The sequence below is a fragment of the Podarcis gaigeae genome (assembly GCF_964106915.1).
Source record: "Podarcis gaigeae genome assembly, chromosome: 15".
NCBI classification, from domain to species: Eukaryota; Metazoa; Chordata; class Lepidosauria; order Squamata; family Lacertidae; genus Podarcis; species Podarcis gaigeae.
In genome coordinates, this window is record NC_139692.1 from 27487917 (window position 1) to 27560005 (window position 72089).

Here is a 72089-nt window from a genome sequence, read left to right on the forward strand (position 1 = left end):
TTTGTAAAATCACAAAATTATGTTGGTATTTTTTATTTTCCTTGTTTGACGATAGTTACCTTTTAAAATACATTCAGTAATGAGTTAAAACAAAGCCACTCCCGATCTAGAGAGGGGGTGGGGTTGCGGGCTCTCGACCCATCAACAATCTCGCGGGGCTGGTGTCAGCCCCGCGAGAAGCGGGGATTCCCCCTAGCTCATTAATATTCACCGCCCACGGCGGCAGCCAATCGGCTGCCGCAAAGGGCGGGCCCTCACAGGTTCACTTAAGGTTGGGGCAGCCCGGGGCTCGACCCTTTAGTTCCCCCAGCAGCAGCGGTTTGGAGGTCTTGGGCCCCCCCCAATATTTTTTATAAGTCGGTATGGGCCCCCCAATATTTTTTATAAGTCGGCGCCCCTGGCTACATTGGTGATTCGTAACACAAAGGTAGAAAACCTCAAGGCTCTGTGGGCTAAAGGTGGCCCCCAAAGCTTCTTCATCTGGCGCTTAGGACTGTTCCCCCAGGCCACTCATCCTCCCTAGCCACACCATCCCCAACCCTGCTTTGCAGCCTCATTGAGTGCTTTTGCTTGGCTGGGATGTGTGCTTTAACTCCTGACCTACACGTAAGAACATGAGAAGAGCCTCCTGGCTGGATCAGACCAACCAGAAAGCCTTTATAGCAACCCACAAACAGGAATGGAGCAACTCTCCCCTTCTGCGGTTTTCAGCAACGGGCACTTCCAATGGATGCCTGAGCCTCACAATATGAACAGCATTAAGAGGCATTTAGAGATTTATAGTGGCACTAAAACTTGCCCACAAGTCTCAAGAGGAGACTTGATGCTGTTCTGTGTTACCTTCGCCATCAAGACAGCATCTCTATATTCATAAACCTTTTTTCAAAGTACACAGGGAAATGTGACATTTTCAAACCTTATCCATTGTTGTTCATCTCTGTCCTTTGATTGGCCTGATCTAATAATAATAATAATAATAATAATAATAATAATAATAGCTTATTATTTATACCCCACCCATCTGGCTGGGTTTCCCCAGCCACTCTGGGCAGCTCCCAACAGAATATTAAAAACACAATAAAACATCAAACATTAAAAATTTCCCTAAACAGGGCTGCCTTCAGATGTCTTTTAAATGTCAGGTAGTTGTTTATTTCCTTGACATCTAATGGGAGCACAGGGCGGGCGCCACCACCGAGAAGGCCCTTTGTCTGGTTCCCTGTAGCTTCATTTCTCACAGTGAAGGAAGTGCCAGAAGGCCCTCGGAGCTGGACCTCAGGGTCTGGACTGAACGATGAGGGAGGAGATGCTCCTTCGGTAAAACCAAGCCAAACCATATCTTAATGCTAAGTCAAACCAAAAGTTGTGCCTGCTTCACTCCTGCTTCTGTCTTGTTTGGGCTGCACTGCCCACAGCTAAAGCTATGTTTTGGTGTGATGTTGCCTCCGAACCTGGGATCATGGTTTGTCTCACTCCAGAGAGAAACCATGTGCAATAGCCAGGGTTCGTTCTTGGCTTAACACTTATGGGTTGTCGGTGGGGCAGATATTATGCAAACCAGGGCACCAGGTTTGTTGTTGTACAGATAAAACAGAGAGGGGGAGAACCATGTATGGCACCTCTTCGGAGGAAAGGAGCAATAGAACTGTAATAAATAAACCGGGTGAAAAATTCTGTGCTGGACACAAACTTGAAAGTGCCACGCATTTTGTACTTGCCTTGTAGAGATTCTTCCAAGCCATCTTTGCTCAGAGCAAAGGGCAGCTGCTGTCTTTCGGGAAGTGTAAATGCTACCAGGAGAGGAGCTCTATCACATCTCAAACTCCCAACATGAGTAGCATTAACACCTCCCGGAAAGTAGAGAGGACCTTTCCCTCCTTTGTTCCCTTGGGCTTCGCAGAGGTTTAGAGTGGGAAACAACTTTGCGTCTTCATTTCGATGGCACAGCAACCATCCCTGGAGTCACTCAGTGTTGACAGAAATGGACAGATCTGGGTTTCCCAAGTGCTTTTTTTTTTCCTAAAAAAAATGTTTAGGGGTACTCTCATTTTGACTCAAGAAAACCACCATTTCATAGTTCAAATTGGGAAAAATAAATACAGTAAATGGACAAAAGTACAAAGATTCACAAAATGATTAGGGGTATGTGTCCCCCTGAATCCCCCCCCCCAGAAAAAAGCACTGGGTTTCCCTCATTGTATTGGTTCTCCCCCCCCCCATCTTAAGTGCAGTTCTCCACATTTTCTTAAGTTCTCCACATTAGTTAGTGATTTATTTTTAAAAGATGTCATGAAAACTGTTTAGCATTTCAGCACAGATTTCTCCTACTACACGGATTGGGGAGGGGGAACAATTTTGCCTAATATACCCATTTCTGCAAAGCCATTTCACCATATACAGTGTAATTTTAAAGGCTGTTTTAATAAATTTATAGGTATACATTTATAGACACAGGTTACCCTCATGCGTACATAAGCTTGGCTGCAGGACAGCATTGCAACATCTGGAGAAGTACAAAATGCTAAAGGACGACTGTGCTTTAGTTTTGTTTGCGAGTTGCGTTGGAAAGCGCAAATCAGGTTCAGTTTGCCTTTTGACATGAACTGAATCACATCCCTAAGTGCAAACAATACCAAGCTGTTTGGACTACAGTGGTACCTCGGGTTAAGTACTTAATTCCTTCTGGAGGTCCGTTCTTAACCTGAAACTGTGCTTAGCCTGAAGCACCACATTAGCTAATGGGGCTTCCCGCTGCTGCTGCACCGCCGGAACACGATTTCTGTTCTCATCCTGAAGCAAAGTTCTTAACCCGAGGTACTATTTCGGGGTTAGCGGAGTCTGTAACCTGAAGCGTCTGTAACCCGAGGTACCACTGTAGTGGTCTAACTTAGAATAAGGCCTTCGTTCTTATGCTCGAAAGGCAAATTCCTTTTCTTTAACTGCAGGGGAAGCTGCCTAGGCTGAGTCAGGTTGTTGATCCAGCTCAGGACTGCCTACACGGACTGGCAGCAAAGGCAATCCAGGGTTTCAGGCAATGGATATTATCAACTCTACCTGGGGATGCCTGTTGGGATGTGAATAGAGGAGAGGATATCTATCTTTATTAGATACTAGCCTTCTTTCCCCACGTTTGTAAGTTCAGCAGAGTGCTATCCCTTTGCAGCTTAAAAGGGAAGCTTAGACAGGCTGGTTTTAGCCTTTTATTTTCTGTAATCTGGGATGCTTTAAGGCAGACTGAATTCGCCTGTTATTTCCCCCTTTAAACCATAATCACACAAACAGTCTTGTAAAAGGTAAAAAAAGATAGCATTTACGCACTCAGAATACTTGTGGAAGAGTAACAGATGCAGCAGCTTTGTTCAGGCAGGCTGAAAAGGAGAAGAAGGAGAAGGAGAAGGAGAAGGAGAAGAAGGAGGAGGAGGAGGAGGAGGAGGAGGAGGAGGAGGAGAAGAAGAAGAAGAAGAAGAAGAAGAAGAAGAAGAGGACGACGACTTTGGATTTGATATCCCGCTTTATCACTACCCGAAAGAGTCTCAAAGCGGCTAACATTCTCCTTTCCCTTCCTCCCCCACAACAAACACTCTGTGAGGTGAGTGGGGCTGAGAGACTTCAAAGAAGTGTGACTAGCCCAAGGTCACCCAGCAGCTGCATGTGGAGGAGCGGAGACGTGAACCCGGTTCCACAGATTACGAGTCTATCGCTCTTAACCACTACACCACACTGGCTCAAGAAGAAGAATTAGAAGAAGAAGAAGAAGAAGAAGAAGAAGAAGAAGAAGAAGAAGAAGAAGAAGAAGAAGAAGAAGCAGCAGCAGCAGCAGCAGCAGCAGCAGCAGCGGAGGAGGAATTATTTCTACCCCGCCCACCTGGCTGGGTTTTAAAATGGTAATTCAGTTACAAATACATACTTAAATCTGGTTTAAGATGGAACGGCTGTCCTACCTCACAGGGTCGGCGCTACCCCAGGAACCTCCCAACTCTGTGCAGAGTTGGAAAGCCATACTGGTGGGATGCTTATGTTGGTTCTGGGGGGGCATCTGACCTGTGCTTCTGGAACCGCGTCAGTTTCCTCAATGCCAGGGACTGAACCTGCAACCTTCTGCATGCAAAGCCAATGTGCTCCCACCGAGCTGTGGCCCATTCCCAAGAAAACATACAGTACCTTTTCCCAGGCAGAACAGCACAGGTTCTTGTTCCTTCTGTCCCCAGTCTAATAGTGCTGGGGTGAGTTTTCCTGATGTTCTTTTGGTGCTTAGAACCCTTCCTGGGACTGCCTGTTGGCGCGCTGCATACAGCAATGTGGAAACCCTGAGACAGCTTTAATAGGTGCAAACCATTAAAAAAAATCCCCTGGAAATCCCCTTCTTGCCCCTGAGTAACAAAAGTGCCCAATTTAACTCCATCCCTCTACCCCACACCAATTCCAGCCTTCTTTCCTAAAATTCACAGGTAGTTTTCCAGCAAAAGGAAAGGGCTTTTTCCCCTCCTGGCTAGGAATAGCCTCCCTTGGGGGAGGACGAGGCTGGGGGATTTTCACACTTGATGTGCTCTGGCAATGACTTTCCAGGGAGTTTCCGCACAAGATTGTATAACACGTTCAGCTGAATTGCTGTTGCTAGCCCCCACCCCCCGGCCACCCAAAAATAAAATAAAATAATCATCTTAACAAGCTCCTAGGAGAGGCAGTGGCGGTCTGTGCAACAGCTTGGAGCAGTAGTGATCAGTCTGGAAGTCCCCAGTCTCAAATCTCACCCCAGCTGCATCACTAAAGGGCCTTAAGGAAGTTTGCGGCAGGTGCAACTTCTCATGCACAGCCAAGCGAGATTCGCTCTTGCTGGATCTGCAACTTGCAAAGAAGCCAGTATTTGGGCAGGAAGCCCTGTCCTCGTGTCCCAAGGCACAATAAGTCAAAGGCTGTGGCTGCTTATGGGAGAAGGTGCTCTGTACATGCTCAAGGGCACTTTTTAAATCAACACTTCCTCATTTATAAGGACTGAACTCTGCAACTCAAAATGGGCTGGGACACGACCAGATAAGATGGTGGGAAGGCCTGGGTTTTCTAAGGGGATAAAGGCAAGGGCTGTCCTCCGCTTTAGATCAGCACCGCTTTAGATCAGCACTGCTGTGTTCAAGGACAAAGGGCAGTGAGACAACCAGAAGACCACCAAATCCATCATTGACCAGGTGCTTGGAAGGTCCCCTTGCTGCCCTGACCTGGCCATTCCACTATTCACTGCCAGGCCTCCCTCCAGATGCTTTTCATGTCTGGCTCATTTAAGACTGTATAAAATCTTTATTCCCAATACAGTGGGTTACATACACTTCAGGTTACATACGCTTCAGGTTACAGACTCCGCTAACCCAGAAATAGTACCTCAGGTTATGAACTTTGCTTCAGGATGAGAACAGAAATCGTGCTCCGACAGCGCAGCAGCAGCGAGAGGCCCCATTAGCTAAAGCGGTGCTTCAGGTTAAGAACAGTTTCAGGATAAGAACAGACCTCCGGAACGAATTAAGTTCTTAACCCGAGGTACCACTGTACTGATGATGGGACTCATTGATTGGAGAATACTTTTTTTTAAAAGTCTTTATTATTTGTAAAGGGAACCTTTGTATGAATTAATACTATATTATCCCTCTGTAGCTGTGCTGTATCTTTGTACTCTTGTCCTTCCAAGCTGTTACGCTTTTTTACATTTTTTATTAGTTGTTTCCGTTCTTTTGTTACGTTTGCACTTTATTGCTGATGTTAGCAAATAAATAAAATACTTCCAGGCTGTGATGCTGTATGGTTTAATTTTTTAATTCTTTGTTTTTGTTATGTTTGCACGTTTTGTTCCTTTGTTTACAAATCAGTAAAAGGTGGTGCTTTTATTGTAATTATCTCTGTGTTTTAATAGATCACACCCACCCACCCACTCACTCCCATTGCTTTAATTCCTATTAATGTTTTTTAAAGATTACACACACACCTCAATGTTTTTAGAAGTTTCTATCTTATATGTGAGCTGCATTGAGTCTGTCAAGGGGAAAAGTGTGATGTATGCATGGGTGAGGCCAGGATTTATGGGGGCGGGCAGGCATTATGTTGAGGGGGAGGCAGAACTGAGTTATCTGCAGTTAAGTATTTTTATTTACATGATTGGGGGTGGGGAGCACCTGCCTACACACATATCCCAGCTGGGATAGCTCACTCTGTAGAGCATGAGATTCTTAATCTCAGGGTCGCGGGTTAGAGCCCCACCTGGGGGTGAAAGATTCCTGCACTGCAGGGGTGAATTAGATGACCCTCTACAATTCTAGCCGTTTAGCTGTCCACGTGACCCAGAAAGCTGTCTGTGGACAAACGCCGGCTCCCTCGGCCTGAAAAGGAAGATGAGTGCAACAACCCCATAGTCGCCTTTGACTGGACTTAACCATCCAGGGGTCCTTTACCTTTTACCTTACCTTACAAGCCAAGCTTCTTTGCCTCTTCCCAGCCCCAGCTAAGAGGACCCCTGTTCTATTGCTCTTTTACACTCATATTTACACGCACCTCCAGTCAAGGGAGGGCATAAAACCCGCCCCCTTTTGCCTAAATTAGCTGGCTGCAGCTAGTACTTTCTGGGGCAATCCGTCACCTGCACAGTCATGCAAAGAGATGCTTAACACACCTTGGGCTGGAGACACTAACTTAACAAGGAGATGAGCCTGACTACTTTTGCAGGCTCTTTCTTAACATCTTACCGATATGAAATCAAATGCACACTATATATATATACAATTTTACAACTCTCTCTCTCTCTCTCTCTCTCACACCCACCCACCCACCCACCCACTCACCCACCAACACTTCTTCTATTCTATTTTAAGCCGAAGGTCCCCTCCAAGGTCCCCTCCAAACCATCTATATATATGGATAAACAAACACACACACACACACACACAGAGAGAGAGAGAGAGAGAGAGAGAGAGAGAGAGAGAGAGAGAGAGACGTGTATTTGAATGAAAAATGTGTATGGTTTGGAGCGGACCTTCCCAGCGTCGGGCGTCGGTCGCCAGATGGCACTGCTGCCGCCTCCGCCGTGGCTCTGCCGCTCCGCCTCGCTGTCCGGACGCCTCTTTAGCAGCGAGACCCAGGAAGCGCCCGGAAGCCCGGCCGGGACTCGGAGCCTTCCTGCGCCGCCCTGCCTACGCCGCTTTGACCCGGGCGGGCCGGCGCGGCGAGAAGCTGGGCGCGCGCTTTGGGGAGCCCCCGGGACTGACCTGCCGCGCGCCAGGGACAGGCTCTGCGCGCTGCAAAGCGAAGCGGGAGAGGCGGCGTTGAACGTCTAGCTGCGCAGGAAGGCAGCCTCGTCGGTCTTCGCGAAAACCAGCAGCCCTCCCATCGCCACCTTCCCCGGGGTTGCTTCAAGGGGGGAAGAAGTACGGGGAGTTCTTTCTACGAGAGCCGTTTGCTACCTCGCAAATACCGAGCGCGGGAGAGGACGCTTTGCATTTGCAGCTTGCGTGCTTCTTCTTCTTGTCCTTTTTCTTTGCCTTGCAACTTTCCCCCGTGCTCTGCTTTGTCTTGTCAGCCTTTCCAGGCAGCTTAAATAAGGCTTTGCCTTGAAGCCAGATGGTACTTGCAGGCTCCCTGCTGCTTTAAATCTATTAGCGAATATAACAATAATAATAATAATCGAAAGAAATGCTTCTTTAAATCCAGCTTGGGTGAGCTTTCTGTGATAGCAATGCTTTATTCACTGGAAAGAAGTGGCTGAACTAATAAGCCTTTGCTCTGGCAATCGCAGCATCCACGCTGCCATAAATATGTGAGCACTAATGTTGAAAATAATAAGCATGCCTATTTCAATCCAAACCTTCACTAGCCAAGAGAGAGCCATGCTATTTTATTAAATAGGAAGAAGTTGGGGGGTGAGACAGAAAATGCTAAGGATCCGCGATCCGGGTGCTGGCTTGGGCGACATGGCGGGCAGCCGGAAGCTGCTAGCCGTGGGGGCCGTGCTGGGATGGCTGCTGGTCGTCCACTTGCTGGTCAACGTCTGGTTGCTTTGCATCCTCTCGGGGCTGCTGGCGGTGCTGGGTGGCTGGCTGGGCTCCCAGGCGGTGATTGGGACCAGCAGCAGAGTCCACCTGGAGAGGTTCCTCCTCCTAGAGAGCAGCCCTCCAAACCCTGACGCGGAGCAGCAGCTGGACAAGGAGATCGAGGGCATGATCGGTAAGATCGTTCGGGATTTCGTGTCCTCCTGGTATTGGTCGGTGAGCAGCGAACGGGGCTTCGAGGACGAGGTGAAAAAGGCCATGATGGGCCTGGCTGTGGAGCTCAAGAGGCGGATGGCCTTGATAGACAAACAGGCTCTGACCCAGAAGCTGCTCCTGCTTGGAGGCTGCCACCTTCAGACTTACAAGAAAGTCCGGGAGAAAGCGGAGATGGGGCAGAGCTCTGGAGACCCAGCCCAGAGGGCCAATCACCTATGGCGAGCGTACTCAGAACTGTCAGAGCCCCACGTGGCCGTCCAGAGCCCCGCCAGTGAGGTGGATTACGCTCGGCGCATCGTGGACTTGCTCCTGCGCGTTCTGGTGCCTGAGCCGCACCTGGAGACCAGGACTGGCCGCTTTGTGGTGGTGGAGCTGGTGACTTGCAACGTGCTGCTGCCCATGATCAACAAGATGGCGGACCCTGACTGGCTCAACCTGCTGCTGATTGGGATTTTCTCCAAGATCAAAGCCGCTGGAGGGAATGAGAAGCCGGAGACGGCGCCAGCCCTTTCTCCAAGCCAGCCTGTGGTACCCAGTTCATTGCCGCTGGCCTTCCTGTCGGAAGCCGCCCCAGAGAACAGGGCAGTTTCCCCGGGGAATTCCGAGCCGTCGATCGGAGATGCGCTTGACGGCTTGGAGTGGAGAGAGCCGTTCAGCAGAGAGCTGAGTGCTGACTTGAATAGTAGGAGAGTTAGCACCTCTTCCGTGCCCTGCCTCCAGCCTGATACCCTGGAGTCCTTCTTCCCCTGCGAAGACCTGGAAGTTGAGTCTCCAGTGTCCGAAGTAGGGAAGGACTCTGCAGGGCTCATGCCCCGGGAGGAGTTCCTTGTGGAGTCCCTCGCCGCCCTGGAGGGACCTGAGAGCTTGTTTCAGGAGGATGGCCTGAGCGCCAAGGGCAGGTACTCGGAGTATGCTGCCGGCTCAGGCTCTGAAATGAGACCCCGAATCCCCTCCTTGAGCCCCTGCCCCAACATCCAGATCGAGGCTGCCGAGGAGAAGGAGGAGACCTTGGCTTCGCTGACGGCTCTTTTGGAGGACTCGGAAAAGACCTTCCTCAGGCGGCCATCCTACCTGGACAAGGAGCTGGTGGCTTCCGAAAGCCTGGCCCACAGCCCTCAAGACCTTGCCCAGCTGCCGGGGCTGCTGTCTTCGTCCCCCACCGCCCCCTTGGGCACCTTCAGCTTTGAGCCGCTCAGCAGCCCCGATGGGCCTGTTGTCATCCAAAACCTGCGCATAACTGGCACCATCACCACCCGAGAGCACAGCGGGACAGGATTCCACCCCTACACCTTGTATACTGTGAAGGTAACTCAGTCGCTCCTCTCTTCTGGGTATCGTAAAATCCTAAGAGTTGGAAGGGAACCACGAGGGTCCTCTAGTCCAACCCTCTGCAATGCAGGAATCTTTGGGCCAACTTGGGGGTGTGGAACCCACAACCTTGAGATTAAGCGTCTCATGGTGTACTGAGTGAGCTGTCCCACAGAGTCACTAAGCGGAATCTGATGCACAAGCATTTTTCTGATGTCTTTGTAAGTCTTGAAAGGTCTGTTCTCTAGAGCAGGCCTTGGGTTCCCTGATGTTGTTGGGCTCATAGCTCCCATTGTCCATGCTGCCTGGGAACAGTGGAGGCCGTAGTCCAAGAACATATAGGGAACCAAGATTGGAGAGACCTGAAAGAGGAAAAGTTACTTTATCCAGGGACATTGGTAAGCCTATTCCTACCTCTTTTTTCTCAATGGTGGCACAGACCATTCATAACTCTGAGCGGGGCAGTGGGGTGGGGTAAGTGAAGACGAGCTGCAACAATTAATTATAGCGTTCTTCGCTGCTCCTCTAAGGAGCCATTTGGGGTCTAGCTTACATATTTGAGTTTCTAACACTTATGGGGAGTTGGGAATACAGATTCAGTTGTCTGGATCCAGCTCGCCACCCCTGCTTTCCTTCTGGACCCTCATGTCTCCTGTGTTTTCATGTAGAAAGTATCCAGTGGCATGAAAATGCTTTCATCTAGTCTCTGACTACGTGTGGTTTCCTTTGGTGACGTGTGGTCTTCTCTCCCCCCCCCCCCCCCGCAGTATGAGACGACTTTGGACAGTGAAAATGTCAGCGGCCTCCAGCAGGTGGCTTACCACACCGTGAACCGCAGATATCGAGAGTTCTTGAACCTGCAAACGAGGCTGGAGGAGAAGCCAGACCTGCGGAAGTTCATTAAAAGTTAGTGCTGGGTCTTGCTTTCTACAGGAGCTCTTTGATAGGGTGGCCCTAGGCAAGTCTCCTGTTTCATTTCAGTTGAGTGCATATAATATTGCGGCCTTAGGTCCCATCTGCACTGTACATTTAAAATGGCATAAATACCAGCAGATGAAGGTGATAGACTATATGGGACTGGCAGAAATGACTGGCGGAATCCAAGACCAGGGAAGAGAGACGGCGGAAGAAGATTGGAAGAAATTTAAGGATTACCTTAGGAAATATTGCAAAATTAATGAATGTTAGAATGACGTTGGTTTAGGAATTAAGTGGTTTTCAGCTGTAATCATTAAGTAAAAAGAAAAGAAAGGCTAAAAATCAAATGAAAAATAAGGGAGAGGATTTGCTGAATTAATAATTAGAAACTGGAATACAGAAAGGGGAGGTATGAGGAGGTCGGGGAAGTAAGTTATAAGAAAATAAGGGATTGAAATTATACTTGTTTTTGTTTGCGTTTTGTTTGTATTGTCGTTTTGTTTTTATATAATTTTTGAAACTTTAATAAATATCTTTTTAAAAAAACAAAAACAAAACCCGGCATAAATACCACTGGTTCTCTGTAGCTTCACTTCTCACAGTGAGGGAACCACCAGAAGGCCCTCGGAACTGGACTTCAGTGTCCGGGCTGAACAATGGGGTGGAGACGCTCCTCCAGGTATACTGGGCCAAGGCCATTTAGGGCTTTAAAGCTCAGCACCAACACTTTGAATTGTGCTCGGAAATGTACTGGGAGCCAATGTAGGTCTTTCAGAACTGGTGTTATATGGATTTGCTACTGCATTCTGGATTAGTTGTAGTTTCCGGGCCACCTTCAAAGGTAGCCCCACGTAGAGCACATTGCAGTAGTCCAAGCGGGAGATAACGAGAGCATGCACCACTCTGACGAGACAGTCTGCGGGCAGGTAGGGTCGCAGCCTGCATACCAGATGGAGCTGGTAGAAAGCTGCCCAGGACACAGAATTGACCTGCACCTCCATGGACAGCTGTGAGTCCAAAATGACTCCCAAGCTCCTAATGAAGACCCACCAACCTTTTCTTCTGGTCACTGAAACATTCTTATTTGTGCTTTAGGACCAGCAGGGATTGGTACACCACTCCTGTACCAATCTGGCACTCAAAGGCATGCACAAAGTGTTATTGCTGACCATCCTTTTACTTGGGAAACTGTCCTATGCTGAGTCCATCTAGCTCAATAATCTTTTGCAATTCTCTTCTCCTGGAGACTCTCCAGAGTCTGATTCTGTGTATCTTCCAGAAGGCGAAATACCACCTAAAAATAATAATCAAGCTGTCTCATGGTAACAAGGGATAAAGTAGTACAATTAGCATCATGTTATCCACCCAAGGTGTTGAAATGTGGCAGGATGCAAGTTCAAATGGAGAAAATAAATTCTGCACTTCTGCAAAATCTCATGTCACGGACTGAGAGTGATGGATAATGTTAATTAACCACCAAAGATGGAATTTGAACTCTCGCCCGCAAAACTCACACATAGCAGTTCCCTGCCACACCTCTCTTCCTCTCCTCACTGTCCCCCCCCCCCCAAGAAAATAACCAGCTTCTTTATTTATCTTTACTATTAGTAATCAGAACTGTAATCAGGCCTTTGCTTGATAAAACTTCTTTTGGTATCGGTTTTTTTCTTCCCTGGCTGTTCCTCTGTTGTGTTTGAGTTACGTTCTTTAAAATCATCAGTTGCGTTTTTGTTGTTGTAAATTGTTTTTCCTTGGAAAAGCGGCACATAAATATTTAAATAAATAAATAAATGCAACAAATAAGCTAATAGGATTAATGATGCATTGCAATAAGGTGTTTTTTCCCCTTCTTTGTTTTTTTCTAACCTCCAGATATTAAAGGTCCAAAGAAGATCTTTCCTGACCTTCCTTTTGGTAACATGGACACGGATAAAGTAGAAGCCAGGAAAAGCCTCTTGGAGTCATTCTTGAAGGTGAAGGCTCTTCTCTCCTCTCCTGCCACGTAATTTCTCTTAGCAGGTTTATTTTATTTTTTAAATAAACCTTGCCGAAGAGACTTGGTAGGGTGGTTCAGCCATTTTAAACCAGGGGTCAGCAACCTTTTTCAGCCGTGGGCCGGTCCACCATCCCTCAGACCATGTGGTGGGCCAGACTATATTTGGGGGGGGGGGAATGAATGAATTCCTATGCCCCATAAATAACCCAGAGATTCATTTTAAATAAAAGCACACATTCTACTCATGTAAAACACGCTAATTCCGGGACCGTCCACGGGCCGGATTGAGAAGGCAATTAGGCCACACCCGTCCACAGGCCTTAGGTTGCCTACCCCTGTTTTAAACAGTGGGGCTTCCAGACAGTTGCTTGGTTCCCACAACATGGTAAGGCAAACCATGGTTTACTGGGGGCCACTCAGAGGGGAACCAAGGTTTGCTCTTCCCCACATCTCATGGTTAGTGAGGAGAGTACTTAGCCACAAGCCTGTATCTGATCCAAACCTTGGCTTAGCTCAGTGTGGCACAGCAGCAAAACTACTAAGGAGGAGCAAAGTGGCCATGAACTCCATGGGAGCTTGTTCTAACCTATGGTTTGGCTTACTGTATTGTGCAAACCAGATCATTAAACCAATGGTGAGGGGTGGAGTGAGCCCTGCCGCTTTAGTAAGGCTAGGAGAGACCTATGACTGTGGCTGCTTTCACATCGCAGTTTATTCAATTTCCCCAACATTTCCCAAACTTTCCCCATTATATTATATCCACACGGCATAAAACCCACTTACGAAAACCTAATGGAACATAGTGCACGTTAATGGCTCGTTTCCATGTTGTCGGATTCCAGAAAAAAAATCTGTTCACAGCCCCCTTAGCCTGGAAAACCACGGCAAAGTGTCAGAGTTTGGGGTTGTACACCAGCGTGCAGTTATTTCCTGTTGTTTTCATGGGGTCATCATGGTGGAAAAACAAGCAGGCGTTTGTGGAAAGGGTGGGGGGGCCAGGGACGTGGTCTATTGGTGTTCGTTGTTGTGTTGCTCCACACCCACAGGTGTAAATGAAATTTAGCACAGTGTGCCAGTATATCGGTGAAAAAGCCACAATTCCAAGATGCAAGAGGTCCTGCAGTGGCATGTTTTCAAACAGAGGTTGGATGGCCATCTGCCAGGGATTCTTCAGCCATGATTTCTGCATTTGCAGGGGGTCAGACTAGATGACCTGTGGGGGTCCCTTCCATCTCTACAATTCTATGGAGAGAGCATTAGGAAATGGGATAGAAGCCCACTAGCATTACAGTCAGGAAAGCTAGTGCAGTACAGTGGTGCCTCGCAAGACAAAATTAATTCGTTCCGCAAGTCTTTTCGTCTTGCGAGTTTTTCGTCTTGCGAAGCACGGTTTCCCATAGGAATGCATTAAAAATCAATTAATGCGTTCCTATGGAAACCGCCTTCAGACCAGGTCCGGGGACAGTCTGTCCCCCAACCTCTTCTGAAGGCCGGTGGGGGGCGAAAGTCTTTGCTCCCCCCCCCGCCTGCCTTCCCGGGGCAGTCTTAAAATGCTGGCGGGCGGCAGCGAACCCTTCGCTGCCGTCCCCCAGCATTTTAAAATCGCCCCGGGACAGTGGAGGAATTATCCGCTGTCCCGGGGCGATTTAAAAGCCCCCGGGAAGGCAGGCAGGGGGGACAAAGACTTTTGCCCCCCACCGGCCTTCAGAAGAGGTCCTGGACCTCTTCTGAAGGCGGGCGGGGGGCAAAAGTCTTTGTCCCCCCTGCCTGCCTTCCCGGGAGAGCGGACCTCTTCTGAAGGCCGGTGGGGGGCGAAAGTCTTTGCTCCCCCCCCCCGCCGCCTGCCTTCAAAAGCCATCCGGGATAGCGGGAAGCGCTTCCCTGCTATCCCGGACTGCTTTTAAAATGCTGGCGGTGGGGAGCAAAGCCTTTCGGCCCCCGCCGGCCTTCCTGGACCTCTTCTGAAGGCCGGAGGGGGGGAAAGGCTTTGCTCCCCACCGCTAGCATTTAAAAGAGGTTCCCGGAGATTTCCCTATGGGCTTTCTTCTTGCGAAGCAAGCCCATAGGGAAATTCGTTTTGCGAAGCGCCTCCAAAACGGAAAACCCTTTCGTCTAGCGGGTTTTTCGTCTTGCGAGGCCTTCGTCTTGCGGGGCACCACTGTATTCCCACATGTAAACCAGTTGGGCAGGGGTGAGGCACCACTGGCTGTTTTACATTACATTTACAGTAGACCATTGTTTAGGGACTTTCTACTTGTTTCCAGTGCTGGTTGTGGCTGTGGCTAACCCTGGTTAAAGTCTGCCCAAACGTGGTCCTAAACTGACCACGATAGCATTCGTCTTCTCCTTCTTCCAGCAACTGTGTGCTATTCCTGAGATTGCCAACAGCGAGGAGATGCAAGAATTCCTGGCCCTGAACACAGATGCCAGGATCGCCTTCGTCAAAAAGCCCTTTGTGGTCTCCAGGATTGACAAGGTAAGTGTGCTCAGAGCACAAATGCAAAACATTAAAAAGAGCAATAAATCCCGTTCAAATAACCCAAGATCGGCTCCATACATTTAAACCAGGGGTCAGCAAACTTTTTCAGCTGGGGGCTGGTCCACGGTCCCTCAGACCTTGTGGGGGGCCGGACTATATTTTGAAAAAAAATATGAACGAATTCCTATGCCCCACAAATAACATTTTAAGATGCATTTTAAATAAAAGGACACATTCTACTGATGTAAAAACATGCTGATTCCTGGACCATCTGTAGGCCAGATTTAGAAGGCGATTGGGCCGGATCCGGCCCCCGGGCCTTAGTTTGCCTACCCATGATTTAAACCATTTGGTGTGAAAATGGGGAGAGCAGAACTTTGGCCCTGGCAATGTCAAAAGGTCTCCTGCAATCCCTATTTTAGCTGAATGCCCCTCTCCTCTTTTCCCCATCCTTCTTGCAGATTGTGATGAACGCCATTGTGGACACTTTGAAAACGGCCTTCCCCCGGTCTGAGCCGCAGAGCCCGACGGAAGAGCTCAGTGAGGCAGAGGTGGACGGGAAGCCCCAGAACGAAGGGAAGAAGGCTAGCAAGTAAGGATGCCGCCGGGGGCCAATCCTCCCATTAGCTTTGAACATTGACCTTCTTTCTGAGTGGATAGTCCTTTAGTTGCTCCTTTAGATGTCACTAGATAAGCACGACCAAGAGAGTTTGTGTGAGAAAACCACTAAGCATTTCAAGTTCATCGCTAGTTTTAACACTTCAGACTACAGAGGTATGGGGTGGAATTGCCTGCATGGGAACTCAAGGAGAAGGTAGGCCCCAGAGATGAGATGATGCACCCAGAATTTCTGGCCTGGTTCACGCATACTGAGCTAAACCATGATTTAGGGGGGGATTGCAGCCACTTTGCTCCTCTGCGGCCTTTGTGCTGCTTTGCCACCCGGCAGTCGCGCATGTGCAGAAGCGCTAAATCGTGCTATGCGCAGAAGTGCCAAATCGCAACCTGCACATGCGCAGACACGCCGCTGTGGGTTGCGAATGTGCATCCCGCATGGATCGCACTCGCAACCAAAGTGTCCACTGTCCAAAGCTGGGAAAGTGCTCACTAGGCTTTGGGAAGAAGGCTGGAGGACTCTGGGACCCTTTTACAGGCCTCACACTTCCTCCCCAAATCTTAGCACCTCCTTATCCAGCTTTAGGAAGACAGTGGGAGGGCGGGGGGGGGGCATCAAATGTTGCCCAAGGCCACTAGAAAGACACTGAGGGCCGCATATAGCCCTTGCATTGGACCACCCTGCATCCAGGAATGTCTTTAGCGCTTGACTTGGCTGAATGATTAAACTGGCACTCGTTGAGTGCAGAAACCAAGCTGTGCAAGGTTATATTTTTGGCCGCACAAAAGGATCCTATCCTGAGTTTTCCACCGAGCGCCACATGTTGTTCGGAGGCGACCAGTCGTAAAAGCCAGCGGACACTCAGCTCCTTTATCTAGAGGAGTAGCTGGCTAGTTGACAGTCAGTGTTTGCCATTACTGAACACGTGCAGGTCGATTGAGGCCGCCACTGAGTCTTTGCTGGAATTAGGATTGTTGTCATCCCTGTGCTGGTATCTGTAGCATTTTTTTTTTCTTCCTGGAAAGAGATTTCGCTTCAAGAAAGCAATCCAACGGGGAGAATTACATTCTTCCAAAACTAGAGAAATCTTGGCAGGAAAGGACATTCCTTAGCAATCAACAGACTTCTTGCTTTCTCTAGGAAGCCAGTAGACCCCTTCCAAATAAATCGTGTCTCCCGACAGCCATAGACTTGACAACAGATTTTGCAGTTATCAGATGTGTGTCTGGGTGTTTGGGAATCCTGCTTTTAAATTGCCCTTCCAAAAGCTGTGCGGTGTGTACTATTCAGTGTCCTTGGGAAGGAGCCCCCAGCTGTATATCTGCTGTATTTTGAATGAAGCTCTGGACACCCCCATACCAGAAAGCATATTTTTCAGATGGAAACAGGTGCAGAAAATGCAAAGTTAATAAATCAGTGGACTGAAACTGCTTCCTTGCAGATGGCAGTGTTAGCTAGGCTGGTTCTGGGTCCACACAAAAGCCTTATGTTTGAAGGCAGCACCTGTTTCAAAATCTTTCCAGTTTAGTTTAAAGATAACCCTGAAAACAGAGAGTTTTCAAGAATGGTTATGATAGTGTGCTGAGTTCCGTTTTCTATCTTTTAAACTATTGTAAGTCACCTTGGGGCTATTTTGGGGTCTGCTAAATTAAATCTATCATAGTTGGGAATTTGCTCATCAGGTGCTAGTACCTGAACAGCAGATTGAGCAAGCAGGTTGTGGGTCATGCAAAACATTATTTGAATAATGCTTTTTATAAGGTAGGGTAGGGGGCACTGGGAATGAGTTTATGGAACCAAAGGGCCCTGGAAAAAGCACTGACTTATATTATAGTAAAAATTTCAGCTACATTTTCCTCTGTACATATCAATCAGTGTCCTATTGCTTGTTTGTTTGGGTGGTGTTTGTTTGTTTGTTTGTTTGTTTGTTTGTTTGTTTTGGTGACCACCCTACATGATGCCACAACTGGGAATAGACCCTATTTTTCTGGCCTTTGGTCACTACCCCCAGCTTGTTCCTGTTGTTGCCTTTTGCAGGTGCCTCGTTAACATTTTGTTAGCAAGATTTTTCTATGATTCTTAAGGTTCAACTCAGTAGTAACGAGGTGTATGTACCTTTTCTTTAAAGCACATCAATGTAAGTGCACACAGATGAATGCTCGCTTTGCCAATCTTGCAGTTGTGTCCTTATAAAACGCATAAAAATCCTTAGGCACTGTACACAGATTTTTTTAAGAAAACCAAATCAGTCTTTGTTTTTGGACCTACAATCTAGGAGACATAATCAAATCACAGAATTGTAGAGTTTGAAGGGATGCCAAGGATAATCTAGTGCAACCCCCTGCAATGCAGGAATACGCAGCTGTCCCATAGGGGGATCGAACCCGCAACCTTGGCATTATCAGCACCACACTGTAACCAGCTAAACTATCCAGGCCGTACTAGAACTTGGGATTGCCCAATGAAATTAATTGCTAGGAGATTCAGGACAGGTAAAGCATTCCTTCACTCAGGGCATGTGGAAATATTTGTGTGAGAGTGAATGTTGTTGGTCACTGGGTTAAATGACTTGAAAAGGGGACTAGGTGCATTGGAATATATTTTATGCTAGTCATTCTTTTTTAAAGCTTTATTATTATTATCTTGTATTTTTGCGCCTCTTGCCTTTATGACGTTATGTAAAATAACTTTGGGTACAGTGGAGTTCACCCATTCAGCTACCAATAGTTAAGTCAAGGAATCTGCCTGTGTGAGCAGCCTTGAGCTCTTTCGAGGAAAAACGGGTTATAACAGGTAAATAACAATTTGGGGGTTTTCTCTTTTGCAGGCCTAGGCTGAGATTTGCATCCAGCAAAATTGCTCCGGTCCTGAACGTGCCTGGAGCACAGGAGAAGATTGCATATTCTTTCAAGGAAGGCACTGCTGTAAGTGTGCACACCTGCCCAAGAAAATCTGAATCATAGAAGGGTAGAGTTTAGAAGGGACCCTGGGGATCATCCAATTCAACCCCTTGCAATGCAGGAATACGCAGTTGTCCCTTACGCAGATTGAACCTGCGCCCTTGGCGTTATCAGTATCATGCTGTAACCAACTGAGCTATCCATGAATCCCTATTGAGTTTTCCATTTTAATAATCCAATAAGAACCACATTAAAACATTCCAAATTACAATTATATATTGCCAAATTATATATCCTTGGGTGACTTCCCATGCTCTGAATTTTGCGGAGTGCTAATCATCTAAGATCACATTGCATTTCTTAATTAGTCAATAAACCATTCCGATGTTAATCCTTCACTTAATTTTCATTTATGTTTACAACCACTGGTCTGTTCAAACTTTCGTCTTCATAGTTCTGTGTGAAATATTTCCCCCTGTTGCTATCCACATTCCAGCAATTTCATTTTCGATTTCTATCCTGCCCTGACTCTCAAAGGAGCCCCATTGTTATGATTTGCTACATTTCTATCCTGCCTTCCCCCTAAGAAGCTCCAAGTGGGGCATGTGGTTCATTCCTTCCTGTGTTTATCCTCACAACAACCCTGAGAGGTAGGCTGAGAAGCAGTGACTGTGGCAGTGACCAGCTCCATCTTCTCTCAGGTCTCAGAGTTCCTGTCTCTGGCAAGAATGGAGTCCTTCATCCAGAAGCAGGAGAAGCTGATGGAGGCCGTGTTTGACGAGAGCCCAGAGGGCGAGGGAGACAGAGATCCTAATGCCTTTAGACGTGCATCCAGTTTGGACATCGGGAAGCCCATGAAGGCACCACAGCAGCCAGCAGAGGGCAGCAGCAATCCTGGTAAAAATTCTAACCTGTGCGCCATTCCTGTTTCGCCTCTTACTATTGTTAACCGGCCACCCCAACCCCCACCAAGCCATGCGTGGCATTCCAGACATCTTGACCCTCCGCCAAGGTCTGTGCTCCTTTGCAGAACTGAAGACGCGGTGAAGACTGTTGTAGCTTTAAGAAATGTGATTTATTCACCTATTTACACCTTCAGTCTGCATGGAGGGTGCACAGCAGTGCAGCTGGACTGGGAGTCCAAGACATCACAAACACCCTGCCTTCAGCCATCCTGCCCAAGATGGATCTCAGTCTTTTTTCCTCTCCCCTCTTCTTCCCAGCACAACTTGCTAAAGAATCTCTTTTCCTGTTACTTCACATCCAGTTACCCTGGTAACCTTCTGTCTGCCCAGGCCCAAGAATTCCTCTCAGATGGAGAGGACCAACACCTTTCGTCATTTTAATGCCTCTATTCCAGGTGAGGCCCAGGCTTGGAAAAGAAACTTAGCCTGTCTTTTTCCACTGGGCTGTAATCTTCCCTTCAATGCTCCAGTTAATCAAAATCCTACCATTTAATAATTTCTAGGGTTTAGAGGATTCCTCCCCACCCCCCTTAGAACACTATTATTACTGAATTGCTTTCCAGGCAATGTACAAATTACAAAAAAAGCAGCTTTAACTCTGTTAAAAACAACACAGAAAATGACAACAGATACATTTAAAAACCATGCGAAGCGGACACCCATGGCAGAGACCCATTCATCTGGCTGGGAAAGCCTGTCAGAACAAAAATGTCCTCAGTTGTTTGCAGAAGCAATGGAGAGCAGGCACCTGTTGTATATCTCAACAGGGATGCTGTTCCGCAGAACAGAGGCAGCCACATTAAAGGCCCTGCTCTCCTGAGTTAACTGTGGAGCATGTAAGAATCATAAAATTGTAGAGTTGGAAGGGACCCTGAGAGTCATATAGTCCAGCCCCTTACAATGCAAGAATCTCAACTAAAGGACCTGGGACACATAGGCATCCAAGCTCTGCTTAAAAACCTACAAGGAAGGAGAGTCCAGAACATTCCAAGGGAGTCCGTTCCCCTGTCAAACAGGTCATCAGGGTTAGAATATTCTGGAGGGGAAGGCTCTTCTGGAGAAATGCCTGGGATGTGGTTTTCCAGAGATGTCCGGAATGTGAACCTGTTCTCTTCTGCTGACCTTTTGGAGTGGCCTAGCGGACAGGGGAGAGGAGAGTCAAAGCGGGGTAATTGAAGCCAAAACGTAGAGATGGATCCCAGTTAAACGCTGCTTCTCGGGAGGCCTGGCCTTCTGTTCCTCCAACATTCAACCCTTTCCCCATATCCCTTCCCATCCTGAAACTGACTTATTCTGTGATGAGCAACAGAGTCATTAAAACAGAGCTGTTTGCTCTGTGAATGATGCTGCTGAGTCAGGATGCTACCACAAGGTGGCAGCAGACCACCATGAATTAAAGGAACAGAGGCAATGGGGAATAGGCAGCCATAGCAAATTAATGGCATAGTTTGAACACTGACTTAAGGCTGCTCAATAGCCGGTCCCTCTGTCCCTCCAAGAAATGCTGGGAGCTGCAATCATGCTCCTCATTGGCCCTGCTCCATATCCTCCTCCTGACTGGCTGGAATGTGCCCTTGAGCTGTGATGGGGCTGCTTGCTGGAGTGGATGGATGGAGAAGGCAAATTTCTTTCATTTGCATGGTTGCAATGGATAGATAAGCGCTGGATCTGTTGCGCCGCTCAGGTTTGCTTCTGGGTCCACCCGCTGCTGACAGGTGACTCACAATGGCCTGAGAGCTGGTACAGAGCTGTCCTGATGGTGGCTTACTTGGAGTCAGGCCATTGGTCCATCTAGCTCAATATTGTCTGCACTGGCTGGCAGCTCCCAGAAGGTTGCCCCTGAGAGGTGTACACACACACACACACACACACACACACACACACACACACCTCGCCTGTGAGAAGGGGAACACAAAGATGCATATCCTTGGTTGGGCTTGATAAATAATGCTTCTCTACTCCTGCACTGAAGCATAATTTAGCTTGATGAGAGCAAGTTGGTGTGAGCTGCATTCTCCCCATGGTTATAGCTGCAAGTGGTTCGGAAGTTTTCGCTTGCAGTTTCAGCTAGCCATGGTTTACTGTGTTGTCCAAATCCTGAAAGGTACTGAAGGTTAACTATGGTTTGTCGAAACAAGCTAGGTTCATATCAACTAGGTCAGTGTTTCCCAACCTTGGGCCTCCAGATGTTTTTGGCCTACAACTCCCATCATCCCTAGCTAGCAAGACCAGTGGTCAGGGATGATGGGAATTGTAGTTCAAAAACAGCTGGAGGCCCAAGGTTGGGAAACACTGAACTAGGTTGACTTGTTTCGGGCATAGTTAATTCAGGTTTGGACAACACAAAAGCTGGCCTTAACTCAAACTGGAAGTTTATGAAGTTCCCCCAGCTGACCAGAAGTGAGGGGAAGGGAGTGTTAAAGCTGGACACTTGTTGCAGCTGATTCTTGTCACAGTAAACTGTGGTTTAGCACAGGGATGGGGAACCTATGGCCCTCTAGATGTTGTTGGACTCCCAGGTTCCAACAAGTCCCACTAGCTTGGCCATTGGTTGGGGATGATGGGAGTTGTAGCCCTGCAGTACCTGGAGGGCCACAGGTTTCCCAATCCCTAGTCTGGATAGGTGGACAAGCAGCCTCACCTGGTGCAAGGCAGTTTCCTTACCTTACTTTTGTGTCACCTTGATTTTGGCAGAGTCGGAGACATTACTGGCGGATGTTGCCTTGGACCTCCTCCGCCTGGTTATGGTGGATCACTGGAGCTGGCTGTGCACGGAGAACATGCAGAAGGTCCTGCAACTGCTCTTTGGGAGCCTGATCCAGAGGTAAGTCATGCAACTGTAGGAAGAGGATTTGAACTCAGTGCTGAGAGTGGTCAGGCCATTCAGCTCTCTGTAGGCTTTGCCTGTAGAGCAGGAGTGGGGCTCCCATCATCCCTGATGGCTGGAACTCATGGAGACCTGGAGTCCAACAACATCTGGAGGGACAGAAGGTTCTCCACCCCTTGCCTACATGTTTATGCATTATATAGTGGAGTCCTCTCCACAAAGCCAGCTATTTCGACCCGGCATATGGAACCCAGGCCCTTCCAGGTGTTACTGGAGTACAGCTCTGACTGGTGGCCATGCTAGTTGGATCTGGCAAGAGCCCAGCATCAACCGAAAGGCCACAGGTTGCCCATCCCTGCTGATGAGAGTCAGATGCGCACTGTTAGCCGGCCATGAATCTCCATCCAGGAGTAATCATCGCTTTATGAAAGAGATTTCAGCCTGGCCTACTTCACAGGGTTGTTGTGAGGAGAATACAGACAGGGAAGAGAAGCACATATGCCACCTTGAGCTCTAGAGGAAAGGAGAAATAAAAATGTAAAGAATAATGTAAGGAATTATAACCAACAACACCTTCTCCCAATGCTGAAAAGATCTGAGTTTAGAGGCCCTTGGGAGAGAATTCCAACCAATTGAGAGACCCCACAGAGAAGGCCTTTTCCCCAGATGAAACATCCTTGCCCTAAGGTATCTGACCTAGCTAGGGATGATGGGAGTTGTAGTCCAAAAGCAGCTGGAGACCCACATTTGGGAAACACTGGTGCCGGCAGTACTGAGCTGGACAGACGGATGGTCTGGCTCAGGAACATAAAAGCTGCATTTTCCTGTGTGCTTCACTGGCTCAATCAACACAAGCTTTAGTTGATTCGCCTACTGTTTGGGCCTTGGGCGATGGACCTTCTCTGGTGCTCAGCGACCCACCAGCCCTCCCTCTGCAGCAGACAGCCCCAGAGGACAACCGTCTGGGGTAGACGAAGGACAGCGTGTTAGCGGTCTGGCTTATTTGAGCTCCTTTGAGGCATAGGTTGCCAAGAACCGCAGAGGTCAAGGGGATGCTGACAGGTGCTGGAATGCCCGTTTTCTTTTTAAAGAAAATCGGGTCAGGAAGAGTGAGTCGCATCTCCTAAATGGGCTTCTTAAAAGTAGATGGACCAGGCTGGAAACTGATACCCAGAGAGAGACGAGGCACAAGGGCTTTGAGAGGAATGTCATTGCCTGCTAATACACTGGGCCCTGGTAGCCTGGGGCTCAGGTCATGCGGACTTGGTATTTATTTATTTTTTAAGAGAGAAGGAGTCACACGCTAAGTTCCTGCCTCGGCTTGGAATCCCAAGGGGGGCTCAGCAGAGAAAATGTCCCTTGCGAGGCCGTATTAGGCGAGGAACTGCAACGCCAGCAGCCTTTGGTTTCTGCAGCTGCGAAACGGGTCGGGAGCAGGGTGGCACTTTTTCCAGCATGGTTTGGGTGCTTTTTTGCAGCATGCTTTGGGTGCCCCCCAGCACCCATGCTTTTCACCTGCAACATGGAACTTGAATGAGAGAAGGGTTGCAGAGGGAAAGGTGTGTGTGAAAAGGCAGGGATGGAATTTTGCCGCAGTTCCCACCTGTTGCTTATAGAATCTTCCAGGCTCTGTCCACAAGAAAGTTTTGAACAGGTGAGACGCTCTGTTCACAGTCTGAAGAGAAGAAGGTGTCAGGATGCTGGGAGGGGGCTTTGATGCAGAGAGACGTTCAGAACAGGCTCAGGTGAGAAGGGCAGCTTGACGAGCGTTGCGCGTGAGTCAAGGCAGGAGGATTGCTGCGGCTTCTCTCAGGAACTTGGAGACCTTTCGCACTGAGCTGTATTTTTTTTTAAAGCCTTCAGTGATAACCTCTCTACCCGAAAGCTGCAGCTGCTGCCTCATACAACAGTACAGTCATACCTTGGGTTGAATGTGCTTCAGGTTAAGCGCTTTCAGGTTGCGCTCTGCAGCAACCCAGAAATAACGGAGCGCGTTACTTCCGGGTTTCGCCACTCATGCATGGCGCAGACACTCAAAATGATGTCACCCGCATGCGTGGAAGCGGCAAAACACGACCCGTGCATGTGCAGATGTGCCCTCGCATCTTATGTTCTATTCAGGATGCGAACGGGGCTCCGGAATGGATCCCATTCGCATCCCGAGGTACCACTGTATATAAATGAAGAAATAACAGAACAAAAACCCACAATAGGCCCTGGCACTGAATGACAACACCCTCTTGCCCTGCAGGAAACATTTTCTATCCTACATTTTTCCCCCTCCAAGGAACTCAAGGTGGCGTATGTGGTTCCCTATCTCATCATTTAATCCCCACGACAACCCTGTGAGGTAGGCTAAGCCAGGAAGCAGCGACTGGACCCCCCCCCCCAAGGTCACGCCCAGTGAGCTTCGTGGCTGAGTGGGGGGGGGTTGAACTCCCAGGTCCTAGTCCGCATTTAACCCCCACAACAACCCTGTGAGGTAGGCTAGGTTGGGAGGCAGTGACTGGCCCTTCCAGGTCACAACAGTGAGCTTCGCAGCCGAGTGGGGGATTCGAACCCAAGTCCTAGTCTGGCACCCCTTAACCCACTGTGCCACCTCCACCGTCTCTCTCGCCTCTCACTTTTGCCTTCCTTCCCATGGTTGGGAAGGGAATCTTGCCTTCTAAATCTCTCCCGGTGATTAGTTTTGTGTCGGTGGCCGAGGGAGAAGAAAACCAGATGCCCGAAAAAGGTATTGCTCAGGAAGGCAAGCAGCCCCACCCCCCCACCTCTTGCCCAAAGTGTGTATTAGGCCGATCCAATTATGCAACGGTGGAACGAGCCTTTTTTTGGTGGCTGGACGGGGAGATCGGGGGGGGGGGAGGGGGTCAGCCAAGAGATGAGATCATCCGGAGCCGAGAAAAGATTCCCCGCTTGGGTGGTCTCTTAAACTCAGCCCGTAAACAAATCCCTTCGGGACCAATGCAGGCATTTCAGTACTACGGCTAGCAAAGCATGTTTGTGTAAGAATCTGCTGTGAAAAGAGCAGCCGAGGGGGGGGGGAGCAAAGCAAGCTTGGAATCAGAGAGTTGTCGAGCGGGAAGGGACCCCGGAGGGTCATTCAGAGCAGCCCCTTGCAATGCAGGAATTGCACCTTCAGAACTCCTGTGGGGTCCCCTCCCCACACAACAGTTTGCCCCTTTTTCTTTGTTCCTCAAAGTCCGTGGCAGCTATGGATGTGCTAGCAAGACACCATTGGGGTGCACGATTGGGCTAAGCCTCCTGAATAGCTCAGTTGGTTAGAGCCTGGTGCTGATATCTCCAGGGCTGCAGGTTCTGTCCCTGTATGGGGCAGCTGCATATTCCTGCATTGCAACAGGTTGCACTTGATCAGTGTTTTCCTAACTTGGGTCTCCAGCTGTTTTTGAACTACAATTCCCATCATCCCTTACGGCTAGTCCTGTGAGCTAGGGATGATGGGAGGTGTAGTCCCAAAACAGCTGGAGACCCAAGTTTGGGGAACACTGTGGTGGCAGTTTGGAAAACACCAGAGTAGATGATCTCCAGGGTTCCTCCCAACTCTACAATCCTATGATCCTGACTGCTAAGATGCAAGCGCTCTTTTCATGGCACAGCCCCTTCATCTGCATAACCCCGCCCCTCAATCTGCATATCTTTTACCCTGGGTTCCGCGTCTGGGATGCAGTGTTGGGAATGCATGTGATGCACATGCTCCCAGTGGCAGCCAGCGTTGCATTCCCCACAAATGTTTTTGGACTCCCAATATGCGTCAATCCCAGCCAGCATGACTATAGGAACATAAGGAGCCTGGCTGCTGGATCAGACCAGTGGCCCATTGGCCCAGCATCCTGCTCTCACAGCGACCGACCAGATGCCCGTGGACCAGATGCCCACTGGGGTGGCAGAGTATAGCCATTGTGGCTAGTAGCCATCATTAGCCTTAACCTCCAGGCCCAGGGTTTGAATGTGCCCCCAAACCTCCCTATCTGGTCCTTGGGATTCTCCCTTGCTTCTGCCTGCCCAGTGTTTCTGCCTGCCTGGAATGTGTCCTTGGAGTCCAGTAAGTTTTCTTGCTTCTATGGATTAGAGCAATGTTTCCCAAACTTGGGTCTCCAGCTGTTGTTGGACTACAACTCCCACTTGTCTCTAGCTAGCAGGACCAGTGGTCAAGGATGATGGGAACTGTAGTCCCAAAAGAGCTGGAGACCCAAGATTGGGAAACACTGGATTATAGAAGGTAGAGAGGCGTGTAGCAGTGTCTGTAAAAACGTGACTATTGTACAGAGGTAGAATTGGCATGGGACGCGGGTGGCGCTGTGGGTAAAACCTCGTATGGTCGGCGGTTCGAATCCCCGCGGCGGGGTGAGCTCCCGTCTTTCAGTCCCAGCTCCTGCCCACCTAGCAGTTCGAAGCACCCCTAAGTGCAAGTAGATAAATAGCGGGAAGGTAAATGGCGTTTCCGTGTGCTGCGCTGGTGCTGGCTCGCCAGAGCAGCTTCATCATGCTGGCCACGTGACCCGGAAGTGTCTTCAGACAGCGCTGGCTCCCGGCCTCTTAAGTGAGATGAGCACACAACCCTAGAGTCAGACACGACTGGCCCGTACGGGCAGGGGTACCTTAGAATTGGCACAGTTGCCCCAGCCACCTTTGCCTCTGGGCCCAATCCACCACCGGTAAGTGTCCCTCGGAAGATTGCCCTGAGAGGAGTGTGGCCCTCTGGTTGACAAAAGGTTCCCTCTCCCTGATACAGAAAGTGAGAGCATTATTCTTCTCCACTATCATTTTGTAGGATATTCTTCTCTTTGCATTGGCGAAAGGACTGATAGTTTTGGGAAGGGCGGGGGGCTGAAATTGAAGGACTTTGAGAGAGAGCTGCCTGCGAAGGAGGAACGAGCAACAGCGTGTCCTGGCTATTAATGGCTTTTGGTGTCATTAGGTGAGAGGACAGTGAGCATCCCAGCTATCTTGATCCCTTTCTTTGATCCTGTGAGTCAGCGGTGGGATAAAAATACGGCGCGAGACATCTGTACCCTGCCCTCAGGCTGTCCTCTTTGGCAAGGGATGCTAGTGTGTCAGAGGGACAGGTAATGCTAGCCCATCGGTTGGTGTCGAGCACCGAGACAAAATGATGTTTTTGGCCCACCTGGCTTCTGCCAAAGCAGACCTGTTGGTATGCACAGAATCACAGAGTTGCAGAGGATCGTCTAGTCCAGACTCCCTGCAATGCAGGAATCTTTTTCCCAATGTGGGGCTCGAACCCTTGACCCTGAAATTAAGAATCTCAGGCTCTACCCACTGAGCTGCCCCACCGTTCGTTGAGGTGGTATGTGGATTCTCATGCGGATGAATCCAGACCCATAGAATGCAGCCCTGTGGAACTCGTGAGGCAGCCCACAGAAGCCCAACTGATAAAGCAGACCGAGACGTGATTTGGAGAGGCAGGAGGGTTCATGGGCGGGGATATGTGTAAGTCTGTGAGGAACACGACACCAATTGGCAGGTCTCTTTGAAGGCCAGAGATAGGGCTTTGGAGCTGAGGGCACGGCTCGGCCGCATCCCTTGGCACAATGCCTCCGCAGTCCTGCGAGGCGACTGCTCTTGAGAACTAGCCACTTTAAATAGGCTTCCCGGAAGAATAAACATTCCTGACAGGCTGTGGGGGAAAGGCACTAATCCCATTTTTGGAGAATCTTGCTTGTGACTATCAGTTACATTTGGAGGAGAAGGGAGCATGCCCCTGGCCTGCAGAAGGGAGCCAGGTCCAGCCACTGCCTTTTCCAGTTTAAAAAAAAAACACACCACGTAGCAGGAGATGAGGAAGAGCATCTTCCAAAGACGATGGGGAGCCCTTGCCGATCAGAGCAGGCAATACCAGACCAGGTGGACAAAAAGCATCACCTGGTAGAAGTCACCTTCTTAGATACCATAGAATTGTAGACTTGGAAGGGGCCGAAAGGGTCATCTTGGGTAGAAGGGGGGAAAACCCCTGAGTGTATTGATTGATTGCCAGTTTCCAAGCTTTGCTGGATGCCCATCAAACCCTGGACCAAAGATAGCAAGGAAGATGTAGAATTGTAGAGTTGGAAGTGATCCTGAGGATGATCTAGCCCATGGGTAGGGAAACTAAGGCCCAGGGGCCGGATGCGGCCCAATCGCCTTCTAAATCCGGCCCGCGGACGGTCCGGGAATCAGGGTTTTTTTACATGAGTAGAATGTGTCCTTTTATTTAAAATGCATCTCTGCATTATTTGTGGGGCCTGCCTGGTGTTTTACATGAGTAGAGTATGTGCTTTTATTTAAAATGCACCTCTGGGTTATCTGTGGAGCCTGCCTGGTATTTTTACACGAATAGAATGTGTGCTTTTATTTAAAATGCATCTCTGGGTTATTTGTGGGGCATTGGAATTCATTCATTCCCCCCCCCAAAAAAAAATATAGTCTGGCCCCTCACAAGGTCTGAGGGACAGTGGACTGGCCCCCTGCTGAAAAAGTTTGCTGACCCCTGATCTAGCCCAACCCCCTGCAATGCCATCTGTCATGGATGCTTTAGTTGAGATTGTCGCGTTGGAGGCTGTTCGACCAGATAAGCCTTGGAGATCTTTAGATTCCATGATTCTAATGCAGGGATATGCAGCTGTCCCATACAGGGATCAAACCTTCAACCGTTTAACTGCACTCCAGCTGCCATCAGCCAACATGGTCAGGGGCGATGACAGTTGTACTTCAGCCACATCGGGAAGGCACCATATTGGCTACCCCGACTTAGGAGGTAAGAAGAACTCCATCAGTGGGCAGCCAATGGGAAGCCCCCAAGCAGGAGCTGAGTGCCAGACCACTCTTCATCGGCAGCTGGTACTCAGAGGCATATCACTATCATGGCTAGTATTTGCAGATATGCATTTGTCTGGTCCCCTTGGAAGGCCATCAAAGTTCGTGGCCATTACCACATAGCCTAGCAACAAATTCCACAGTTCTACTTTCTCCGTGAAAGAACCAGGAGCCCCACTAAACTCTGTTCCCATAGTAGGGAACAGTACATACACAAAGTATCAAATGTGGTGACAGTAATAATAATACAACAAAACAACAACACCACAAACTGGCTTATAAGTATAAAACCAAATTTACTAGAATAATAGCTAGACTAGAGATAAACTTGTAACCACTCAAACAACAAACATACTAAGATGCCATGTGCAAAACAAAGCCTGGAGATACTGTAACCATGGAGTGGATAAACGTACAACTCTATCTTAACAAGTTACATGTGCAGGAAATGTTATACAGACTGGATAAATGAACCGTTCAACAAGTAGCATAAGTCCAATCACATAACAGCAACCCTGTATAATGTTTACTGCGCATGTAACTTGTTAAGATAGAGTACAATTATCTACTCCATGTTTACAGTATCTCCAGGCTTTGTTTTGCACATGGCACCTGAGTACGTTTGTTGTTTGAATGGTTACAAGTCTATCTCTATTCTAGCTATTATTCTAGTAAATTTGGTTTTATAGGCCAGTTTGTGGTGTTGTTGTTTTGTTGTCACAGTAGGGAATAGCCACAAAGACTTCTAGAGCCCTGGCATTGCCTTCTGTTCAGTAGAAAGTTATGCTTTCATTGGAAGTATAATGAAAGTCCCCTGGGAATTTCTGTGTTGTTGTTGTTCTGTTTCTGTTTCTCACAAATGAATTTGCTTTATTTCCATTTTTGCTGGAAATTCTTTTTTGAGACCAAGAGCCTTTAAAGATGTTCCTGAGCAGGATGGCAGCTGCATAGGTGGAGTGGGGTGTCTGGAATTTAGCCCAAATAAATATAGGTGGGGGGTGGAGAGAAATACCACCTTTTATCATCCACAGGCTGCTTTTATGAGATCCCACCTGGGCTCTCCTTCAAGAGAGGCTGTGCCCTTTTTTGCAAGTCAACCTCCCCAGTATTATTTGAGACCCACGCTCTGTGCAAACTCTTAATCCAAAGATAAAGAGAGCGCCTCTCATCGCATCCTGGCTGTCTGCGCTTTGGAAACCCGAGCCGGGCTCGAGTGGGGTGGCTTCTGGGACTGGGTGGGGGAGGGCTCGGAGGAGCACCATGCGCTCTAAAGGCACATTTAGGCACATGCACCAAGCGAGGTTGGTGTTGGGTTCCAGAGCGGGAGTTAAAATAAATGAGAAGCATCTTCAACTTGGTCACTGGCAATTTGAGCATCACCTGGCCATGTCCTGACTCCCTTCCCAAATTCCCACCCTGTGATCCTTTGGTGTGACATGGGGCTGTATGCAGCCTTGGCACAGAATGCTGCAAAGGACTTGCCTCTGCGCCTCTGCAGCTGTGGCACACAGACGTAAAACAGGCCTGGGTACCGCAGAGCTATCCATCCCCCCCTTCCAGCAAGGTTTTGTCTTCCTCAGTGGCCATGGTAGAAATCAGCACTTCACACCCACAGAACAGGGCTCAGTGTCCATCTCTACAATTCTACTTTGGCCAGGGCTCATTCTCACAAAGTAGCAGGTGGGGAAGAAAGCAGTTTCTCCGCTGCAGTCAGTGCTGGAGAAGTCCCACATCAGGCAGACTCTCTTTTTCTGATCCGATTGATAGGGTTTTCTACTCTCCTACACAGCAAACTTAACAGCTTTTATGGAGGTGGCAGAGTTTATCACAAACTGGTTGATAAGAGACTGCAAGAAACTAGCTTAGCAGGAGAAACAGGGGAACAGAATTGCTGGTCAAAAACCTCAAATGTTGCATATTTTTTTCGCCTTTTCTCCTCCCTTCATGCTGGCTCTCTTTTTCCCACTGTAAGGTAGAGTGGGCCTTAAGATAGAAACAGGCTCAGGCCTTGAATAATCCAAGGCCGTTACAGACCCCAAACCCATGCATTCTCTTTCCACACAGATGAAATAGTAAAGTTTCATTTCCCCACTCTACTGCTTCAGGATGTGTCAAGGAAGTGTTACCAACGTGCAGGCTGAAACTTACCAGCCTTTGCACCTTGGGAGTCAAGAGGGTGTGATTTCCAGATCAGTGGATGCAGTATCCAGACAACTTCTCATTTTATCATTGATATTCTTATTATTCTTTTATGTTCAAGGAGCTCTAGGGGGGATTCATGGTTCTCCCCCTGCCTATTTTATCCTCGACCTTGCGAGGTAGGCTAGGAGACTTGATTCAAGGTCACCCAAATGACTTTCACAGCTAAACAGGGATCTGAGCCAGGGTATCCCAGGTCCTAATCTGACGTTTTAACCCCTGCACTGTGCTGGCTCACATTTTGGCCAATTTGAATTCTGTGTTTCACAGAAGAAAAAGATTCTGGCAGGCAGACAGGCATGTGCTTTTTATGTATTTATTGCATTTTTTATTCCACCTTTCCCTGCAGGGTTCTCTCCCCTCATTTACACACACAACAGCAACCATGTAAGGTACAGTAAGCCAAGAGGCAGTGACCAGCCCAAGGTTACGCCCAGGGTCAAGTGGGGGATTTGAACCCTGGTCTCTCTCCCAGGCCCTACTCTTGATACTTCAACCCAGTGCTTCTGAAACTTTTGAGTCCCCAGCTGTTGCTGGACTACAACTCCCATCATTCCTGACCACTGGTCCTGCTAGCTAGAGATGATGAAGGAGGTAGTCCAGCAACAGCTGGGGACCCAAGTTTCAGAAACGCTGCTCTAGCCACTACATTGCCACTGACTGTCTTAAAGGGGAGATATGTGCCCCTTTTTCAGCTTTCACTGACATGGAAATTCCCACTTCTAGGCACAAGAGGGCGCTGCTGGCTACCTTTTCCCCTTCCTCCTCCTCTTCCTCCAGCCGCTGGTTCTAGTTCAGAACAAGGAGATGTACCAGCAATGCAGCTCAGAGCATCAGAACTGTGGTGCAACTAGAGACTTTAAAAAGAGGCTGCCGGCATGTTTCACCAGCCGACTCTGGGAAGGAGCGAGCGGATGCTGCTCCCCTTCCAGTTCACCCAATGGTTGGGCTTGGCTTAGTCTTGCTCACTTTGTATTGGAAGTGGGTCAAGCCAGCTCTGAGAGCTGCTATTACTGCTTAAGAGATGTTGTTTTGGATCCTACAGGCTTTGTAGATTACAGGAACTTTTCTTCTCCTTTTGCATCAATACTGGCTTGAGAAATAAGGATCAGGGCCGTTTCCACCCCAAGCAGCTGCTCTGCATAAGGATGGCATGCTGGATTGGACCAATGGCCCTTTTAGTCCAGCTTCTTGTCCTCAGAGGGGCCACTGAGATGCCTGTGGAAAACCTGCAACATGAAATTGCCTAATCCTCTTTTGAAGCCTTCCTGAGGAAGCGAGTTCTGTAGTTTAACTCTGCATGGAGAAGTAGACTCAGATTTTACAGCTGGAAGGGAACCCTGAGAGTCATCTAGTCGAACCCTTTGCAATGCAGGAATCTCAACTGAAGCATCCAAGACAGATGGGCCACTCAACCTCTGCTTAAAAGCCTCCGGTGAAGGCACAGTCCATCACCTCCCAAGGGAGACCATTCCACTGCCTAACACAATTGTCAGAAAGTTCTTCCTGCTGTTTAGTTGGAATCTCTTTTCTTGTAACTTGAATCATCTGCCTTGAAATCTTCCAGCATTGGAAGATGCATCCAAACCGAGCTGCTTTTACTCGGCTCCTTTTCAAATCCTCACAAAAGGTTAATTGTGACTCAGTCACACCTTTGAGTTTGGCAGGAACTGAGTCCAGCTCGTTGAATTCTGGGTCCAGCCCTATCTGCCATGCCACTCATAGGTTCGGGGAAGTTTGTTCCAATTCCGAGACTTTTCCGAACGCGAAAGGGAAAACAATACCAAACACGGCCCACTAATAGGGTGTTTCCTCCACACAAATACACCCACTATCTTCAAGTTGCAACCTAAAATCCCAAGACTGGGAGAGGCAGCACGTTCCCTGCAGGTGGAAAAGGTTATGCAGATTCATGATCCTAACCATGCGAACGGTTTTGATTTATGGAGCCCAATTTACTGGCTTTTAATCATTAAGTGCATTGTTAGGGGCAGCGTGCATTGTTACTTTGTCATTTTATAGGGCAATTTTATTAAGACTGCGGACACAGGCTCTGCAGGAACTTGGCAGTGGAGCGAGAACCGTTTGTTCAAGTCCACCACCAATGCTGGGACAGATGTTGCGTCCAAAATACAGAATAGCACAGCGTTGGAACTGTCAGAAGGGGGGACGAAAAGAATGAGATTAAGGAGGAATAGGTTGTAGCCATTGTAGCCATCCCCCACCCCACCCCCATTTTTTAACCCTTCCCATATATACGCTTTATGCATGCCCTTTCCTGGTCTGCCCATAGTTGGGCCCAAGTGTGTCCCTTCCAACTTGGTGATTTGAAGACTCTCACCCTCAAGCACAGGGACATTGTAGCTATCAGGACTCGAGCCTATAGTACACTCACATCAGCCCCAGCCAGCATGGCCAATAGTCAGGGACAATGTGAGCCGTAGTCCAAAAAGGCCATCAGGTTGGAGAAGGCTGCTGTACCTGGTCTTGAACTCGTGGGGATGGGCTACAGCATAGTGGTAGAACATCTGCTCTGCATGCAGAAGGTCCCAGGTTCAGTCCCCAGTAGCAGCTGCAGGTAGGGCTGGAAGAGACTCCCTATCTGAAACCCTGGAGAGCTGTTGTCAGTCCGTGTGGACAATACTGAGCTAAATGGATCAATACTTTGATCCATTTTCTATGTTCCTACAAGGATTTCCACCATATATTTGAACCCTTGTGATACCACTTTAAACAGTCATGTCTTCTCCCAGAGAATTCCAGGAACCTTAGTTTAAGGGTGCTCAGAGTTGTTAGGAGAACTCTTTCTTCTCACCCCAGAGCTACAGTTCCCACTGTGGTTTAACCGTCAATCCCTCCTCCCAGGGAACTCTGGGAATGGTAACTCTTGAGGGGGGAACAGGGGCCTCCTAACAACTCTCAGCACCCTTAAGAAACTCATTCTCCCAGGATTCTTTTGGGAAAGCCCTGGCATCAAACACACACTTGTGAATGTGGCCTTACTGGTGATTCCAGCGTACTCATTTCTCCAACCGAGGTGCCTTTGCAGAGCTAGGATTGGCACGTATCATTCTGCAGTCAAAGCTGCATCTCGAAGACTCCGGGATTCTCAGTGGCCCTGGGGTCAGTGAGAGAGGGGAGTAAGTCGTCCTGCTCCACTCCTCCACCCCAGTTCGCCCCCCTCCCGACCGATTTCCGCTGCTGCCTCCGTTCATTCCCAGCCCCTCTGTAATCCGCCCTTTGGCCGGGCCTTGATGGAGGTCGCTCCCCACAGAGGTGAAGTCACAGCGGACAATGAGGCTCTCAGTCGCCACGACAACCATCAAATTGCCGTAGCTGCTTCTTCACCCTGTCAGATTTCACACCCTGCGCTCCTTGCCGTGCGGCCGATTGCTCCAGGGGGAGGAGACAGGTGCGAGGGGGAGTCACTATTATTTTTTTAAGCCACCCTGTGTGGCCGGTTTAATTAGCTCCCAACACAGGGACTCCGTAGTGGGGCAGGCTGTTTTGCTGACCCGCTGGTAGATGTCGGATGAGAACAGGAGCAGGAAGCCATTCGCACCAGAATGAGACATTGGGGAGAAAAGGGGGGGGCAGTTCCTCCACACTAACTAGTGCAATGACATCACCGCCTTCAGTCATATCATTATTATCACATAATCTTATCATTGATTTGGTTTATAGCCCCCCCCTGCCTCCCCAAAGGAGGGAACTGACAAGTTTAAGTGAGTGGTGCATATGGGGGGGCCCCACAAGAATATTAATTTTCCACCCAAGCTCATGAGATTGGAGCTGGAGGTGTTGGGCCAGAGCCATAGTAGATAGCGCAATGGTGACGTCGTCTCAAAGGGACAATGGAGTGCACTTCTGGGGGTGAAGCCAAACTGCTGTATGAGCAGCACCCAAGAGGGGTGCAAGCCAGGGCAATGTGTATGGGGGGTCCTTGGCTGCCCAGATGACAAAGCCACCCCACTCCTTGACCTCACCAATGTGGTCCAAAAGAAAGCAGAGCAATGCATTTGGTGCCAGCTTGGCTGCAGGAGTTTCCAGAAGGAGGCATGCCGTCTTATTGACTCCACTCCAGATTTGTGTAGGGTTCGCTCTTCAGCCTTTTCTTCTCCTGAAGATTCGCTTCAAGGCAGCGGAGGCTTAGGACCAGAGTTTTTCTTCTCCTAGATAGGCTACCTTGCTGGGTGGACAAGCCCCATCTGCCCCTCACTTCCCTCTACGGCACATGGAGGAACCACCTTCTTGACCATTGGACCCACTATTGATCTCATCTGCTCCCAACAGCCAGAACCCGTCTTCGCATGCAGGGAAAGTCCCTAACTACCAAGGGTTCGAGACCCATCGGTTACCCTGACCTGGTTTAGCTGGCCGGTCAAAGCCGTTCCCAGGGTGTGCATGCTGACAGCTTCTAGGAACCACAGGTGAGAGCTGAATGCGGGATGGGATCCAAAGTTGGACGAACTGCCCCAGAAGGAGCATGGCCTGTCCCCTGCCAAAGATACTCCTCATCCTGCCATGTACAGCGGTACCTTGGGTTACATATGCTTCAGGTTACATACGCTTCAGGTTACAGACTCCGCTAACCCAGAAATAGTACCTTGGGTTAAGAACTTCGCTTCAGGATGAGAACAGAAATCATGCTCTGGCAGCAACGGGAGGCCCCATTAGCTAATGTGGTGCTTCAGGTTAAGAAGAGTTTCAGGTTAAGAATGGACCTCCGGAATAAATTAAGTACTTCACCCGAGGTACCACTGTACTGTGTGTACAGCTCTGACCACCTCGCCTTGAAAAGGGTATTGTAGAGTTGGAAAAGGTTCAGAAAAAGACAGCCAAAACGCTCAATGGGATGGAGCAACTCTCTATGAAGAAAGGATGCAGCATTTGGGGCTTTTTTTGGTTTAGAGAAAAGGCAAGAAAAAGGCAGCGTGGAACAAGTTTATAGAACTATGAATGTCATGCAGAAAGTAGATGGGGGGGGGCAATATCCCTTTCTCATTACACTAGTATATCCAGTGAAGCTGAATGTTGGAAGATTAATGACAGATAGAATAAAGTCCTCCTTCATGTGGACTTCTACAGAACTCCTTTCCACAGGAAGGCAGTGATAGCCACCAACTTGGATGGCTTTAAAAGAGGATGAAGTACTTGGAAGAGAAGAGGGCTATCAGTGGCTCCTAACCACGATGGCTATGCTCTGCCCTCCACAGCTGGAGGCAGCAAATTCTTCCTAGTAACCTGTGGTAGAAGCCGCAGGAGGGGAAAGTGTTTTTGTGCTCAGATCCTGCTTGCAGGTTTCCCTTTGGGGCATCTGGTTGACCACTGAGAACAGGATGCTGAACCAGGTGGGCCATTCTCCTGATCCAGTGCAGCTCTTCTTATGTTCTTAGAAGCCCAAAGTAATAGACATAGAATTTTTAAAAAGCATTAAAAAATCAACAGCAGCTAAAAACAGTTTAAAATATAGTCAAAACATTCTTAATCAGTGATCTTGGGGGGTTGCTTGGAAGACTCTTCCAGCTATCAAATGCCTGTGTCATTAATGAGTCAATAATGAGTCAGGAAAGTCAGTGAATCCGACCTGTCCTTCAGGAGAGAAGATCTGATAGGTGCTTGTATTATTTACTTCATTTATATCCCCCCTGTTTAAAGATTATTTACAGAAACATTGTAAAATTAATGAATGTTAGAAGGATGTTGGAATGAAGTTATGTCGTTTTAGCAGAAATGTTATAAAGGATTAAGAAAAAGCAGACTGTTAATTGGTGAAAGGAGGGAAAGCAAAGTTACATTATATTAAGATAAATTACAGGACAAAAATTGGAAAAGATGGAAAGGATTTGCTGAAATAGCTAACCGAACTACAATACAGAAAAGGGAGGTGTGAGGAGGTCAAGGAAACAAGCAAATGAAAGATAAGTTATGGGAAGATTTGCTGTGATTTTTAAATTGTTTTTATTTTTCTGTTTTCTTCTTTTTCTTCTTTTTCTTTTTCCTTATTGTGATGTGTTGTTTTGTTTTTGTTTAATATGGTGTTTTCTATTTTTTCTTTTTGTAACCTTTAAAACTTTAATAAATATTTTTTTATAAAAAAAAACCCACACATTTATATCCCCCCTGAAGAAGCCCATGGCAGCCCTACGAGGTGATTCAGGAGCGACTGTGCCTTGGAGAGCAGCCTTAGCCCTGTGGTTGGATTGTCTCTTTCCCTCTCTTTCCTTGGGTGGGGTGGAGGAAAGCACAAATTGAAAAAGCTGCCATGGACGCAGCCAAGCCGCTAGGCCCCTCTGCAATTCCAAGCACCGCTTGCAGAGTTTGTGTGCCAGAGAAGCTGGCGAAAATAAAAGACTTTGGCAAGGCCCGAGTTCCTCGCATGCTTTTTTATTATTATTACAAAGTGCCACAAGTCTGAAACGCTGCCTGGGGTGCCTCTGAGCCACCCGCCTGGGAGCGTGTCCATGCAGCTGGGCCAGAGCTAGGCTCTTTCCCAAGGCACCTGCTCCCACCAGCCCTGTGACTGCCGAGAACAGATGCCTGGGGCAGGTGAGTCAGCCGTCCTTCTGCCAGGGCCATCTGGGGAGCTCGGCATCCTGCTAGGGAGATTGGACTTGGGCTCCATTTACCTGTCTGCCCATCCTCCTTTCAGGTAACTCCTTCTGGTCAGTAGCTGCAGTCACAGAATCAGAGAATTGTAGAAAGAAGGGACCCAAAGGACCATCTAGTCCAACGCCTGGCAATGCAGTCTAAAGTCATGTTTCCAACCCACCAAACCACAGTTTGGAGGATCGAGAAACAATCTATATGTTTGTGCCCTCCCCTGCCCTATTCCCTCTTTCAGTGCTTGAGCTCTGGGAGGAGGGGCTGACCTTACCTTTCGCAATGCCCACCCAGCTACTGTTTTTAAAATGAGAGTAACACGTAGTTTGACAAAAGTTGGGATGGAGTCAGGGTGGGGCTTAAGGATTTCATTAACCCCTCCCCCCAATGCACCCTTCACACACACACACACACACACACACACACACACACACACAATGTGCTCATCTTTACATTGTGTGGCTAAACCACAGTTTGCTGGACTAAGTTGGACTAAACTGGCAAACCATGGTTTGAGCAGTCCTTTAAAAACCAGTTTGGTCCTGGTTTCCAATCCTGGTTTGGATGGATTCCTCAAACCTGCTCTTGAATAGAATGGGGCACACTTCCAAGTAGCTTGGGGTCACTTCCTATCCTACAAGTCTTTGATTCTGAGATTCTGTGAAACATGCAGGGGACTTACTTTCTGCCTCCAGACATCAGCTCTCCTCGGGATCAGAGGAAGGCAGAAGGAGGCGAAGCATATTGAAATCTGGCCTTCGGACACCCCACGTTTCGGTTGCTATGGTGCCTCCGAAATGCCTGGCAGGATCTTCCAGCAGCCAGAAGCCAAGGACGTCAATGTTCCTTTAAACGAGCCTGGCTCCTGTGCAATGGCAGATGTAACCCATCAGCTATCACGGCCAGGTTCTTTTTTATTACAGAAGCTATAATGTTCTGGGCAAGGAGGGCTTCTTGCCACTAAGTACGAGAGCAGCTGCCTGGCTGCCCTCCTTCCAATTCAGTGCTGTTCCGGTCGTGCTGTGTTATTCACATTGGCTGCTTGGTGGCTTGCGGTGGCCAGAGGTGTGCCTGCTTGCCAGGGGGTGGGGACCATGGTGCCCATTTATGAAACACGAGGGAGAGCTTTACTTAAGACAGACTAGTAGCAGGACACATGAATGGCTCCTTGGGCTGAAGCATTTGCTGTAACTAATTTCTACAGCTGATTTACAGCTCATGACCCCAAAGCCAGGTCCTCCCCTTCCCTTGAGGAAGCATCAATTGACCCACTTCCATGGGCCAGCTCAGAAGCAAGAGAAATAAGAGAGATAATAAATGGGGAGGGTGTGGTGGAATTAGTCCATGGATGCAGGACAAAAAAGAGCCCACTGGATTAAAAATCCAGCACGAGCACATTTTTCATTGTGCCCTTTCACCGCAGATAAAACAGGCAGTTAAGTTTAAAGAAAATGCGGTTAAACAAACCTTTAATGCATGGCTAATGTTCAGGAAAGGGGTTTTGTTTTGTTTTTTTGCTCTTATATAAAAAATGCAAGCAGAAGAGGAAAGCCCTGGACCATCACCCTCCATTGCCTTTTCAAGGTGACATTGGAATAAAGTAGAGTTGGTTAACCTTCAGCCCTTTAGATGCTGCTGGAATTCAGCTCCATCATTTCCGATTATAGGCCATGTTTGCTAGGACTGATGGGAGTTGGAGTCTGACAACATCTGGAGGATCACAGTGTAGCCACCTTCCCCAATATAAAGTGATTTGAGTATTTGCATTCGTAGTGTGCAGGGTGCCCTGCAGCAGCGATCTCACAACAACCCTATGTGATTGGCCTTTATTCCACCCTGCCTTCTATAAATGAAACGGCAGAGCCATCCAGCCACTCAATGGCTGGCTAGGTTTTGAACAACAGCCTTCCCAGGCAGACCCAGTAACTCCTTAGTAAAGTTGCACAAAGTGTTCTGCAAGACTTTTGAACTGAATTCAGTGCATTGGCCTTTGGCTTGTTCAAAGCTCATCCTAAGAATCTTTCCCAGCGGCGGGTGGGGGGCAGGAATGAGCTTGTAATTGTTTATCTATTTGAAGAAGCCTCAGTAATCATAAAACAGCAAAAAAAAACAACAGCCCCTCAATTAAAATGCAACATCAACTTTCAACTTTGGCTGAAATAAGAGGATAAAGAGAGGCCCTGCTAAAAATATATATTTCTTATCAGGAAGTCACTCGAAGCCATTTTAGTGGCTTTCAAGCACTTTTCCAAAATATGTAAGCAAGCTTTGGCAGGCCTCTTCTGGCAGCATTTTTGGTTAGACGGGGGGGGGGTCACAAACAAGAAGGCTTTGCTGCATTCCCCAGTCATCACAAGCGTCCTTATCTTGTTTGCTCAGTGTGGAGAGAAGGAATGTTAAGCAGAGCATGTCGTTCTGATCTTAACAGGGGCTGGACTCTTGAGCAAGTTTCTTATTCGTTTGTTTATTTTCTACTATCTTGAATTAGGAACATTCACTGAGTTAGTCTAGCTCAGCGTTGACTACACTGACTGGCAGCAGCTCTCTCCAGGGTTTCAGGCAGGGAGCCTGCCCCCTGCCCCACCTGGAGACGCTGCTGTGGATTGAGGCTGGGACCTTCTGCATTCAAAGCAGGTGCTCTGCCGCTGAACTAGGACTGTTCCTCCCCCATTCTGAGATATACTGCCTTGGACCGCTGAGGCTCCCTCTGATTCCAGATGTTCACCGCCTTAAGGGGAAGCTGGGCCTGGGCTTGAGACGTTTGCTCCTTCTACCAAACACATCTGGGAGCCTGCTGCACTCCTCTCCCATCCCTCCGGGGTCAGGAAGGATCACTGCTCTGCTAAACAAACACTTCATCAAACTGTCCTCCGGCCAGGGGTACAGAACACATTGTTCACGGTTTATACCGTTGTAAACTTTTACAGGGTAGGCGCGGAGAACATTTCCAGTAAAATACCGAGCCACTCTCTTCTATTCTTGGCCGGCCCTTAAGAAGGGCTCTTGAGTGCTTTGTAGCCGCTGATTTACTGGCGATTTCGGGGTTTTTGTTCTCTTCCTCGCACACTATTTAGCAACTTGCTCGACGTAGATCAGTCTGGTCCGCAGCGGTGACTGGATCCCAAGTTTTCCAGCATAAGAGGAAAGGCAGGAATTGTAGCATGCGGGGACTATTGCAGCACTGGCAGATGACTGAGAGGAGATGTTGCAGAGGTGAAACGACTACCTCAGCAGAAACCGGGGTAATCTCCACAAAAAAATTAGGGTGGCCCTTCTGAACTTTATTCCTCTCTCTTTTTGTGGATTCCTTGAGAATTGCTGGCGAGTCCTGGTGAATGCTTAATAAACTTCCTTTTCCAGAACCCTCAGTGTGGTGTAGTGGTTAGAGTGTTGGACTAGGACCTGGGAGAGATCAGGGTTCAAATTCCCACTTGGGCCATGAAGCTCACTGGGTGTGATGTTGGGCGCCAGTGGGGATTAATTTCTGGTCTGTGACTGTAATAAATCCATTCATTCATTCATTTGTTGCAGTGATTAAATGAGGGTGGGGGAGCCATGTACATCACTGTTTGGCCAAAGGTTTTGACAGTCCATCTGCTGGTGGTGATAATGGGATGTGGAAGGTGGGGAGATCTAGGAGCCTCCTTTTTCTGTGAGTCTTGTGTTTCCTGTTGCTGTCCTCTCAGGGTTGGCTCCAATAGGGACTACCTCCTTGCCTTGTGGACTTTTGCGCTACGCCCAGTCCACACCACTGCCCAAAAGAAGAGGAAAGCAGGTGGAGGCTTCTGCAACTCCATGCTCAGTGCTTGGACATGTCATCATAAGAAGAGTCCAGTTGGATCAGGCCAATGGCCCACCTTGTCCAGCATCCTGTTCTCACAGTGGCCAACCAGATTTCCTGTGGGAAACCCGCAAGCAAGACCCAAGCGCAAGAGCCCTCTCCCCTCCTGTAGCTTCTGGCAGCTGCTGATTCAGAAGCACTGCTGCCCCCAGCTGTGGAAGCAGAGCATAGCCAACATAGCTAGTAGCCATGAAGGCAGCAACAGCAAATATGGGCCACAGAGACGAGGGGTCTGCGGTTGGCACCCTGCCAGGGTGTGGCCCCCAGCAGTTGCCTAACAACACCAAATGCCTGGCGCTGGCCCTGCCTCCCATCACCGTGAGCCCTGGTCTTAAAGCAGCTCTCCCTTTAGCAACGGGCTCATCCTCCGTCCGTGTCTGTTTCAAATGCAGAACCCATGACGGCATGCACAAGTTATGTGTCTCCAAATGGGAAGCCGACACCCCTTGCCTTTCCTATCTCCATCTCTTTTTTTATACTGTCTGGCTCAAAGCTGCTCTGGTTCGGCACGGTCCGTTTCTCTTTTGAAGTACAGGTCATGCCTCAGTCATGGGTTGGCTATCTTTTTATATTCACAATCGAGATATCTTTGCACAAAATCCTGGCGCAGAAATCCTTTCTCGAGCACCCCGGATGAAAAAAACTCCTGTGTTTGGGTCTGCCGGCGTCTTTATTTTTAGCCCATTTGCTGTCTGTGTGGTGTTCCTATTGTGAAGCACCAGGTTTTTAAAATAGCAGCAAAAGCACCAGCATAGTAAACTTTGTCCCCAATCTCTTCCTTTCTTTTTTTCCTGGTTACAGGTGGTTGGAAGTTCAGGTGGACAATCTGACCTGCACTCAGCGCTGGGTGCAGTACCTTAGGTTGCTCCAGGAATCAATATGGCCTGGTGGGGTCTTGCCTGCAGCCCCCAAACCACTCAGAACAGAGGAACAGAAGGCTGCAGCAGAAAGGCAGGCCTTACAGATTCTCATGGGGATTCTGCCTGGTGAGTGAGTTGATTTCCCCCCAACCCTCCTTGCGGGTGAAACAAGAGTCTTAAGAGTCTGGGTCAAGATGATCAAGGGTCTGGAAACAAAGCCTTATAGAAACAGTTGAGGGGAGCTGGGTATGTTTGGCCTGGAGAAGAGGAGATTGAGTGATGTGATAGCCATCTTCAGATATCTGAAGGGCTTCCACATAGAAGTTGGAGCAAGCTTGTTTCCTGCTGCTCCCATGAACCAATGGATTCGAGTTACAAGAAAGGAGATGATAAGAGCTGTTCAGTGATGGAACAGACTCCATCGGAAGGTGCTGAATCCTCCTTCATTGGAGGATTTTCAACAGAGCTTGGTGGCCACCTGTTGGGGATTCTTAAGCTGCGATTCCTGCCTTACAGGGAGCTGGACCACATGAACCTTGGGGTCCCTTCCAGTTCTGTGATTCTATAATGAACTGGTGTTGCAATAATAATAATAATAATAATAATAATAATAATAATAATAATTTTTTTATTTATATCCTGCCCTCAGAGCGGCTTACAAGCAATAATAAAAACAAGATGAATGATTACAACTTAAAAACAAAAATAAAATACAACATTAAAATAATGGAACATTAAAATATTAAAATGTAGCCTCATCGCAGGAGGAGAAGGAAAAGAAAGAAGAAAAGAAAAAAGAGAGAGGGAGGGAATCAGATTGGCTCCAAGCCAAAGGCCAGGCGGAACAACTCTGTCTTACAGGCCCTGCGGAAAGAAATCAGATCCTGCAGGGCCCTGGTCTCATGAGGCAGAGCGTTCCACCAGGCCGGAGCCAGAGTTGAAAAGGCCCTGGCTCTGGTTGAAGCCAATCTAACTTCTTTAGGGCCTGGGACCACTAGGGTGTTGTTATTTATGGACCTTGAGGCTCTCCGTGGGGCATACCAGGAGAGGCGGTCCCGTAGGTACGAGGGTCCTAGGCCGTGAAGGGCTTTAAAGGTCAAAAGCAGCACCTTAAATCTGACCCTGTACTCCACCGGGAGCCAGTGCAGCTTGAAAAGCACTGGGTGAATATGCTCCCATGGCAGAGACCCCGTGAGGAGCCTCGCTGCAGCATTCTGTACCCGCTGGAGTTTCTGGGACAGCTTCAAGGGCAGCCCCGCATAGAGCGAATTACAGTAGTCAAGCCTGGAGATGACCGTCACATGGATCACTGTGGCCAGGTCGGGGCGGGAAAGGTAAGGGACCAACTGCTTGATGCGGCGAAGGTGGAAAAATGTCGCCTTGGCTGTTGCTGTAACTTGCGCCTCCATGGAAAGGGAGGCATCAAGGATTACACCCAAACTCTTAACGGAAGGCAATGGCGCTAATTGGGCCCCCGCAAGGGAAGGGAGTTGGTCCCTCATCCCCATGCCATCCTGACCTAGCCATAGGACCTCTGTCTTCGAAGGATTTAGTTTCAATCGGCTCCCACGAAACCATCCAGCCACAGCTGGTCAGTGTGTTCGGGGCCGAGTCAGTGTGGCCATCCATCAGCAGATAGAGCTGAGTGTCATCAGCATATTGGTGACAGCCCAGCCCAAAGCTCCGGATAATCTGGGCAAGGGGGCGCATAACGATGTTAAAAAGCATCGGGGAGAGAATTGCGCCCTGCGGCACTCCACACACCAAGGAGTGGCGCGACGACATTTCCCTCCCTAGTGCCACCCTCTGTCCCCGACCAGAGATAAAAGAGCACAACCAGTTACGGGCTATGCCCTGTATCCCCACGTCTGCAAGGCGGTGGTCCAGAAGATCATGATCGACCATGTCAAAGGCTGCTGACAAATCTAAAAGGATCAGCAGTCCTGACCCGCCTCAATCCAGTTGTCTACGGAGATCATCTGTTAGGGTAACCAGAGCCGTCTCCGTCCCAAAACCAGGACGGAAACCGGACTGAAATGGATCTAATGCTGATGTTTCCTCCAGAAACCTACCAAGCTGTTCAGCAACTGCTCTCTCAATTACCTTACCCAGGTATGGAAGATTTGAAACTGGGCGGTAATTGGATAGGTCTAAGGGATCTAATGAAGTTTTTTTTTAAGAGTGGACGCACCACTGCTTCCTTCAATTCCCCTGGGAATGTCCCCGTGTCAAGGGACAAATTGATAATTTCAACCAGGGGGGACTGCACAACATCTGGACACTCCCTAATCAGCCAAGACGGAAGGCAATGGCACTAATTGGGCCCCCGCAAGAGAAGGGAGTTGGTCCTTCATCCCCATGCCATCCCGACCTAGCGATAGGACCTCTGTCTTCGAAGGATTTAGTTTCAATCGGCTCCCACGAAACCATCCAGCCACAGCTTCCAAGCATCTGGTCAGTGTGTTCGGGGCCGAGTCAGTGTGGCCATCCATCAGCAGATAGATGGCCATCAATCATGGTGGTGTAGAACTCCCAAGCCCATCTTAGGCTAGGTTTTCATTTGCTTTATGTATTGAGCACGATGGAATAGGTCTGTTGGATCAGAGGCACTGGGTGGATACCAGTTTTCACCTGGCCATCATGGATGGGTCGAGTTTTCACCTTGCTGCATCAGAGGGAGAGGAACCCTGGACGGTTCAGTCAAAGGTGACTGTCGGGTGCAGCAATCATCTCGCTTTTCAGGCCAAGGGAGCTGGCACTTGTCCACAGACAACTTTCCAAGTCATGCAGCCAGCATGACTAAACCACTTCTGGTGCAACGGGACATGTGACGAGTCCCAGAGCACACGGAAACACCGTTTACCTTCCCGCCACTGCGGTACCTATTTATCTACTCGCACTGGCGTGCTTTTGAATTGCTAGGTTGGCAGGAGCTGGGACAGAGCAACGAGAGCTCACCCCGTCACACAGATTCGAACCACCAACCTTCCTATCAGCAAGCCCAAGAGGCTCAGTGGTTTAGACCGCAGCGCCACCCGCTCCCTAGTGCAAGACAACAAAGCCCCTCATGTCAGACGAGACCAATTGCCATTCGGCTTCTGACTTCTCAGAACTTCCTCTTCCAACGACCATTTCACATGGTCATCGCTTAACTTCACTATGCAACAGCGTGAAAGAGTTGAATTTATCTGAATTTGCTTTCCCCCAACCCTGTTCTTTTCTTCCACCTCAATATCATATATTTTTGATGGCAAGTCCCCTTTAGTGCAACCATGACTCTAAAATCCTGATCTGATCTTTGATCTAGCGACATTAGACAGTGCTTCATCCAACCTCAACTGGGTCCCTCCAGGTTTTTTGAAGTAAACTTGCGTCATCCCTGACCATTGGCAATATTGTCTGGGGCTGATGGGAAATGTAATCCAAAGCAGAAAGCCAATGGTGGTGTAACAGGACCTGGAAGCCAGTGTAGGATCTGGAAAAGACCAGAGTTAAAATCCCCCCACTCAACCATGAAGCTCAGTGGGTGACCTTCCACCTGTCACTGCCTCCCAGCCTAACGTCACAGGGTTGTTGATTTGGGGATTAAATGAGGAGGAAGAGAACCATGTATGCCACCTTGGGCTCCTTGGAGGAAAAGCTAGGATATAAATGCAATAAATAAATCAGCAGTAGAACATCTGGAAGGTATCTGGTTGGAGAAAGCTGGTATAGTCATTCAAGAGGCATTTGTCCCCTGGTGATATTTTTTCAGTTCTAAACATATTTTTGGTATCCAAAGAATTAATTCTCACTGCATAGTCCTCCATGTATTGCACCTTGTATTGTACTGCAAGATCCACATTGTACTTGGGAATTCATGCCAACCTCTGATGTCAACAGAATTAATCCTGGAAATCCTTGGGACCAGTAAATGTCGACAGAGTTGGAGCCTAGTCCTGGAGTCCATGCAACATCCTATCATAAACAGGTAACCTTGGCAACATGGCATCATTGCAGACGAATAAAGACATGTGTACAGTGGGTAGCTTAAGAAAAACCAAAAACCTTGGATCAAATTGCCCAGGGATCACATGGAATGCTTTGCTTTAGCAATACTCTGAGATGCACCAAGCTGACCCCTGGTGAGTCTTAGGTGCTGGTGGGGAGATAATCAGATTAATCTAACAAAAGAACAAAAGAAGAGCCTGCTGGATCAAGCCAGTGGCCCATCTAATCCAACACCCTCTTATCACAGGGGCCAATCCAGTGGCCCTGTGGGAAACCATCAAACCAGACAAGTGCAACAGAATATTTGAGAGGGAAAAGGAACGTGTGTGAGTGCCTTTTTACTGTGTATTGTGGGCACTAAACTTAGCTATCCTCCACGCTCTGGATCATCCATAGCTGCCATAGGTAAACTTTTCTGTATTGTTGCAATAGCTGAGCATCTCATGTTTTCCCAAAACAAAAACAAAAGCTGCAATTTATAGGGTTCTGCCAAGTTGATTTGTAGATCAGACCAAGGGAGCTGGGATATCATCTCTCTCCTAGGAAGGAGCTAGTGCTGTTTGCGGTGGGAACTGGTTTCTTCTTTATAAGCCCTGGTGGAAATGGGGAGGGGGTTCCTTTCTCTACAAGACCTCACCTTATGGAAAGCACATCTCTATGGCTCCTCTGCATGCACTGCTGTGCTTGGCAGCTCATTGATAGGGCGTACAGATAGGAAGAAGGGGGAAATAGCCCTTCTAGGTCTTACTTTAGGGCAAATAAGGACTTGGCCATTGGCCCATCTAGCTCAGTACTGTCTACACTGACTGACAGCAGCCCTCCAGGGTTCCAAGCAAGTGTTTTTCTTAGCAGTCCTACCTGGAGATGCCAAAGATTGAACCGAGAATATTTTGCAGGCGACATGTGTGCTCTCAAGCTCAGTGGTGGCCATTCCTCAAACCAGCCGATTCAACAGTATCCCTCACTAGGGCACAAGCCATCCAGTATTTTCCCCTCTTCATTGTAGTCAATAGTGAGCTCAGGCTGTCGCCTTTTCACCAACACAGGCCTTCATGCGTGGAATATCCCATAGGCTTTCCAAGCCCCCTTAAAGTCCTGTGTTCTTTCTTTCAGGCACATGGTTTACTGCCTCGCAGACATCCTCCTGGAATTTTTGATCCCCGATTCCCAAGTGGATGAATCCAAAGCAACATCTGCCATAGGCACGCCTGCCTGTGCAGTGACTGAGAGAGCGGGTCCTTCAACACACTAACTTGGAATGGCTTTGCTAGCAGTGGAGAAGTGTGTGTGTGTGTGTGTGTGTGTGTGTGTGTGTGTGTGTGTGTAGAGGTGAATTCCTAGGCATCAATTCTTGGCATTTCATTTCTGTTGGACTGAGCCATAGGCCTCTGCTGATGAAGGTGCACAAGACTGGCTGCTGAAACTAAGATGAGTGGTCCAAAGGTGTTTACTTGTACTGTAAAAATAGTGTCCATCCCATAACTCAGGAGAGCTCAGGAGCAGCTCTTGATTAGAAGGTATCCTCTTCTCATAGAGGTGAATAAGCTTGAGAATAGGACAAGACCTCACTGGCATTCCTGGATAGATGTGATTTCACTTCTTGCATGTTGTTTCTTTAAGCTACGTTCAAGCTAGTAAGCTTCAACACTCCCGAGACTACATGCAGATATATGGGCATTCCATTTCATGATCTCTCCCCATTTTCCTTTACACAACATTATGCTCAAGAGTCGGAAATCAAATGTTTAGTAAATAAAATAAAACTATCCTTCCTTTATTTGGTGTCTATTGTCCTTGAGATTCATGTTGTATCCTAAAGCACAAAACTACCCAAGGAAAAGTTATTTTTCTGTCCGGAATGGTTGGAATCAACTTGAATCAATGGTTTCTGCCGGGCGGTTTTCAAAATTCAGGGAGAAGCTGGAACATGGGTAGGCAAACCAAGGCCTGGGGGCTGGATTCAGCCCAATCGTCTTCTAAATCCAGCCCATGGACGGTCCGGGAATCAACATGTTTTTACATGAGTAGAATGTGTCCTTTTATTTAAAATGCATCTCTGGGTTATTTGTGGGGCCTGCCTGGTGTTTTTACATGAGTAGAATGTGTGCTTTTATTTAAAATGCATCTGTGGGTTATTTGTGGGTCATAGGAATTCATTCATTTTCTCTCTTTTTTTCAAAATATAGTCCAGCCCCCCACAAGGTCTGAGGGACAGTGGACCAGCCCCCTGCTGAAAAAGTTTGCTGACCCCAAGCTAGAACTTTGGCTAAATCCTTGACTCTGTCACTGGCTTGCTTGAAACAAGATGCCATTCCTTTCATAGCTAATTGAGATGGTTCTTCCTACTTTCCTGTGAAGGTCTGCTGCAGGGCTGGGATCAAAGCTGTTGTTGTTTTATTTATACCCCGCCTACCTGTCTGGGTTTCCGCAGCCACTCTGGGGTGCTAGTGGGTCTGGATCCGTCATACACAGGTGTACCCAAGCAAGCCTGGGAATGAGTCCCAATACCTCCCTATACAGTGGTACCTCAGGTTACATACGTTTCAGGTTACATACGCTTCAGGTTACAGACTCCACTAACCAATAAATAGTACCTTGGGTTAAGAACTTTGCTTCAGGATGAGAACAGAAATTGTGCTCCCGCAGCGCGGCAGCAGCGGGAGGCCCCATTAGCTAAAGTGGTGCTTCAGGTTAAGAACAGTTTCAGGTTAAGAACAGGCCTCTGGAACAAGTTAAGTTCTTAACCTGAGGTACCACTGTACACAGATTCTTAAGTGTGATGCAGGCCATCTTGTTCCAGTCTGTACCGATCAAGTAAATTCAAGCACACTTGTGATGGAATGACAGTCTGAACTGAATGTAAGCAGTATCCTGGGGAAAACGGGAGTTGGTGTGTACCGAAGGACTGTGCGAATTGTTGGATTGTTAAACAGCTGGTCAACACCAAGGAGGCCCTGTCACAAGTCACCACCTACTGGCCAACCCCTACTGGCATCACCACCAACAGAGCCTCCTGCCAGTCATAGAGCTCAAGATGTTTGATACTGCGGAAGGTGCAATCAGGACCAGGCCAAGCAGTTAAAGTTCCCAACCCCTGATGGGGCCATGACGCCTGCACCTGCAATTTACATTTTAGAAACCGTGTAGGTGATGACTAATGTGTTGCCTGGTGATTGACAGGAGTCAGGCTTGTGTTCTAGGCCAGCTAGAGCTTCTGACTAATCTTCAAGACAGAACCACATAAAGCACATTGCAATAACCCAGCCTGCGGCCAGGGTTTGATCACTGGGGGAGGACTGGCTAGGTAGCACAACGCAAGAGGGGCTGCATTTTATTTGAGAAAGTTTGAGCCAAGAATTAAAACAATATTAATTTTATTTTAAATTGAGGGGGAACCCGATACGGCAAAGTGCTTGGGTCATATATTATTCCAGATTAGACATGCCACAAAAAGATCCCAGATGCTGTCAGAAATCCATTACCTGCAACTAAAGTGAACATTTGCGCAACACATGATGTGGTATTAGCTGTGAAGGCCAAGTTCCCTTCACTAATATCCACCCCAGGCTAGACTGGGCCGTTTCCAGTGTCAACAGCTCTAAGATTAAGCACTTATCCATGCACAGAATGCTGTGTAATTAGTACCAGAGCAAACTGGGAATTTTGCACCAAAGAGGGGAATTGGCACCACTGCTGTGTCTCTGAGATATATATATATTATAGATCATGTGTAGGCCTAATAAGATTTCCCAACATCTCCATACAGGGAGGCTTAGCTTTGCTAAGATAAATGAACACTGCAATCAATGATACAGTAAAATAGGACCTACGTTTTAATTGTACCTCTGTGCTGCCCATCTTGTTCTTGAGGTTGCTAGTTTGCAGTCCAAAGACTGTGGGTTGGTTCACAGTGTACAGCTTGCATGCAACAGATGAACAAGAACACATTCTCCTGTCCACAGGGAATGACAGCAACCAGACCTACATGACCATCATTCAATAATAGTTACCTATGACCTATACATGGGAAGTCTATATTTTATTATATTTTTATCTTACCCTTCCTCCAAGGAGATTAGATGAGTACATACCCTCCAAGTGTCGCTATTTTCCAGGGACAGTCCTGGATTTGCAGAAGCTGTCCCGGTTTCTGATTGGATCCTGGAATGTCCCACTTTTCCTTAGGACGTCCTTATTTCCATTGGACAAATGTTGGAGGAAATGGCATTATGCGACCCCTGAGACAAGGAGACACAAACCTTAGAAGACATCCGAAGGCAGCTCTGTATAGGGAAGTTTTTATATGTTTAATGTTTTTATATATGTTGGAAGCTGCCCAGACTGGCTGAGACAACCCAGTCAGATGGGCGGGGTATAAATGTTGTTATTGAATAGAACGTCCTTATTTTCATTGGAGAAATGTTGAAGGGTATATGTGAGTGTACAGAACCTCTGCCCCACCAACAATCTCTGAGATGGGTTAGAGAGAGCATGCAACATGCAAGGACACCCAGTGAGTTTTGGGGCTAAGCAGAGATCTCACTCCAAGCCCAGTTATATGCACAGCACACAATGATGGTATTTGCTCCAAGTGCCCCATTCTTTTTGCTGAGGGTGCAGTCCCATATCAGATGCATTTTCCATGTGTAAGAGTGGCCATTGGGTAGGCCTGGAGAAGGTCTCCTGTGGTTTTGGTATTAATAAGTACTGTATTCCTGCTCCCAACCATGGAGGCAGAGTATAGCTATCACGGTTAGTAGCCATTGATAGCCCTCCCATCCATGAAATCGTCCAATCCTCTCTCAAAGTCATGCAAGGTCGCGCCCATCACTGCCTCCTGTGGTAGTAGCTGGGACTACTTCCTTTTATCTGTCCTGAATCTTCCAATCTTCATTGGATGTCCACAAATTCTAGTGTTCTAAGAAGAGGCAGAAAAAGCTTTCTCCCTCCACTTTTTCCATGGCCAGTATAATTTTATAAACTTCTAGCATGTCACCACTTTCTGCCAGATTCCTTCTATCCCCATCTCATTTCACGGCAAAAGAGCCGTCAAGTATCATTTGGCCAAATCCATCTTCCTTCCTGTTCTCAAGGCTCTCTTGGGTCGAACGGAAAAGAGGGGCACTCGACACCTGTTCTTGAAGAGGGCGAAAGTGGTGAGGATCAAAGACCATAAACTTCTTTATTTAAAACCCCTTTTTAGCAAAGCGTGCATATTTTCTCTCAAGTGCCGTGGCTCTTATAGAACCTCCTTGGCCATCCTTCAGCTTTCAAAATCAACAGAACTTAGCGAAGGAGACTACCTTGACCAAAGATGGCAGAAGGAAGTGGGTGGGTGTTTAGCAGAAAGGATAAAAGTCAAAGCTGTTTGCTCTCCAAGGCTACTTTTCAATGCAAACCACTTCAGATTTCATACAAGACAAGCTGCGGCTCTCAAAACCTTAGCACTCTATTTGGGGGCTTTTAACTCTCCACGCCCCCACACAGTCCCTATTCTTTCCACCTCTAGACTGCACACATGCCCCCCTTCTCCTAAAATAATAATAATAATTATGTGCACCTGTGAGAAAGTTGTTTTAATCCCCTTGTATTGCAGACTGTCTATTATAGCTGCCCACCCCACCCCAAAACGGACATTTTCTCAAGGGAAGTTCACAGCCAGAAACTTTCAAGTAGTTTCCAAGGTCTCTGTTCCTGCTTTTATTTGCTGAATGCTAAATGTCCACATGGGATCACTTCCCTCCCCAAGGGTGTGTGGAACCTGACCATGTAGAATCAGTGGTGGACCTACATTTGGGGAGCCCTGAAGCTTGCACTGTCATGGGTGGCCCTTAGCAGTCAGCAACCGAGGTCTGAGTAACCACTGTTATCTTCTTCACTGGGGTTGTTCCATGACAGATCACCATACCTTTACAACACCTGTGCTACTAAAACTATGGATTTGTTGAAATACAACAAGAAATTAATCAATTTAAGACATGTGACTCAAATTGGGTGTACTAGACCAAACATTTTTAAGCAATGTGGACTAAAGTCCTCTGGTATTAGAGGCCCTGAGGCTTAAGCTTCATTAGTTTCATAGTAGATTCACTCCTGTGTAGGATCATCTATAGGAAGAATCTTAAGAACATAAGAAGAACCCATGGAATCTGGCCAATGGCCCATCTAGTCCAACATCCTGTTCTTGCAGTGGCCAACCAGATAGCTGTCAGAAACCCACAAGCAGGACTGGAGTGCAAGAGCACTCTCCCCTAATGTGGTTCCCAGCAACTGAAAGCTTGTGAAATGTAACTCTTAAGCCATAGGCTATTAAAAGCCAGGTGAAAATGAACACGACAAAGGGGTGGGGGGGAGAGAGAAATGGGCTAAATCCTACAATTAGTGCCTAGGGTCTGAATCCCAAAATTCTAGGATCCAGATTTGATGAGAGTTTGCATTTGTAAGAGCCATGGAAGGTGTTTCAATCCAACAGCTAGTTCAGCTACTGCTGAAATGCAAAGTCTTGGTATATGCTTGATCTTTTTGGTAGTCCATTACCAAGGATTCCTAGCAATGGCCTTGATTTTCTTTGTATGACTATCTATAGAATCTGGAGGGCCATTTTCATTCCTCATTTGAGAACATCAAGAATGAAAGCAATGACCTTTCCCAGTTGTTGTTCTCCTCCCCACTGCTTCTCACATGGACAACACATTGGGGGTGAGGGAGGGGAGTTCTCCCAACCCCATCTTTTCCATATGAAGTGTGTGATGGCAGTAAGGAGATGTCTAATGTTCTCAGTGAATCAAGGTCTCAGTAGGAGGGCAAGTTCCCACTGAGCACCATGCTTTGGATCCTCAGCTGAATGGATAGGAGCACACAAGGGTTGCTTTTCAGATTACTGAGTTGCCCATACAGCATAGTCCTGTCCAATATATATATGAATAATTTTTAAAAACATCAGTTCCTTTTCTCTCTTTTTTTAAAAAAAATCTCATTAGCTTTATTTTTTGAAAATACATACAATCTAACAAACAATTTCCATATAACCTCACTCCCAAGAAACTTCCCATGCATATACTACATAAATAATATACAGTCAAACTTCAAGTTTGTAAATAGTTGAAAGTTGGTTGCATAAGGTGTCTTCTGCTCTCCATCTTAACAGATTGTCCGAGACTGAGCCATGGGTAGTTGACAGAATATGCGCAGCTTGCAGGCTTAACATATAGAATAAGAGAACAAGAAGAGCAAACGTTTAGAGGAGATTGGAAAACGTTTATTGACTATATGGGAAGTAACTGTGTACAGCTGAAAACGCTGGCAGCATTAATATAAATTCAACAGCATAAACAAGTTTTGCTGGATGTAATAATGGAATGCTGAATGGTATAGTTTTTGTAAAATATGCAGGGATTTATGATATGTAAAATGAACCGTGGGAAGAAAAGAAGGGAAGTCATTGATATCTGAAGGATGTAAAATGAGTATTTTAAAATGTAAAACAGAAAACATAATAAAAATTATATACAAAAAGAGAATTGGTTGCATAAGGTGTCTTCTACTCTCCAGACTGTCCTAGAATGAGCAACATTGTCCAACATGTGCCATAACACAGTTTTGAAATCGCCTTTGGGCTCCTCCATTACTTTCTCCATAATGGCTATATTCCATGTTTACTCTATCCCACCATGCCTCTGGAGCTAAGGAAACCGGGTTTCTCGCGACCATTGGTTCCCCAGCTCGTGAGGCCTTTCGTTCTCATTGTGTGGGCCGAAGCCACCCCTCCTTCCCGCTGCCCTCCGCTCCTCTCCCCACGTTTGCATTATGAGGGAGGATGTTTATAATGAAAAATAAGTAGAACACAAAAGCAGGCTAAGGGGCAGGCCCCTCCGGTGGGGGATATTAGAAGAGTTAGGCTCCGACCTCCATTTAGGTCTAGTGTCTGAAGAAAGGCAGCCATTGAAGCCACACGGAGGGCTGGTTTCATAGATACAGCAGGGCCTCCGTCAAACTTGTGACTGTATGAAGGGCCAGTCTCCCCAGCAACCATGTCTCTAATGAGTTTTGAGGCTCGCTGTCTAATCTGAAGTAAAAATGTCACCACAAGTCGGCCCCGGGCTGGCAGCTTCCAGCTATGGCCTATCTAGAAACCACATATCCAACTCACGCCTTCTGGTTGCTGGGGTGAAAAGGCCTCTTTATTCTCCACAGGGAGAGGTAGATGAGGGTTTGAGCTCAAACAAGGGGCTTGCCTTTTTTTGTATGTATGTCTTCCCCCCTGCCCGAAGCTACGTTTCCCTCCTCTTGTTAAAGGACCCCTTTATTATGACTTTAATCTTGGAAGTTGGAGGGAGCAATAAGCCCAGAGAAATTGGAAAAAAAGACCCCTCTCAGTGGGGAAAGGCCCCAGTCAATGGTGTGTGAAAAGAGAAGGCAGCAAAGGGGATTAGAAATGTCAGCTTCATGGGAAATACTTGATATTTAATAGCGTTAATTGATTAGCGCAAAGTCACTGACATCCACATCCTCCACAGGGTGAGCGGAGCCCCATCCAGCACGCTTGTTGCATGGAATTACTGGGCCTTGTTAGAGCACAGGTCTAATCAGAGCTACATGAAAAAACCTTGCATATGGCGGTGGTTGAAGTTCTCCAAAATGTACTTGTTGGCAAAAGTGGTGTGACTAGAGATAGCAGGGTTGACATCTCTCCAGGGATGAGAGGGCAAGCAACCAACAGGGACCAGCATGCCTTAACACATCAAATATACTGTATATACAGAAACTCTTAAATTTGCTCAGAAGTTGCTAGCATTGAGGTTTATGGATGCCATAGTCCAGTGTTTCTTCCCAAGGTGTCCAGCTGTTTTTGGACTACAGTTCCCATCATCCCTGACCACTGGTCCTTCTAGCTAGGGATCATGGGAGTTGTAGTTCAACAACAGCTGGATACCCAAGTTTGGGAAACATTGCTCTAATCCATAGAAGCAAGAAACTTGCCCTAACTGAAGAAAGCATCTGTATTTCATATGATGTCCTAGATGCAGCCTAGTGCCCATAAACCAAAGGCAGAGAACCTTTTCCAGCCCTAGGGCCACATTTCATTCTGGACAACCTTTCAAGGGCCACATGCCAGTGGTGGGTGGGTCCAGAGGCAATGTAGGCATGGCAATTAATAGAAATGTGATCTTCGTATGGTAGGCTTCTATGCATACATACAGATCCCTCTTTATCCTGCATATAGACAAGCAAGAGGCATTCTTCGTTCAAGGGCAAGTTCAAGGCAGGCAATAAAACCCCAGGATGCAAAGGAAGGCCAGGAAAGGGTGTGGCCTGGGGAGAGTTCTAGGGGCCAGCTAGAGCCCAAAGGGCCACATTTGACCTCCGGGCCTGAGGTTCCCCACTCCTGTCATAAGCAATAGTCTGATGAGGTGGTAAAACTTTATGCAGTAAACCATCAGAAACTAACCGAGAGACAACATGGCTTCAGCTTCATATATTCCTCCATGTAGAAAATAAGATGTCCAGAGGAAGAGGCTAGCTTAGTCTTTTCCCTGCAACTTGGGCAAATCAAACCCGTAATGCTTTTTATTATTATTATTATTCTGCTGTACCTGCTCCGTTCTACAGGAATTTGAAATAAATTGTTTCCCCAATTATAGCCCTCTAAAATGGTCATTTTCTAAAAGGGTTTCAGAATATAGCTTCCAAAGATGGTTCCATTTGATTAAAAATCCTGAGAGAACAATATGTGCTGAATGAAGTCGCTGGGAAATAGTTTTAGCTTATCTTTATCAAATGTCAACAGGTTAACTGTGTTGATCTGTTGCAGAAAACAGTTCAGCGGCACCTTAAAGATTTTTTGGGGCAAAAGCTTTCATAACAAGAGTCCACATTGTCAGATGCATGAAGCAGATATACATGAGTATAAAGTAGTAGTAGTAGTAATAACAACAACAAACAACAACAACAACAACAACAACAATAGCAAGCAAAAGGGCTGTAAAATTATTCCACCATCGCTTCACAACTCTGACTAAATTTGATTCTTAGAACTACTTCATGAGGCAGTTTTGCAATCAGCTGAACATTTTAGGAGGTTCGCTGTAACAGAATGGGCAAAAAATGGGGAAACTGAAAAAAAATCACACAGAAGGACAGAGGCTAAGAAATGGAAATATTAGGTGTAGACCTCACTCATGGAACAATAATGGGATATCTGTAATTTTGAGGTGCAAAGTTCTCATTAAGTTATCCCGGGGGTAGAGAACTCTGTTCTAAAATAATCAAATAATATAATATTATGTTAGACTAGATGGAACTCTGGCCTGATCCAGTTGGGCTCTTCTTATGAGGGAGCATTTTAGCTGTTTTAGTGAGCATTCAGTTCATTATTACATTTTTATCCTGCCCTTCCTCAGCAGAGCCCAAGGCAGCGTACATGTCTCCTGTCACCCAGTACAAGAACCCTGTGAGGTAAGCTAGTCTGAAAGTTGGTGTCCAGCCCAGAGAGTAGGGTTTCGAGCCACATGCTAGAAATGGAATCATACACTTGCAGGGGGGGAAAGGTTAAGAATTGACTACAAAGAAAAGTCATATTTCCACCGAATAAATTGCCTGCTTTTGTTAACTACTTAAGTAACTGCGGGCTGCAGAGATCCATTTTCTCCTCTTGGTAGGCTTGGGCCCTCATGCTAAAGATGCTTGCAGGAAGGTAAAGGTAAAGGTAAAGGTAAAGGTACCCCTGCCCGTACGGGCCAGTCGTGTCCGACTCTAAGGTTGTGCGCCCATCTCACTTAAGAGGCTGGGGGCCAGCGCTGTCCGGAGACACTTCCAGGTCACGTGGCCAGCGTGACGAAGCTGCTCTGGCGAGCCAGAGCTGCACACGGAAACGCCGTTTACCTTCCCACTATAAAGCGGTACCTATTTATCTATTTGCACTTAGGGGTGCTTTCGAACTGCTAGGTGGGCAGGAGCTGGGACCGAAAGACGGGAGCTCACCCCGCCGCGGAGATTCGAACCGCAGATCATACGATCGGCAAGTCCTAGGCACTGAGGTTTTACCCACAGCACCACCCACGTCCCCTTGCAGGAAGGTAGAATGTAATAAATGTCTGACCGAGAACCATTTTCATTGTGCCTGCATCACTTCTGCACTCCAAGTCACTCTCAGTGTGAACCACTAGAGGGATCTGTCTGCCTCCTCATCGAAAATGCAGCGGGTAGCTGTGAAGGACACTTGGTGGTGCTGTTGCCTCAGTCATCGCAACAGCCACCCAATTTTGTCATATCCAGAAGTTATCAGGGCTAAAAACAGCAAATACGCTTCATGTTAGTGGGGCAAAAGACAGATAGTCATGGTTTACCTTAGCTTTGAATATATCTTCTACAACCTTCCAAAGAAATCAGGTAAAAAATGGTGAAGGTACTTGTGAATTAAGAAGTAACTTAAGAATTAAGGTACTTCTGACACTTAATGCTGTTATTGATTGTTATTTTTGTGTTTTTTATATTTTAAACAGCCCTATGTTCTTCAGATGAAAGATAGTATAAAAATTCTAATGATAATAAATATAAACAAATAAATCACCATCAATAATAATAAATGAATGGCCATCAATGCCAATCCACATATCTCTGCCCTGAGCCCAAGAAGCTTGCAAACAAAATCAGGAATTTTCAGACTTTCCACCCCAAGGGCCCACTTGAGATGGCTAAAAATTAAGAGAGATCTACTAATCACAAAATAGCAGTGCAAAGGAGGGGACAGTAATAAAATGAAGGGTGATGGAAGTGGTAGAGTGACGCAGCCTCCCTTTTTAGGCAGAATTTGGAGAACCAGAAACTAAGAAGTCTTTTAAAAAGTTTCGATTCCACATATTTCATACCTGTCCCATAACATATTTTTTAGCCATCTCCTGTCATTTCCTCTCCCCTTTGCCTTTCACCTGCATCTTCACAACAACAACACCACCACCACCAAACAAATGGGAGCACAAAAATCTATTTCTAATTTTTTCACCTATGTCTGTTTTAAAAACCTTAATGATTTTATTATTTTTAATGGTGCTGGTTCTGTGTATATTTGCTTTAATAGGAGTGTGGTTTTAGCTGCGTTCTAGCTCCAAATTTATTTGTAAAAGCTCTTGGAGAGCTATTTTGATCATACGGTCATTAATCTAAATAAACATATAATACTTTTAAAGACTGCGAAGTAGACCTAATACTGCGGGATGCATTTTGGCATTGCTTTCTCAGATACATCAACCCTCCCTTCCATCTAACCTTTGGCAGCAGGACCTTCGCTTGCCACATCTCTTGTTGAGGAAGACAACTCTGGCATGGGTTTTAACAATGTTAAAACCACATCTTCATGCACCCGTTTTTGTGTTCTATTTCTTGATGCTGGCTGTGGCCCTCCTCACACTCCCTCTCTCTCACACACACACATAAGAACACACACAGCCTTCCCCCATAACTCTCACACAAACAAGAAAGAAAAGAAAAATGTAAGAAAAATGTCAAGTTTCAGGTGAGCCCACATTCTGTTTTCATTGCCATTTTCACTGATGCTAAGGACAGCTTGAGTATTATTGGTATGCCGCCGCTTTGATTACTGTGGCTGCAGGCTTTCAGTGGCTTAAACTGGTAAATCAGTTGCCAGGACCAGTTTTAACTCCTGGGGCTGAAAGTTAAAGAACACCCCTATTGTTTATTGGAGGTTCACATTTGTTGCAGCAAGGGGTGTGTGGTGTAGTGGTTAAGAGCGGTAGACTCGTAATCTGGTGAACCGGGTTCGCATCTCCACTCCTCCACATGCAGCTGCTGGGTGACCTTGGGCCATTCACACTTCTCTGAAGTCTCTCAGCCCCACTCACGTCACAGAGTGTTTGTTGTGAGGGAGGAAGGGAAAGGAGAATGTTAGCTGCTTTGAGACTCCTGAAGGGGAGTGAAAGGCGGGATATCAAATCCAAACTCTTCTTCTTCTTCTTAACAAGGTGACCTATCTCTTACTGTTACCTTTGCAAATTCTCCGTTTCCTTGCAATATTTTTTTAAAAAGGAATCTATATTAAGGCCTTAGTGATATATGAATATATATACAATTCACGAACCAAGAGGTAGATAAAAGGCAGAGAATTAGTCAACTGAAAATCCATTAATTGGTTGAAAGCCCTCTTGATTAGTCAGCATGGAGTCTCTTCAAATTATGCAGCATGCTGGAAGCTGCCATTGTGATCTGTACAGCCAGAGGGCACAAGTGGTCAGCAAAGGAATGAAGGCGAGGACTGAAGATGAAGTCAGTGCATTTGATGCGCTTTCCAGAAGGAAGGCTGAACAGAAAATGCAGGAGTTTAATTGAATTGTGTGATGGGAAGTCATAAAGGCAACCCTTCAGTCCACCTACATTTTGTTGTGGAGGACTGCACCAGGTGTTTTTCTTTTTCTGAATGCCACAACCCCAGAGTCGGCCACGACTGGACCTAATGGTCAGGGGTCCCTTTACGTTTATATATATAGCCAAAAATGATGACTGGTCCACACATGGATGTGCATTGCATTATATTCATGGTGTTGCCAGTTACATGACAATATGCTGTTGAATGTGGGCAGGTATCACAGATCAGACGCATAACACAGACTTTGCAGGCAAGAGGCTCAAGGTTAAATCCTGGCATCTCCAGTTCAAGGATCAGATAGCAGGTGCCTGAAAAGATCTCTGCCTGGAGAGCTGCTCTCTGTCAAATTAAACAATCTTGGGCTAGATGGAGAAACAGTTTGACCTGGCTTGAAGCAGCTTCCTATGAGTGAATTGTCTTTGCTGAGAAGGTCTGAGTGAGACAAGGTGAGATAATAATAGGAAAACTCCTCAGATTGTATAATGGCAAGCAAAGCCACCCCACTGGATATGCCAAGAGCATCTCCATCAGGTTTTTCCTTCCCTTAACTGCCCCCTGGCAGCAACCATTCCATCAGGCTGCAGAAAAGGGAGAGAACAGGGAAGCAGGGCCACACCATTAGTCGTTTGAAGGACCAGCTCCATCAAATGCCTCTTTCTCTCAACTGTCCCCTGGCAGAAGCCATTCCGTCAGGCCGCAGAAGAGACCCAGCAGGGTCCACTTCCAGATTGTCACCCTGCAGGCAGGTGTTGTCTTCTTTCTCCTGATCTTACATGAGCAGCTGTGGGAGCCCTTTTGGCAAAAGATGCTTCAAATAACTAAACAAATATGGACGTAGCACTGCAAATGCAGCCACCGAGTTATGAGTCTGTATGCACAAGCGACAGTGTCAACTTCCTTCCTGTCGACTAAAGAGCTTATATTCCTGCATGCTGTGAATGTTCAATTTACTCTCTCACCATAGCTGTCAACGTTTCCCCTTTAAAAAGGGAAATTCCCTTATTCCGAATAGGATTCCTTGCAAGAAAAGGGAAAAGTTGACAGCTATGCTCTCTCACAGATACCCCATTTCATTTCGTGCCTCGTGTTCTTTGGGATTGACACATAGCAGCTATTATCCATCTCAGATGCAGCCTTGTAAGTGTGGAAGCTACACCTGCCGCCAGCTGTTGACAGTTTCCTCTGATTGCTGCTTGTTCCCTCTTTCTTGTCTAATCAAGCCTCAAGGGATGGGCTGCACATCACTGATGTCAGTGCTAGACCTCACACATTGCCTCTTTCTTGGTGCATTAGCATCAGTTGGGTTCACATCTTTGTAGATTGTGAGCACACATTTGCAGCGCCATCATAAAACACCCTTATTTAAAAGCATGCCCTTTTAATTCTCAAGGGTGAACCTTTGGGTGTGATCCGGCGAGGCTCCGCTTACGACTTCAGTGGCACTTTCTTCCCTGGCGGTGCAGCCGAGGCAAGAGACAGGATCATGTGTTATACATAAAGGTAAAGGGACCCCTGACCATTAGGTCCAGTTGTGGCCGACTCTGGTGTTGCGGCGCTCATCTCACTTTATTGGCCGAGGGAGCCGGCATACAGCTTCCGGGTCACGTGGCCAGCATGACTAAGCTGCTTCTGGCGAACCAGAGCAGTGCACGGAAACGCCGTTTGCCTTCCTGCCGGAGTGATACCTATTTATCTACTTGCACTTTGACATGCTTTCGAACTGCTAGGTTGGCAGGAGCTGGGACCGAGCAACGGGAGCTCACCCCATAGCGGGGATTCAAACCGCCAACATTCTGATTGGCAAGTCCTAGGCTCTGTGGTTTAACCCACAGCGCCACCCGCGTCCCTGACTCAGGTTATACATGCTGCTCTGTAAATATGGGTTACAGTGCTTGGGACTCTAGTTTAGAGAAAAGGCCAGTAAGAGGCAGCATGACAGAAGTTTATAAACTTATTCATGGCCCTGGAGAAAGTGAACAGAGGATCATTTTTATCTCCCTCTCTCACAAGAACTCGTAGTCATCCAATGAATCTGAATGTGGGAATATTCAGGACAGATAAAAGAAAGTCCTTCACACAGAGCAGAGCTAAACTATGGAACTCGCTTCCACCAGAGGCAGAGATGACCACCAACTCTTATGTCTATAAAAGAGGATTAGTCAAATTCACGGAGGAGAGGGCTATTGATGGCTACTAGCCATGATGACTATGATCTGCCTCCTCAGTTGGTTGCTTCTGAATACCAGTTGCTGCAGACCACAGGAGGGGAGAGGGCTCTTGTGCTCAAATCCTGCTTGCGAGTTTCCCACAGGCATCTGGTTGGCCACTGTGAGAACAGGATGCTGGACTGGCACTGCCTTACACTGAGTCAGACCCATGGTCTACATAGCTCAGCCTACACTGGCTGGCAGCAGCTTTACAGGTTTCAGGCTGAGGGCATTCCCAGCCCTATTTGGAGAAGCCATCAGGGACTGAAACTGGAACCTTCCACTTGCAGGGCAGAGGCTCTACTGCTGCGCTAGGGCCCTTCCTAATGGCCACATAAACTCAGTTTGATGGCAGCCATTTTCCTCGACTCTAATGCTATTTAACAGAGCTCGTGCTAAACCACATCACCCCTTAATTAGCCACTCCTTGTTGGTTTGACGGCTTCCTTGCCTTTATCCTGGATATTTGTCGGGCTGCCTGTCTCGCCAGTGGAGCACAGCCGCTCCCTCGGAGGGTCTTGCAATCTCGGCTGTTATGTCTAGAAGGCTGCTCTGGGTTTTGGCTCCGGGGTCCCAGCGCTTTGGATCTGCATAGGCTTGTATGGGAATCTGAGTCCCCTTTTGACTCTTGTTTCCTTAAAGCTTAAATTACCCGCTGAGTTGTGGGCTCGAAAAATCCTCTGGCTGAACATCTTTCAGTGCCAAAGAAGATTAGCTGAGCGATTAGTTCCACACACCTCTCGGACCGGTTCCTGTTTCTTTTCTCTGCTTTCAAATGTAGTTTTGCATAATATACATAAAGGTTTGCAGTAGATGGCTGGAGGCGGGTTGGGGGTGGGGAGGAAAAAGAACATCCTGATAAGGCTTTGTTTTGCTTTGGATTATCTTACACGGGGTGAAACCAGAGAGGCCTTGCTATTAATTTTCATGCTTTAGGGTATCACTTAATCTCAGCAGTGGTTAGGAAGGAATCTTATCCTTTCCAAAAGAGCACTTTCAGGTGTCATTTTACTGAGGCCAGCCCACCTACTGGACAGGTGGGACTTGATCCAGAATGCTGAGCTCTGCAAGGGAAGATTTGCGAGACAGTTTGCAAACTCTGCCCCTGGGCAGCACCTTCAGTCTTCCCGTCTTGGACAGCAGAGCAGTTCACTAGTCTAACGGGGCAAGCCAGGCCCTCTGGAAATGATGGGGATATTGTAATGGGTGGAGAAGGGGTTTAGATAACACCCTGAAAGTGGATTCTGTCATTTACTCAGAGAAGGCTGGTCCATATGGGCAAATGGGACACTCTTTCACTCAGTTCAGTCTTCCCTCAATCAGCCCCCACCTAAGAACAAACGAAGAGCCTGCTGGATCACATCAGTGGCCCATCTAGCCCAGCATCCTGTTCTCACAGTGTCCAACCTGAGGGAAACTTGAAAGAAGGACTAGCGCACAAAAGCCATCTCCTCTCCTCTGGTTTCCAGCAACTGGTATTCAGAAGCATTTTTTATTTTTAGGGAAGTGCACACTGTTTGGGTCTAGATTGAACACGCTGGCCCATGGCCCCAACTATCCCCCCCCCCAGTCAAATTCTACATAGTTAGTGCAACAAGCAGATTTTGGATACAGTGGTACCTCGGGTTAAGTACTTAATTCGTTCCAGAGGTCCGTTCTTAACCTGAAACTGTTCTTAACCTAAAGCACCACTAATGGGGCCTCCTGCTGCTGCTGCACAGCCGGAGCACGATTTCTGTTCTCATCCTGAAGCAAAGTTCTTAACCTGAAGCACTGTTTATGGGTTACCGGAGTCTGTAACCTGAAGTGTATGTAACCTGAAGTGTATGTAACCCGAGGTACCACTGTATTATGAAGAGGCAGAATTGCTTGACTGTACACCCACAAGTCAGACTGAGGAAAACACTGTTGTAGTAGTGTGAAAGAGGGTGATACAAACTCTCTCAAAGATGGACACTAAATGAGAAAGTGCAGAAAAGAAGAGAAATGTAACTCACTTGTACGGATTACTGTCTAGGAATGGAAAAATTGGATATATATATATATAGTATGTCCTCTTGAAGCTTATCCAGCAATCAAAACAAATTTCCCCAAATCAGTAGCATGCACATGCTCTACCCATGAAGACACGCACCATTTAAATGTTCTCATACTTGTTGCAAGTGTTTACATATTTCATTGCACTCAGGCATATGCAGGAAGATACAGAAGTCCTGTCATTGCCCATGTTCTAAGCATACATGTGGTCTGAATCATCTCTCTTCGGGATATACATCCATTTCCTTTTTCGTACATATCCGTATCCTGACTTGAGTATCGCTTCTTGCCTTATCTGATAATTTTCAGAGAATTTCTAACATGAGTTCCGGAAGTGGGGTCTGGTTGGCCTGATGCAGTTTCCAGTTTCTTTTATTCATTTACACCCCTCTCCTCCTCCATATCACTTAATAAACTCCCCAACCCCCAATCCCCAAAGCATGTGATTGCATGTAAATTCTGTGTGAGAGCAGTGTTTTATTGAAGTTCTAATGAAATGAGCGTGCACTCCTGGCACAACATTTCCCCTTCAGGTATTTCAGAACTTAGAGATTCAGCAGAGAACTTGGATGGTGGAGGTGGGATTTTGGAAACATCTTTCTGGTGCACTGTATCCACTTATGGGCAACACAGTTTAAGATATATATTGACAAGATGGAACATGTGTAGGAGGGCTGACAAAATGATAAAGGGACTGGAAACCAATCCTGATGAGGAACAGTTGAGGGAGCTGGGTATGTTTAGACTGAGACGTGATAGAATAGCCATCTTTAAATATTTGAAGGGCTGTCACCTGGAAGATGGCGAAAGCTTGCTTTCTGTTACTCCAGAGGGTAGGACTCAAAATGATAGATGCAAATTGCAAGAAAGGAGATTCTGTTTAAATATTAGGAAGAACTTTCTGACAGTAAAAGCCATTTGATGGTGGAATGGGCTTCCTGAGAAGGTGGTGGGTAGACTCTCCTTCACTAGAAGTTTTTATGCACAGCTGTAAGTCATAGCACTAGCCCATTAAGATGCCTGCAATCCCTTGCAGGTCAGAGTTCTTGACATCATTAGGTCCTGCCTGGGGATGTAAGAGCTCAATGGAATCTTGTTGGAGCAACATCTACTTCCCCACAAGAGCTGTCCAAGGTCCTGTAGAACTCTCTCCTGTTATCTTGAACTTATTGCCCAAAACAATGCTTCTCATGAGGGATGATTCCCTACTCAAGTCCCAGGATTTGTTTCGACTCCATTGAACAGCAAAGCCTTGTCAGCCAAATCTTAATCACCAGAAACTTCTGTGAAACTCCTAGGAGAGTGTCCAACATTAAAAAAATTAATTACAGGTAGCTGGATTGATCTGTTAGGGAAAAGTGACCCTAATCCAGATTAGGAGCCCCGCAGCTCCTTTTTGCACACAAAAAGACATGACAAATCTAAGTACATTTCTAAGCCATGTGCTTAAATTTTTCAAGTAGTTTAACCCTTGTACTCCAGAAGTAATACTTCCTTGGGGCTTCAGCTTTAGAGCAGTTTCACATGTGAGGCTTTCATATATGTAAACCTCTCTCACTTTAAAAGTTACATGAACTTTAAGTGTTGCTAATGTTTGAGATGTTTGTTAAGATGACACCCCTCATCTAAAAATAAAGCCAGCTGGAGATAATCTGCAATTCTTCTTACTTTGGTATGATGGGTGCTTTTGTGTTACTTACTTTGGTATGATGGGTGCTTTTGTCCTCATGTGGAGTCCAGCTCTTAGCCTCTCGTCTTGCTCCATAATGGGGCCTCTGTTATTTCCCTGCGCTCTTAGGAGACAGTGTGGGACTGCTTGAAATGGTAGCTATCCATTCAGCTTATGGGGTGGAGCTTGGCTTCAATCACTTCACTATCAGATTGCAAGCCTCTGTGGGCTGAAATTAGCTTTGAAAGTGTGACCCAAGCAGAGATGTTGGCATGAGGGGGCTGCACTCCAGTCTTCCTCCAAGGCTTTCTAGGCAGTGCCAAGGAGTGTCCACCACATTATCCCCCGCCATTTCAACTTTAACACTGTTGGGAAAGATGAGTGGGATCCTAGGAGACAGAGAAATGCTTAGCAAGGTCAAGGCAGTATACTAATAACTAACCCGTTCCTTGCTCTAAAATAAAATAAAATAAAATAAGATAAAATAAAATAAAATATGGAAATAAGATTGCAAAATTCTGGAGAATGAGCAATATGTGAACATTTGTTTGGTTTTTTTAAGACACATATTGCGCAGAGTTGGTTCCAATTCACAGCCTCTGTTTACATTGCAAAGACTCCCACACTTTGCCTTAGTTATGAAACTATGGAAAAGATTTTCCTTTCCTCTGTGGCCCCTTTAAAGCCTCATGCAGGGCCCAGTGGAAAACAGACGTGCAGCTGGTGGAATTTAACAACAACCCACGTTTATTTGTCAGAGGGCCTTTCTGGGCTGGTGTGTTAAGGTCTGAAAAAATATCTTTAAATAAAACCCCAAGGTTATTAGCTAATCTTTAGCTTTCAATTTTACTATACCATTGTGAGTGATTTCCTATTTGATTGTTGGTTTTAAAACAGTTTGGTCGAACAGTATTTTCAATTCAAAGCTAAAAGGAGAGAACGGGTTTCTGAGAACGGCTGGCAAAAAATCTAAAAGTGTGAGCAGGAAGAGGCAGGAGGAACACATTTTTCTGCTATTATTGTTATTATTATTATTATTATTATTATTATTATTATTATTATTATTTCTTACCTGCCCTTCATCATAAGATCACAGGTACTGAATAAACACACACACACACACACAGAGAGAGAGAGAGAGAGAGAGAGAGAGAGAGAGAGAGAGAGGCAGTGAGGTTTTTTTCTGGGGGGATGCAGGGGTACGTATACACCTAAACATTTTGTGAATCGAAGTTTGGCCTCATTGAGGGGCACTATTTCAAGGGACGCGGGTGGCGCTGTGGGTAAAACCTCAGTGCCTAGGACTTGCCAATCGTCAGGTCGGCGGTTTGAATCCCCGCGGCGGGGTGCGCTCCCATCGTTCGGTCCCAGCGCCTGCCAACCTAGCAGTTCGAAAGCACCCCCAGGTGCAAGTAGATAAATAGGGACCGCTTACTAGCGGGAAGTTAAACGGCGTTTCCGTGTGCTGCGCTGGCTCACCAGCGTCCCTTCGTCATGCTGGCCACGTGACCTGGAAGTGTCTGGGGACAGCGCTGGCTCCCGGCCTATAGAGTGAGATGAGCGCACAACCCTAGTCTGGCAAGACTGGCCCGTACGGGCAGGGGTACCTTTACCTTTACCTTTTATTTCAATATGAGTAGGAAAATGAAGGTACCCCTAAACATTTTTTTAATAAAAAAAGCACTGCATGTATCTTACCAGGTAAACAGTCATGGCTCCCCTCCCCAGAGAACCCTGCAAACTTTACTTTTTGCTTGAGTTTCAGTACAAGCAGAATTTAGTACAAACATGGAGCTTGACTCTTTTATATTTATTATATGTATTTTTTGTGTATAATTTTGCATATGAATAATCAGGCTTTTTTTTTTTTAAAAAAAAGGCAATTTATTAGTAGCTCAGACATAAGCAAGCACACTGTACAAAAGGTGGTCTAATGCCAGCACATTCTGATTGGATCAAAACCACCATATTTTGCGTATGAATTGGTTCAAAGCAGATTCCTCCTCCCTCCATAGTCAGTTTCCATTCAGCCCTCTGACTTTCTGCCAGAAACTAACTAACTTTGTATCAAGACCATCCCATTGGATCAGAACCATCCCATTGGAATGAAGCCCCATTAATTTCGTGGGAACATACTTTCAGTGACGTCCGCTTCTGAGCAGATCCTTTCCAAATCGAAGAGCCGTTATCCCACATATATTTTCCTAACAGGATCCCAACAAATGTAATTCAGGGTTTTTCTTTTCTTTTCATTAGGGACTTCTTAAAAAAAAAAAAAGGTCTCATTTTCAAATGTCTGTTCGGTTTTGCCCAAGAAAAAAATGTCCCCCCTCCCAGCAAAAAATGCCCTGTTGCAACGTGACCTGGGGCTGAATGGGATGTCATCATACCCCACATTTGTCAGCCTCAAATAGATGTTCATTGCAAAAGAAAAGCAAGGGGAAAGAAAGTGTTGGCCCTCAACAGCTGTCTTGCACTTATCACAGCCCAGATATCTGTTGGCTAAGCAGACTGCAAGGATCCCGTGCAGCCAAAATAAATATAATACAAGGGGAAGGAGGAGGATTGGAGCACAAATATGCATGACTGCCTGGGGTTTTGTTTCCTAATTTATTAGGATGTTTGTGTCTGTCTGTGAACTTCTTAGGACAGATTCACTTACCAAGGTGGATAGGTGCATTGACAAAACACAACAAAAAAAAATCATAGTATTGATAGTGACTAACAAGACAGCATCTTAAAAAGCAGAGACATCACCTTGCCAACAAAGGTCTGTATAGTTAAAGCTATGGTTTTCCCAGTAGTGATGTATGGAAGTGAAAGCTGGACCATAAAGAAGGCTGATCGCCGAAGAATTGATGCTTTTGAATTATGGTGCTGGAGAAGACTCTTGAGATGGACTGCAAGCAGATCAAACCTCTCCATTCTTAAGGAAATCAGCCCTGAGTGCTCACTGGAAGGACAGATCATGAAGCAGAGGCTCCAATACTTTGGCCACCTCATGAGAAGAGAAGACTCCTTGGAAAAGACTCTGATGTTGGGAAAGATGGAGGGTACAAGGAGAAGGGGATGACAGAGGATGAGATGGTTGGACAGTGTTCTCGAAGCTACAAACATGAGTCTGACCAAACTGCAGGAGGCAGTGGAAGACAGAAGTGCCTGGTGTGCTCTGGTCCATGGGGTCACGAAGAGTCGGACACGACTAAACGACTAAACAACAACAACAAGAAGAAGAAGACAGAAATTTTAAATTTATATAGCAAAACATTTTGGCCCTCACCTTCATCTGTTAGGAATCTAACGTTAGCAGTCATGGACATCCAGCGAAGCTGAATCTTGGAAGGTTCTGGACAGATAAAACAAAATCCTTCATGCAGTGCATAGTTAAACTATGGAACTCCCTGCCACAAGAGGCAGTGGTGGCCACCAATTTGGATGGCGTCAAAAGAGGATTAGACAAATTCATTGAGGACAAACATGTCATCAGCTACTAGCCATGATGCCTATGCTACACCTCCACCAACAGAGGTTTTATAGCTCTGAATTAGGGTTGCCACACATCTGGAATTTCCTGGACAAAGCCAGTATTTGGCCCTCTTAAAACAGCGTCCGGATGGAAATTGGCAGCCCATGGAAATCTGGACATATGGCAGCCCATGCCGGAAGTGTAGATTTGCCAAAAAAAGCTTTTCTGTCTGGATTTTCACTTTGTGATACGGCAACCCTATCGGAAGATCAGTTGCTGGGAATCACAGGTAGGCAGAGTGTTGTTGGGCTCATGTCCAGGTTCCCATCGGCTTCCGGCTGGCCGCTGTGAGAAGAGGATGTTGGACTAGATGGGCCATGGCCTGATCCAACAGGTCTTTTCTTATGTCCCCATGTTTCTAGTGTACAGTGTAAAAGCTTAAGAAAGCTAAGATATAAGAGGGCATGGCACACATCAAGGAGTGACCACCAGATATTGCCTGAAACAAAATTTCAAAGAAAATTTGGAGGTCATTCTTAAGTGCAACATCATGAGAATTGGGAAAGAATATCGGAAATTTCAGATAAGACTAGGAATTTGGGTAAATGGGTTGAAGGCAGTAAATCCTCATGCATAGGGAGGGGCAAATTCATCAGTTTTGTTTTTTCTCAGTTTCCCCATTTTAAATTCATTTCTTCATCTTTCCATATAAGTTTGATAATCACTATATATATGGTCTTCATGGAAATTGATCAGCATTTTAGTGCAAACCTATTATAACATGCACATTTTTTAATCCAACTTTGCCTAGCATACACATTTTTGCAAAGCACTTTTCCTTAATACGGTGCATTTTTATATGACATTTTCATTAACCTTTGCATTTATATTGTTGTGACTGAATGGGGGCAGGGGATGTTAGCCTTCATGAGGCCTGAGTCCCATGCAATTCTTGGTGTCCTGGATCGAGCAAGGGTTAAAATCTAATGGATGAGTCCATTGTTGAAGTAGCTAAACCAGCTTCTTGGTGGGTTAATGGGACTAAGTATGGGCATTAATCTGAAAAAGGAATTTGCTTTTTGCCAGAGGGCAAATTGGTGGGCCTCCTCTCTCACCTGGCTGGTGATGTGTGTGAGCTGTGAGCTGGGCTAAAAGCAGGAAGAAGCCAGAGAGTGAGAGCAATTATTATTATTATTATTATTATTATTATTATTATTATACCACTCTATATCAGCTATGTTTGATTTCTGCTTGACTATGGAAGAAGCAATACCTTCTGGGGCATTAATGCTGTGAGCCCCTCCATCTTAGGCTCAGGTTGTATACTGGTGTAAATAAACCATATATTACAAATACACCACAGCATCCCCTGTCCCTCATTCCAAGGAAACTGGAGCCTGAGCAAGTACCTCTCACTGCTCAGAGATAGGGGTGGCATGCAGCAACATAGTATATGCATTTTTGTATACATTACTTGGCTAGGGAATTACATTTCAAAATTCAAATTTCAAATAAGATGGCTGCCTTTTGGGTTTGTATATTGTTCTGCAAAATGCAAAACAGGTACGTAGGCTTACCTTTAAATGCAAACCACATCAAATTTCTCCCACATCCCTTCCCATGCAGCAGTTTAGAATTCATAATTCACCCCAAATTCACCAATGAGTATGAACTAAAAGCACAAGGCCATTTATTCTGCCTTTTTTACTGTCTTTCTCCAGGCAAAAAGGTTTTTGTTTTGTTTTTTTAAGAGGTAGCTCTTGCAGAATCCCATTAGATAAATATAATTGCCTGCAACAGCATGCTATCAGCACTGAAAATATCTCTTCGGAGCAGTGTTGAGATGTATGGCAGGCTGTGCCATGCATGCTAAATGAGGATGCATTTATAAATGTGCAGTGGAAATCGGAGCCAAAAATCACACACAAACACATACATATAGCTAGGCATCTCCCAAAGGCAGAAACAGAGGCAGTGATTTATCAGGACAGGTAGCAAAAGGAAAAAAGAAGGATATTTCTCTGGCAAAGAGGTCCAAATGGAGCATTTCTCTGCCTTCGTTTTTGGCACTTGGAAAATGATCAGGTTCCTGGTGCTCTTTCTGATTATCATCACCTATGAGTATCCTTTCCCTCAATTTGTTTCTAATAAGGGCTTTCATCAGGTGCTAGGAGGAGAGGAAAGAGATGGGAGGCAGTAATGTTGCATTGCTATGGAAACAGAGATTATATTGTCCAGGGCAGCAGCAAAACAAAGGGGAAAGGGGGTGGGGGAATAATCTTAAAAGACCTAGTGCACAAGTGGAACAATAATATTATCCCCAAATGATGTGTCCAAATTGAAATCAGCTGCAGGCCTTTGACTCAGCAGTCCCAAACAGGCGGAGGAGCTACAAGAATGAGAAGACTGGATGTTGTGGAAGAGCCGAAAGGTGATACCCTGAGAAGAAATTAACTTCTTAGCCAGGTGGCCCCCTCAAATCCCCAAACCATTGTCATCAGTTTTGTTACTGCACCTCTGGGACTTCCAGCTCACACAATATTAGTCGGGGCTAACAAGAGGCAAGGACAACACACTCTGTACATGCTTAGAGGCAATTATTTCAATAGATCATCACTCCTATGGCACAGTACAAAATAAAACTCAATAACTTCCAGAGCCTCCTCTAGGTAATGGCAAAGTACTAGGCTGTGAATACAAGGTATTAAAAAAATAAAAATCAGGGTTTAGTAACGGAATGGGGAACCTGTAGCCTTACA

General features: G+C 47.0%; 1 protein-coding gene across 1 annotated transcript; it reads left to right on the plus strand.

Annotated features, from left to right (window-relative positions):
* The first annotated feature begins 7095 nt into the window (after nucleotides 1-7095).
* Nucleotides 7096-48350, plus strand: SNX19 (sorting nexin 19). Its single transcript, XM_083714426.1, is given in 12 exon segments — nucleotides 7096-9545; nucleotides 10316-10454; nucleotides 12339-12439; nucleotides 14819-14938; nucleotides 15403-15533; nucleotides 18385-18481; nucleotides 19159-19354; nucleotides 22117-22246; nucleotides 42525-42709; nucleotides 46466-46553; nucleotides 47687-47753; nucleotides 47755-48350. Coding segments are annotated over 12 exon segments (2913 nt in total). The 5' UTR covers nucleotides 7096-7907; the 3' UTR covers nucleotides 47776-48350.
* The last annotated feature ends 23739 nt before the right edge of the window (nucleotides 48351-72089 follow it).